The following is a 72,089-nucleotide window of genomic DNA, read 5'->3' as shown; positions in this document are numbered from 1 at the left end:
ACATTGTTGGCCTTACTGTCACTCTGTAGAATTGTTTCACTTTGGTAGGTATCTCCCAAGCACATAACACTCATGTGCACTCCTCCATTTCAATCATCCGATTTAATCCTATGCGTGGTATTTTCATCTAGCATACCATTCTCCTGAAAAGTTAAGCCTACATATCTATATTGTATACAATTAGATACGTCAATTGCATCTAACCTCACAACAATTTCACTCCCATCTCGCTGGCTAAACGTGCAGTGCACTCTAACAACAACAACAAACCCAGTGTATTCCCATAAATGGAGACTGGGGAGGGTAGTGTGTACACAGACCTTACCCCTACCTTATAAAGATAGAGAGGTTGTTTCCAATTGAACAATGCACTCTGCTTCTATTTATCTTAAATCTCTTACTTTCTAAAAAGCTTCTCCATAGCTCGGGCTTTTTACTGACACCTTCACTAGTTTCATCAATTAATACAATATCATCTACAATAAATGTACCATATACTTGGGGCAGAAGGATATATATATATATATATATATATATATATATATATATATATATATATATATATATATATATATATAGTTAACTTAAGGAGAAGAACATGCACTTGTAGATCCTAGCATTTAAGAGAGACTTTTTTTCTCTAATCACCCCAAAAACATCCCATACACAAGAACCCGTTCTCCGGTCAGTTGCCCATGTTAACCATTAGAAAACAGCTAGCACTAAAAACCCTTGTTGATGTCCAAGCTCAAAATAAACTCATTCTTGTTGCTGCTTTATCGCACCTCCTGCTCTATGCAATAAAGCTTCAAACTCATATAAGCAAAAGAAACATTCACCCCATGTATCTAATATGTAACAAATTTCCAAAAACTGATGCACAAATGCTCGAGTATATGATAACAAAGAATTTGGTAGAATTTGCTTCAAGCAGGCTAAATGGGACTAAAAATTTGTTTAAAGGTCTTTGACCTCTTGTAATGGATCACTTTCTCCTCACAGTCAAACCATTAACGCAAACTACCTTTATTCCATTTTATGTGGCACACCTTCGTTTTTCAATGTGTACCCAAAAAAATGGCACCTTTCTATATTTAGGAACTTTTTAGCTATAAACATCTCATTTTGCCCTTAACAATGACATGCTCTTATAGCCAAAGAAATGTCATGGCATGTTTAAGACCACAAGTTCAAAAGTTACGGTTGGTAAGTACGAAAAGTCTCTCTTAAACTCTGCGCTACTGCTATATAAACTGAAATGGACGCAGTACAACATAAGAGGCATAACTTCGTCAATCTATGCTACATACTTGAACGCCCATGTAGATTCACCCCCCCCCCCCCCCAAAAAAAAAAAAAAAACTCTAAACTCCCTAAAGACCATCATCATCATCCCCTCATCGCACACCTCAAAAGAAAAGGATATGAAGATCGAAGAGGCATGGGATCTTAATCATTTGGAATAAATTTCAGGTGCTGGCCTGTACATTTACCCACAGCACAAGTTATTCTTCATGGCCTGTAATACCTCAAGCAAATATTTCATTATCTCCCATTTTCTTGTTGAAGAAAGGGGATATAACAGAATGATCAAAGTTTGTGGTCTCCAGATGTTGGAATCCACTGTAACATAGGTCTCCAGATCAAAGGAGCAGCTTGCACAAGTGCATGGGAAGGTATCAACCATCTACTTAAACTTTCTACAGCTTTTCAGAAAACTTCTCCTACTAGGAAATAAATCTGCATTAGCCCAAAGGTATTTTTAGAAAATTTTATCTTTCCCCACCAATAAAACCCTCTTACCAAAAAGGAAAATGATACCACAATCTAGAGGTTAAACTAAAATACGACTGGCTTTTTAAACGTAATACCAAAACATCAACATATTTACGAATCCAAGAATCACAATTGATTTTCAAGAGATTTAAGTAGGGGCAGTAACAGAAAGCAGCAGCAAGGACTTTATCCCGAATAAAATCTTTATAGTTGCAGCGAAACACTGCACCACCACATTCTATTGATTAGGACCTTTTTCGTGATGCCTGAGAACAAACTAAAATCTGAAATCATAACCGGCAAATAAATGCTCCTAGAAAGGAAATGAAATGGAGCACAGTGTAGAAAAAGGCGTCTAACCAAGACTCAGTTTATGTATACACATCCTTGATCAACAACAACAACAACGACGACGACGACCCACTGAAATCACACTAGTGGGGTCTGGGGAGGGTAGTGTGTACGCAGACCTTACCCCTACCCCGAGGGAGTAGAGAGGTTGTTTCCGAAAGACCATCGGCTCAAGAAGACGAAAAGAGACAATATCAGTATCACCAATAGAAACTATGGGAAAAATAACATCATGAAAATGAGAAAGTAGATGCAAAGCAAACGCGATATACAATACATAGACCCGACACTATGGAAAACAAAAGAGTAGTAAGACACAACATTGCCACTAGTTGACATCGACAAAAACCCTACCAGACTAGCCTCACAAAGGTACGAAGTAAGGGAGACTCTCAACTACGTACCTCCTAACCTACAACACTAATACTCGACCTCCACAACTTCCTATCAAGAGCCATGTCCTCGAAAATCTGAAGCTTCGCCATGTCCTGCCTGATCACCTCTTCCCAATACTTCTTAGGCCGTCCTCTACCTCTTCTCGTGCCCTCCAAAGCCAGCCGCTCACACCTCCTTACCGGAGCATCTAGGCTTCTCCTTTGTACGTGTCCGAACCATTTGAGTCTCGCTTCCCGCATCTTGTCATCAATGGGAGCCACACCCACCTTCTCCTTAATATCTTCATTCATAATCTTATCCATCATAGTGTGTCCGCACATCCACCTCAACATCCTCATTTCTTCTACTTTCATCTTCTGGATATGTGATTTCTTAACAGGCCAACACTCAACTCCATACATCATGGACGGTCTAACTACCGCTTTGTAAAACTTACTTTTGAGTATCGGTGGCACTCTCTTATCACACAAGACTCCAGATGCTAGCCTCCACTTCATCCACCCCACCCCAATACGGTGTGTGACATCCTCGTCAATCTCCCCTTCCCTCTGGATGACCGACCCAAGGTACTTGAATTTGCCACTACTTGGTATGACCTGTGATTCAAGCCTCACTTCCACGTCCACTTCCCTCGGTTCAGTGCTGAACTAACACTCCAGGTATTCCGTCTTCGTCCTTTTCGTCCTGCTCAGCTTGAAACCCTTAGACTCAAGGGCCTGTCTCCAGACCTCCAACCTCTCGTTAACACTGGTTCGCGACTCATCAATCAGAACTATGTCATCGGCGAATAACATACACCATGGCACCTCCACTTGAATATGGTGTGTTAACACGTCCATCACCAGGGCAAATAAGAACGGGCTGAGCGCAGAACCTTGGTGTAACCCCATAACAACTGGAAACTGCTCAGAGTCGCCTCCTATAGTCCTAACCCGAGTCTTAGCCCCATCATACATGTCCTTAATTGCCCAAATGTAGGCAGCCGGCACGCCTTTTGCCTCTAAGCATCTCCAGAAAACTTCTCTAGGAACCTTGTCGTACGCTTTCTCTAAATCAATAAACACCATATGCAGATCCTTCTTCCTCTCCCTGTACCGTTCCACCAACCTCCTAATAAGGTGTATAGCTTCCATAGTAGAACGACCCGGCATGAACCCGAACTGGTTGTTGGATATAGACACTGTCCTCCTCACCCTCGCTTCAACCACCCTCTCCCAAACTTTCAAGGTATGACGCAGTAATTTGATACCCCTATAATTGTTACAACTCTAGATATCACCTTTGTTCTTATACAACGGAACCACCGTACTCCACCTCCACTCTTCCGGCATCCTCTTCGTCCTAAAAATAACATTAAACAGTCCAGTCAGCCACTCCAAGCTTGCTCTACCCACACACTTCCAAAATTCAATCGGAATTTCGTCTGGCCCGGTCGCTCTACCCGTACTCATCTTACGCATAACTCCTACAACCTCCTCAACCTCGATGCGCCTGCAGTCCCCAAAGTCACGGTGACTCTCGGAATGCTCCAGTTCACCTCTCACAATATCCTGATCCCCTTTTTCATTCAGAAGTTCATGAAAGTAAGTCTGTCATCTCCTCTTAATCTGAGCATCTTCCATCAATACTCTATCATTGTTGTCCTTGATGCATCTCACTTGGTCCAAATCACAAGCCTTCCTCTCTCTCGTATACACATCCTTGATCCTAATCTTTAAATCACAGTCATTGCAATGATTAACACAATTAGAAACAAAAAAAAGGAAGGAAAAAAAAAGGTAAACTTAAAGGTCATAACTGAAAAAAGGATGCATCCCCAGTTAATAGCAAATAGATGTTTTCGAAGGCACAAACTGTGGAATACAAAACTTAACCCTAAAGCTCACTTAACCAGAAAGTGGAAATCAGAAAAATATCACTTCGAAGCCACATAAACATATAACTAGGGACATCATATACACCCAAACCTTACCCCACCAACACCAAACATTAAAATTCAGCTATAAACCCAAAAAGAAAACAAAATAAATACAAGAAACAAAACTTTAGACTCACAATTCCTTTGCTCTCATAGTAATCATCCAACGCCCACTGATACTTTGACTGATTCAACCCAAACCAGTATGCCACTTGTTCATCCAAACTCGCATGAGCTACAAAAATCCATTTAAAAAGTAGAATTAGTACATATTCACAGAAAATAATTCTTTAAAAAGAAAAGGAACAAAAATTGGGTAACACAAAGCGGAAAAAGAATATTTTGCGCTGAAATATATATGAATAAGCATTCATTTAATCAAGATCTGAAAAAGGAAAACGAAAATCTGGAAAACACAAAAATGCATTAAAGTTATCATCTTTTTTTCCTTTATATTAAAGGATCATTTTTCGCCTTAAAGTGAAAGAATCAGATACTTTCTCTTTTAACCAAACAGAGCATTGAAAAGGAGGAGAAAAAAAAGGGTACCATTTTGAACTTTAGCCACAGCGTTCCAGAAAACCCCAAAAAACGAGTGAGATTTTGTAGAGGGTTTATCATACTGCATTGGGGGAGACCAAACCGGACATGACTTCTCGACTGGAGCTGGTGGCACCTGAACCGCTGGTGTCTGAACCGGTTGCGGCTGAACTGGTAGTGGTGACAGCTTCGAGTATACCGGTTTTATTGGTGACTCGGCAGAACTGGACTTAGGTGTGGCCGGAGGGGTCATGAAAACTGTGTATGGACCGATCTTACCGATCCTCGGAGGAGGAGTAGATTCAGTGTTAATGGGCATTCTTCTTGCAACTCCCAAAAAGTTTCAAGAAATGGTGGATTTTTGATAGAATTGTGACTTCTGGGTGTTACAAATTATGGGGGACTTGTTGGATTTCAAGTAGTTTTGCGAAGAAATCTGAAGGCTGTGGTGGGTTTGTTTAGTTATTGGTAGTGTGAGAACACTGTAATGTGGACAGTGAGATAGTAAAAGGAAAGTGAGGGGTTTTGGAGTTTCAACGCAAGGGGGGAGGGGGGGTTACCGGATTCGATGTTCGCGTGAGGATCTTTGTCCGCTATCCCCACCCCGTTTAACTTATCCGATTCTTTCGATAGAACACTACAATTTAAGGACTCATTTGATCCTGCATTTTGCCAAAATAAATTTGGGTTTTATTTGACAAATATCTATTTTATCATAGATTTTACCTATATTTTGACAAAAATTTCAAATCTCAAATCCCAAATCCCAATAGCTGATTTTGGGCCAAAATATCACTATTACATTTTTTTAAAATTATCCCACTTTTTATATTTTATAAAAGAGCCCATCATTTATTATTTTATAACAATGTTGCTTCGTCTTCTCGGTCATTTGATAGTGTTTCATATAGTTCATTATAAAAATGATAATTTTGTACCAAATTTATTTATGTTCAGAACTATGGTTTGCGATAATATAATGAATGTTATTGATAATGGTATTGTTGGGTATTTGTGATAGTTTTTAGAACTTGTGGGTATAAGTCATGTTTCATGTTTTTTCAAAATAAATTTGGAAAATATGTTTTGAAAACTGATATACAAACACATTTTCATCTTCAAACCAAATTTCACCCAAATCAGATTTTTCAAAACAAATTTGGGAATCTATGGCCAAACGCTAGCTAAATATTCTCTCCGATCCATAATAAGTGACTAATTTATCTTTTTATTTTGGTCCAAAATAAGTGTTCATTTATATAATCAAGAAAAAAATTAATTTATTTTTTTAAAATTACCCTTATGTACGTATCCTTAAAAATTACCCTTATACTCCTCACATTAACTATGTTGCAACATTTAATTAAGGATAGTTTAGTCACACTAACTATTGTTGTCTAGAATTTGGTATTTTCTTATTGTGTGTGCCCAAGAAAAATTGGTCACTTATTGTGGACCGGAGGGAGTACCTACTTTTGGGGCAATTATATTCGCATTGTACAAAAAGTTATGAAGTATATTCGCTCGTTTCTAGTGGGTCTACAAAATTTTAGGCGATCCGGGGCCGGATGCCCGAATTTATGAAATGGCGTGGATATTAGCACATGAAAAAATAAAAAACGTGCTAAATTCATTTTTTATGTCCCTAAAACGCCTAAAAAAACGAAGAACGGTCATGGCGAGCAATAATTATGGTTCATTAGGTCTTTTTTGAATGGCCCATAAAATTTTAGGCGATTTGGGGTTGGTCACCCGAATTCATGAAGATGGCGTGGACATTAGCACACAAAAAATCGAAAATCGTGTTGAACTCTTGTTTTATGGCCCTAAAACGTCAAAAAACGAAGAACGATTATGGCGAGGCAACGACTACAGTTCATTAGGTATAAATATTCTTTACATTATCACAATCAAAAATCGTGCGGAATTCCTTTTTATGCTCCTAAAATGGTAAAAAATGAGGAATGATCATGGCAAGGCAATGACTATGGTTTATTAGGTCATTTCTGATAGGACCTACAAATTTGTAGGCGATTAGGGCCGATCGCCTGAATTCATGAAGATGGCGTGGATATTAGCACACGAAAAATCGAAAATCATGCTGAATTCCTTTTTTTTATAGCCCTAAAATACCAAAAAATGAGGAACGGTCATGAAGAGGCAATGAATATGATACATTAGGTCATTTATGATGGGCCCACAAATTTTAGTTAGTTTGGGGTCGATCGCCCGAATTCGTAAAAATGGCATGGATATTAGCACACGAAAAATCAGAAATCTTGCACTATTTTATGGCCTTAAAACGCCAAAAATAAGAAATGATCATGGAGCGACATTGACAGTGGTTTATTAGCTTGTTTATGATGATCCCACAAAATTTTATGATATTCGAGGCCGATCACCGAATTCATGAAGATGGCGTGGACAATGCACACGAAAAATCAGAAATTGTGCTGAATTCCCTTTTTATGGCCCTAAAATGCGAAACAATGAGGAACGATCATGGTAAGGTAATGACTATGGTTCAATAAGTTATTTTTTATGGGCCAATAATATTTTAGGTGATTCGGGGCCGATCACCCGAATTCATGAAGATGGCATGGACATTAGCACAAAAAATGAGAAATCGTGTTGAATTCCTGTTTTATAGTCCTAAAATGCCAAAAAACGAGGAACGATCATGGCAAGGTAATGGTCGTGATTCATTAAGTCATTTTTTTTAGCACACAATATTTTAGGTGATTCAGGGTCGGTCGCCCCAATTCATGAAGATGGCGTGGACATTAGCACAGGAAAAAACAGAAATCATGCTAAATTCTTTTTTTATGGCCTAAAATGCCATAAAACGAGGAACGATCATAGAGAAGCAATGACTATAATTCATTAGGTTATTTCTTATGGGCTCACAAAAATATAGGTGATTGGGGACCGGTCGCCCGAATTCATGAAGATGGCGTGGACACTAGCAAAGTAAAAATTGGAAATCGTACTAAATTTCTATTTTATGGCCCTAAAATACTAAAAAATGAGGGACGAACATGGAGAGGCAATGGCTTTAGTTCATTAGCCATTTCTGATGGGCCCATTAAATTTTAGCTATTTAGGGCCGATCACCCAAATTCATGAAGATGACATGGACATTAGCACACGAAAAATCAAAAATCGTGATGAATTCCTGTTTTACGGCCCTAAAATGTAAAAAAAAATGAGAAACGGTCAAGGCGAGGTAATGACTTTGGTTCATTAGGTCATTTTTGATGAGCCCACAAAATTTTAGGTGATTCAGGACCGGTCACCCGAATTCATAAAAATGGCGTAGACATTAGCATACGAAAAATCAAAATTCGTGCTGAATTCTTGTTTTATGGCCCTAAAATGCCAAAAAGAGGAACGATCATGGCGAGGCAATGAATATAGTTCACTAGGTCATTTCTGATGGACCCACAAAATTTTAGGCGATTCAGGGCCCGTTCCCAAATTCATGAAGATGTCATGGACATTAAATAGCACATAAAAATCATGGAATCAGGCGGAATTCCAGTTATATGGCCGTAAATGCCAAAATAATGGAACGGTCATGGCAGCACGATGACTATGGTTCCTTAAGTTATTTTTTATGGCCTGAAAAAATTTAAGGCTATCCGTGTCCAGGGGCCCGGGCCCATGCGAAAGGCATGAGATATAGCACACAAAAATTAGAGAATCGGGCGGAATTCCAGCTTTATGGCCATAATACGCCAACAAAAAGGAATGGTCATAGCGGGGCGGTGACTATGGTTCGTTAGATCATTTTTTATGGCTCAAAAAATTTAAGGCGATCCGGGTCCGTGGGCCCGGTCCCATGCGGAAGGCGTGGGCTATAGCACACGAATATCAGGAAATTGGGCAGAATTCTAGTTTTATGGCCGTAAAATGCCAAAATACTTGGAACGGTCATGGAGTGGCGGTGACTAAGGTTCCTTAGGTAGTTTTTGATGGCCAAAAAAAAATTAAGGCGATCCGGATCTGGGGGCCGCGACCGTGCGGAAGGCGCGGGCTGTACAATGCCAGAGAATCGGGCGAACATCCAGTTTTATGGTCGTAAAATGCCAAAAATGTGGAACGGTCATGGAGGGCGGTGATTATTGTACATTAGGCCATTTTTCATAGCCCGAAAAAATTTAAGATGATCCGGGTCCGAAGGCTCGGGCCCATGCGGAAGGTGTGGGCAATAGCTCACGAAAATTAGGGAAGCAGGCGGAATTCAAGTTTTATGGCCGTAAAATGCTAAAAAATATGGAACGGTGATGGATGCGCGGTGACTATGGTTCGTTAGGTCGTTTTAGATGGGTCAAAAAAATTTAAGGCGATCCGGGTTTGGAGGCCCGGCCAATGCGGAAGGCGTGGGCTATAGCACATGAAATCAAGGAATCAGGCGGAATTCCAGTTTTATGGCCGTAAAATGCCAAAAACTCGGAATGGTCATGACGGGGTGGTGACTATGGTTCCTTAGGTCATTTTTGATGCCCAAAAAAATATAAGGCGATCCGGATCCAGTGGCCCAGGCCCATGCGGAAGGCGTGGACTGTAGCACATAAAAATTAGGGAATCGAGAGGAATTCGAGTTTTATGACCGTAAAATTTCAAAAAACATGGAACGCTCATGGAAGCGTGGTGACTATGGTTCATTAGGTCATTTTTGATGGCCCGAAAAAATTTAAGGTGATCCGGGTCCGAAGGCCCGGGCCCATGCGGAAGGCGTGGGCTATATAGCACACAAAAATCAGGGAATCGGGCGAGATTCTAGTTTTATGACCGTAAAACGCCAAAAATCTTGGAACAGTCATAGCGGGTCGGTGACTAAGGTTCCTTAGTTAATTTTTGATTGCCCGAAAAAAATTTAAGGTGATACGGGTTCGGGGGCCCAGAACCAACGGAAGGCATGAGTTGTAGCACACGAAAATCAGGGTATCGGCGAACTTCAGGTTTTATTGTCGTAAAACACCAAAAACATGGAACGATCATGGAGGGCGGTGACTAAGGTTCCTTAAGTCATTTTTGATGGTCCAAAAAAATGCCCGAAAAACACTGAAAAACAGGTCATTTTGTTTTGCCGTAAAATGCCAAAAAATTTGGAATGGTCATGGCGGGGCAGTGGCTATGATTCCTTAGCTCGTTTTTGATGGCCCAAAAAAAAATTTAAGGCGATCCATGTGTGGGGGCTTGGGCTCATGCGGAAGGCGTGTGCTATAGCACATGAAAATCAAGGAATCAGGCACAATTCCAGTTTTATGGACGTAAAATGCCAAACAACTTGGAGAGGTCATGACGGGGAGGTGACTAAGGTTCCTTAGGTCATTTTTTATGGTCCGAAAAAAACTTAAGGCGATCCAGGCCCGGGGGCCCGGGACCATGCGGAAGGCATAACATATGAAAATTAGGGAATCAAGAAGAATTCTAGTTTTATGACCGCAAAACGCAAAATAATTTGGAAAGGTCATGACAGGGTGGTGACTATTGTTCCTTATGTCATTTTTGATGGCCCGAAAAAATATAAGGCGATTCGAGTCCAAGGGCCCGGGCCCATGTGGAAGGTGTGGGCTGTAGCACACGAAAATCAAGGAATTGTACGGAATTCTAGTTTTATGACTGTAAAATGCCAAAAATATGGAACGATCATGGCGGGACGATGACTATGGTTCTTTAGGTCGTTGTTGATGACCCGGAAAAATTTAAGGCGATCCGGGTCCGAGGCCCCGAGCCCATGCGGAAGGCATGGAGTATATCACACGAAATTAAGGAATTAGGTGGAATTCTAGTTTTATGCCAGTAAAACGATAAAAACCTTGGAACGGTCATGGTGAGGTGGTGACTATGGTTTGTTAGGTCATTTTTTATGGCTCGAAAAAAATTAAGGCGATCAGGGTCCAGGGGCCCATGCCCATGCAGAAGACGTGGCATATAACACACGAAAATCACGGAATCAAGCGCAATTCTAGTTTTATGCCTTTAAAACGCCAAAAAATATGGAATAGTCATGGTGGGCAGTGATTATGGTTCCTTAGGTCATTTTTTATGGCCCAAAAAAAATAAAGGCGATACGGGTCCGAGGATCCAGGCCCATGCGATAGGCGTGGGCTATAGCACACGAAACTGAGGGAATCGGGCGGAATTCCAATTGTATGCCCGTAAAATTCCAAACAATGAGGAACGGTCATGGAGGGACGGTTACTATGGATTTTAAGGTTATTTTTGATGGTTCAAAATATTATCTGGGTTTGTGGGCCCGGCCCCATGCGGAAGGCGTGCGCTATAGCACACGAAAATCAGGGAATCGTGCAGAATTCTAGTTTTATGGCCGTAAAACGCCAAAAAACATGAAACGGTTATGGCGAGGCAGTGACTATGGTTCCTTGGGTCATTTTTTATAGCCCAAAAAAATTTAAGGTGATCCGGGTCCGGGCCCATGCGGAAGGCATGGGCTATAACATATGAAAATGAGGGAATCAGGCGGAATTCTAGCTTTATGGCCGTAAAATACCAAAAAACTTAGAACGGTCATGGAGGGGCGGTGACTAAAGTTTCTTAGGTAGTTTTTGATGGCCCGAAAAAAATTTAAGGCGATCCGGCATCGTGGGCCCGGGATCATGTGGAAGGCGGGGCTGTAGCACACGAAAAGTAGAGAATCGGGCGAACTTCAAGTTTTATAGTCGTAAAATGCCAAAAAACTTAGAACCGTCATGGCGGGTGGTGACTATGGTTCCTTAGGTCATTTTTTATGGCCCAAAAAAATTTAAGGCGATCCGGGTCCGGGGGCCAAGAACCATGTGGAAGGCGTGGGCAATAGCACACGAAAATCATCGAATCGGGCGGAATTCCAGTTTTATGGCCAAAAAATGCCAAAAAACATAGAAAGGTCATAACACCGTGGTGACTATGGTTCCTTACATCATTTTTGATCACCTGAAAAAATTTAGGAGCTATCCGTGTCTAGGAGCCCGGGCCCATGCGAAAGGTATGGACTATAACACACGAAAATTAGGGAATCAGGCGGAATTACTGTTATATGGTTGTAATGTGCCAAAAAGAACGAGGAACGGTCATGGCGGGGTGGTGACTATAGTTCGTTAGATCATTTTTGATGGCTCAAAAAATTTAAGGCGATCCAGGTCCGTGGGCCAGGGCCCATGCGGAAGGCGTGAGCTATAGCACATGAAAATCGAGGAATCAGGCGGAATTCCAGTTTTATGGCCGTAAAATGTCAAAACACTTTGAATGGTCATGAAGGGTGGTGACTATGGTTCCTTAGGTCATTTTTTATGGCCCGAAAAAATATAAGGCGATCTAGGTTCGGGGACCCGGGCCCATGCGCAAGGCGTGGGCTATAGCACACAAAAATTAGGGAATCAAGCAGAATTAAAGTTTTATGACCATAAAATGCCATAAACCATGGAACGATCATGGCATCGCGGTGACTATGGTTCGTTAGGTCGTTTTTGATGGTCCAAAAAATTTACGGTAATCCGAGTCCGAAGGCCTGGGCCCATGCGGAAGTCATGGGCTATATAGCACACGAAAATGAGGGAATTAGGCGAGAATCTAGTTTTATGGCCGTAAAACACCAAAGCATTTGGAACAGTCATAGTGTAGGATGACAATGGTTCATTAGGTCATTTTTGATGGTCCGAAAAAATTTAAGGCAATCCGGGTCCAAGGTACGAGGCCATGCGGAAGGTGTGGGCTATAACACATGAAAATCAAGGAATACAGCGGAATTCTAGTTTTATGGCTGTAAAACGCCAAACAACTTGGAACGATCATGGTTGGGCGATGACTATGGTTAATTAGGTCATTTTTTATGGCCTGGAAAATTTAAGGCATTCCGAGTCCGGGGGGCCGAGCCCATGCGGGATAGCCCACGCAAAATTAGGAAATCAGGCGGAATTCTAGTTTTATGGTCGTAAAACGCCAAAACACTTGGAGCGGTCATGGCAGGGCAGTGACTAAGGTTCTTTAGGTAGTTTTTGATGGCCCGAAAAAAAATTAAGGCAATCCGGGTCCGGGTGCCCGGACCATGCGGAAGGCGTGGGCTATATGTAGCACACGAAAATCAGGGAATCTGGTGAACTTCTAGTTTTATGGTCGTAAAATGCCAACAAACATGGAACTGTCATGGAAGCACGGTGACTATGGTACGTCAAGTCTTTTTTTATGGCTCAATAAAATTAAAGGCCATCCGAGTTTGGGGGGTCGGGCCTATACGGAACGCGTGGGCTATAGCACACGAAAATTAGGGAATTGGGCAGAATTCGAGTTTTATGACCGTAAAACGTCAAAAAATATGGAACGGTCATGGAATGGCTGTGACTATGGTTCCTTAGGCCATTTTTAATAGCCCGAAAAAAAGAAAGGCGATCCGGGTCTGGGGGGTCGGGCCCATGCAGAAGTCGTGGGGTTATAGGACACAAAAATTAGGGAATTGGGCGGAATTCTAATTTTATGGTCGTAAAACGCCAAAAACTTGGAACGGTCATGGAAGGCGATAACTATGGTTCATTAGGTCATTTTTGATGGTTTGGATAAATTTAATGTGATCGAGTTCCAATGGCCCGGGCCCATGCAAAACACAAATTAGGGAATCGAGCAAAATTCATTTTTTTATCCGTAAAATGCCAAAATATTGGAACGGTCATGGCGTGGGTAACTATGATTCCTTCGGCCTCTTTTGATGGCCCAAAAACTTCTCAGGCGATCTAGGTTCAGGGGCCCGAGCCCATGTGGAAGGCGTGGGCTATAACACCCAATAATTAGGGAATCAGGCAGAATTCTAGTTTTATGACCGTGAAACGCCAAAAAACTTGGAACGGTTATGACGGGGCGGTGACTAAGGTCCTTAGGTAGTTTTTGATGACCCAAAAAATAATTAAGGCGATCCGGTTCCGGGGGCCGTAACCATGCGGAAGGCGTGGGCTGTAGCATACAAAAATCAGGGAATCGGGCGAACTTCTAGTTTTATATTCATAAATTTCAAAACAAAACTTGGAAATGGCATGGCGGACGGTGACTATGGTACATTATGCCATTTTACATGACCCAAAAAAATTTAAGTCGATCCGGGTTTGGGGTCCCAAGCCCATGCGGAAGGCGTGGGCTATAACAAACGAAAATTAGGGAATCCAACGAAATTCGAGTTTTATGGCCGTAAAATGGCAAAAAACTTGGAACGGGCATGGCACGGATGTGACTATGGTTCTTTAGGTCATTTTTGATAGCCCGAATAAATTAAAGACGATCGGGGTTGTAACGACCCGACAGGTCATTTTGAGAATTTAAATCTCGTCCGGCGGCATAAGGCCCTAAGCAACTTCGTATTATGTGCCTTGACTTGCGTGCGTGGTTGAATTTGATTATCGGGTGATTCAAAGTGATTTGGGACACTTAGTCCCTAAAATGGAAGCTTAAGTCTTAGGATTTTAACCGTAGTCGGAACTCTGTGAAGACGACTACAGAATAGAATTTCGTCGGTTCCGTTATCTTCATTGGGTAATTTTGGACTTAGGGGCATATCCGGATTGTGTTTTGGAGGTCTGTAGCTCATTTAGGCTTGAAATGGTGGAAGTCGAATTTTTGGAGATTTTGACCGGTAGTGGACTTTTTGATATCGGGATAGGAATGCGATTCCGGAAGTTGGAGTAGGTCCGAAATGTTGAATATGACTTGTGTGCAAAATTTGAGATCATTCGGACGTGGTTTGATAGGTTTCGACATCGGTTGTAGTAATTTGAAGTTTTAAGTTCTTTAAGTTTGAATTGGAGGGTGATTCATGATTTTTGGTGTTGTTCGATGTGGTTTGAAGGCTCGACTAAGTTCGCATGGTGTTATAGGATTGGTTGGTAGGTTTGGTTGAGGTCCCGGGGGCCTCGGGTGAGTTTCGAGTGCTTAACGGATCAAAAGTTAGATTTGTGTTGCTGCTGAAGTCTTCGGGCATCTGTCATTTTCGCACCTGCGGTGGAGAGACCACAGGTGCATGATCGCACGTGCGGAGAGGCAAGCGGATTTGGGATGTGTGGTCAGGGGTCGCAGGTGCGAAGGGAAATGCCGCATCTGCGATGCCCGCAGATGCGCTAAAGGAACCGCAGGCGCGGAGGAGATCATAGAAGTGGACAATAGTCCACAGGCGCGCACTCGCAGGTGCGACTCTTTTTCCGCAGAAGCGGACCCAGTCCTCTTAAGTCGTTTCCGCACCTGCGAAGAAAATTCCGCAGGTGCAGCGTCGCAGGTGCGACCCAAGGTCCGCAGATGCGGAATAACTGGGCAGAAAAGGGGCAGATTCGAGGGTTTGAAATTCACTTCACAAATTTGATTGAGAGCTCGGTGGAAGGCAGAATTTGGAGAGATTTTCAGAGGAAGTTGTTGGGTAATGATTCTTAACTCCCTTATGGTTATATTGCACTAATCTATGCTTGAATTCATCGTTTAAATTCGGATTTGGGGTGAAAATTTGAGAAAACTTCTAAGTCGAACTTTGGGGTTTTGACCAAGATTTTGGTGTCGGATTTTAGTAAATTTGATATGGTTAGATTTGTGAGTGAATGAGCTTTCGTATTTTAAGACTTTTACCCGATTTCGAGAAGTTGGCCCCACGGGCAATTTTTGAGTTAAATTTCGAAATTTTCGTTAAATGTTGATTCCGTTAATTAGATGAGTCTATTATTGTTGTATTTATGATACGTAATTTCTTTTGGCTAGATTTGGGCCATTCAGTGTTGGATATTCGTGGAAAGGGCATTCTTACGGATTGATTGAGCTTGACTCGAGGTAAGTATCTTGCCTAACCTTGTGTAGGGGAACTACCCCTTAGGATTTGAGTCATCTATGTTGATTGTAGTCTGTGTACGCGAGGTGACGAGTGCGTGCTCGGACTTATTTGTGGAAAGTTGGCCTTTTAGGGTTTTTATGTCCTTATATTCACCGTGTATGATGTTGTTTTTGATACGTTTGAATTCATATTTGCTAGTTTCACCTCTACATGCTTTGATTAGAGATAATTGCCTTAGGATTCACTCTTACTGTCTATTTGACCCTTTTTCGACTTAACCAAAGATTTTACCTCTTCCATCGTCGTGATATATTTTTCATAATTGCTTATCTTAATTGAAATCATTATTTTCTCATCCTATAATTGTTTAGTCTTAATTGGAGTTATGATTATCTTCCGCTGCTTATCCTTACTTGAATTGTTGAATATTCCTCGTAATTGCTCAACCTCAAAAGGAGTTTAGATAACCTATATCTTAGTTGACTTGCCATTATTTGGAACTATTTGACTCGTGTTGGCTTCTTATTGTTGACTTGAATATTGTGGAATCGTTGCTACATTTTTGTTTTGTTTTCCCTTGTTAAGATGTTCTCCTTGTGCCTAGCATTCTTTATTGTGGTTATTCCTTGTGAATGAGTTCTACCGTTCTTGTGATTTAAATTCTTGAGTTGATTTGCTTGTCGTACTTTGCATTTCTGTCATTGTTGCTTTTGTACTCGTTGTGGTGATACATGAGGTTTTTGTCATGTTATAGTTGTTATCTCTGTTGTTTGTGCTGCATATTTAAATTGGGACTACAGACGTATTCCGGGAGATCCTCCAGCACTGCATATTTATTTTGGGACTACGGACGTATTCCGGGAGATCCCCCAACACTGCATATTTAAATTGGGACTACGGACGTATTCTGGGAGATCCCCCTGTCTTGCATATTTACTTTGGGACTACGGACATATTCCGGGAGATCCCCCAGCACTGCATATTTATTTTGGGACTACGGACGTATTCCGGGAGATCCCCCACCCCCGGCGTACTGCATAATTAATTCGGGACTACGGGACGGTATTCCGGTAGATTTCTCCTGTGGTTATATCTGTGTTCGGAGCTGCTAATCTTCCATGCTTAGGTGTCATAGGGTGACTTATACTCGAAGGATATTACTTGAAAAGTTTATATTTGGAAAGTATTTATCTTGAAGGAACTATGTATGGGCCTATGTGTGGTGTGTCTTGTTGTGTGGTCGTACCTTGTGGGTGTAGGCATGAGTTATTACAGGTGGTTGAGACTGATATCGGTTATGGATTTAGAATCGAATCTTTTGAAGATAAATGGAAGGTGAGAATTTTGACTCTAAGGCTTATCGTTGTTGATAGAAAGGATAATTTACAGTTGGGATGGTGTTGTTAGGCTTATGTGGATTGGGGTGACGTGGGGTCCCCCGCGGGTGTATGTTGAATATGTGCTTTCAGTGATTGAAGGCTTCGAGGCGATTCTTAGCACGTTCGAGGACTAACGTTTGTTTAATAGGGGAAGGATGTAACGACCTGGCCGGTCGTTTTGAGAATTTAAATCTCGTCCGGCGGCATAAGGCCCTGAACAGCTTCGTATTATGTGCCTTGACTTGCGTGCGTGGTTGAATTCAATTATCGGGTGATTCAAAGTGATCTGGGACACTTAGTCCCTAAAACGGAAGCTTAAATCTTAGGATTTTGACCGTAGTCGGAACTGTGTGAAGACGACTACAGAATAGAATTTCGTCGGTTCCTTTAGATCCGTTGGGTGATTTTGGACTTAGGGGCATGTCCGGATTGTGTTTTGGAGGTCTGTAGCTCATTTAGGCTTGAAATGGTGGAAGTCAAATTTTTGGAGATTTTGACCGGTAGTGGACTTTTTGATATCGGGGTCAGAATGCGATTCCGGAAGTTAGAGTAGGTCTGAAATGTTGAATATGACTTGTGTGCAAAATTTGAGATCATTCGGACGTGGTTTGATAGGTTTAGACATCGGTTGTAGGAATTTGAAGTTTCAAGTTCTTTAAGTTTGAATTGGAGGGTGATTCATGATTTTTGGTGTTGTTCGATGTGGTTTGAAGGCTCAACTAAGTTCGTATGGTGTTATAGGATTGGTTGGTAGGTTTGGTTGAGGTCTCGGGGGCCTCGGGTGAGTTTCGAGTGCTTAACGGGTCAAAAGTTGGATTTGTGTTGCTGCTGAAGTCTTCGGGTATCTGTCATTTTCGCACCTGCGGTGGAGAGACCGCAGGTGCGTGATCGCACGTGCGGAGAGGCAAGCGCAGAAGAGGATTTGGGATGTGTGGTTAGGGGTCGCATGTGCAAAGGGAAATGCCGCATCTGCGATGCCCGCAGATGCGCTAAAGGACCCGCAAGCGCGGAGGAGATCGCAGAAGCGGACAATAGTCTGCAGGCGCGCACTTGCAGGTGCGGCCCTTTTTCCGCAGAAGCGAACCCAGCCTTCTTAAGTCGTTTCCGCACCTACGTAGGAAATTCCGTAGGTGCGGCGTTGCAGGTGCGACCCAAGGTCCGCAGATGCGGAATAACTGGGCCGAAAAGGGGCAGATTCGAGGGTTTGAAGTTCACTTCACAAATTTAATTGAGAGCTCGGTAGAAGGCGGAATTTGGAGACATTTTCGGAGGAAGTTGTTGGGTAATGATTCTTAAATCCCTTATGGTTATATTCCACAAATCTATGCTTGAATTCATCGTTTAAATTCGGATTTGGGGTGAACATTTGAGAAAAGTTCTTAGGCCGAATTTTGGGGTTTTGACAGAGATTTTGGTGTCGGATTTTAGAAAATTTGATATGTTTAGATTCGTGAGTGAATGAACTTTCATATTTTATGACTTTTACCCGATTCCGAGAAGTGTGCCCCATGGGCAATTTTTGAGTTAAATTTTCGAAATTTTTGTAAAATGTTGATTTCATTAATTAGATGAGTCTATTATTGTTGTATTTATGATACGTAATTTCTTTTGGCTAGATTTGGGCAATTCAGAGTTGGATATTCGTGGAAAGGGCATTCTTACGGATTGATTGAGCTTGACTCGAGGTAAGTATCTTGCCTAACCTTTTGTGGGGGAACTACCCCTTAGGATTTGAGTCATCTATATTGATTGTAGTTTGTGTACGCGAGGTGACGAGTGCGTGCTCGGACCTATTTGTGGAAAGTTGGCCTTTTAGGGTTCTTTTGTCCTTATATTCACCGTATATGATGTTGTTTTTGATACCTTTGAATTTCTATTTGCTAGTTTCACCTCTACATGCTTTGATTAGAGATAATTGCTTTAGGATTCACTCTTACTGTTTATTTGACCCTTATTCGACTTAACCAAAGATTTTACCTCTTCTATCGTCGTGCTATATTTTTCATAACTGCTTATCTTAATTGAAATCATTATTTTCTCATCCTATAATTGTTTAGTCTTAATTAGAGTTATGATTATCTTCCGCTGCTTATCCTTACTTGAATTGTTGAATATTCCTCGTAATTGCTCAACCTCAAAAGGAGTTTAGATAACCTATATCTTAGTTGACTTGCCATTATTTGGAACTATTTGACTCGTGTTGGCTTCTTATTGTTGACTTGAATATTGTGGAATTGTTGCTACATTTTTGTTTTGTTTTCCCTTGTTAAGTTGTTCTCCTTGTGCCTAGCATTCTTTACTGTGATTATTTCTTGTGAATGAGTTCTACCGTTCTTGTGATTTAAATTCTTGAGTTGATTTGCTCGTCGTACTTTGCATTTCTGTCATTGTTGCTTTTGTACTCGTTGTGGTGATGTACGAGGTTTTTGTCGTATTATAGTTGTTAACTCTGTTGTTTGCGCTGCATATTTAAATTAGGCCTATGGACGTATTCCGGGAGATCCCCCAGCACTGCATATTTATTTTGGGACTACGGACGTATTCCGGGAGATCCCCCAGCACTGCATATTTATTTTGGGACTACAGACGTATTCCAGGAGATCCCCCAGCAGTGCATATTTAAATTGGGACTATGGATGTATTCCGGGAGATCCCCATATCTTGCATATTTACTTTGGGACTACAGACGTATTCCGGGAGATCCCCCAGCACTGCATATTTATTTTGGGACTACGGACGTATTTCGGGAGATCTCCCCCCTCTCGTACTTCATAATTAATTCGGGACTACGGGACGGTAACCCGGTAGATTTCCCCTGTGGTTATATCTGTATTCGGAGCTGCTAATCTTCCATGCTTAGGTGTCACAAGATGACTTATACTCGAAGGATATTACTTGAAAAGTTTATATTTGAAAAGTATTTATCTTGAAGGAACTATGTTTGAAGATATTTATTTGAAAAGGTTATACTTAAAACGTATTTATCTTGAAAGAACTATGTTTGAAGGTTAATTATTTGAAAAGTTTATATTTGAAAGGTTTTATCTTGAAAGAACTATGCTTGAAAGATATTTATTTGAAGGAAGTATATTTCAAAAATAATTTCTTATTGAAAAGGATTATATTCTAAAGACCTCAATTTAAAAACTTACGGGTGAAAGTTTACACTTGAAGGATTTGACTAATTTATTGGGGTTGTTGGCTGAGACCTGATGTGAGAACTATTGCAGCTGCTGAGTTACTACTTGCCTTTACTGTATTGTGATTTTTGGATTTGGGTTGTGTTTTCGTTCATTCTTCCGTGTCTTATTCTGGTGTTCCGCTGTTACTTCCTGTTTTTCCTTCCTTATTGCAGTTGCTATGTCGTTAGCCATATCGCGGGGTCCTTAGATAGATATCATGTTCTGTCATCCCTATACTTATGCTTGTTCAGTTTATTAGAGCAGTGGGTGTCTTGACTAGTCCTCGTCACTACTTCACCGAGGTTAGTCTTGATACTTACTGGGCACCGTTGTGGTGTGCTCATACTACTCTTCTGCACAATTTTTATTTTTGTGCAGACCCATGTATTTGTTCGTTAGCTAGCTGTGTGGAGTGTCGTTGCGGAGACTCAAGGTAAACCTGCCGCTGCGTTCGCAGGTTTCGGAATCACCTTCAAGTTTTCGTTTTGCACTGTTTATTCTTATTTCTGACAGTTGTATTTAGAAGTTTTCTAGCAAACACTTTGTAGATCTTATGACTTGTACTACCGGTTTTGGGAATTGTAAGAGATTTTCATTTATTTTGTTAGATGTTAATTAAATAATGTTGTTTCAATTAATGCTAAGCTTACCTAGTTATAGAGATTAGGTGCCGTCACGACGTCACACAGAGGGGAAATCGGATCGTGACACGGGTCTGGGGGCCGGGCCCATGTAGAAGGCGTGGGCTATAGCACACGAAAATCAGGGAATTGGGCGGAATTCTAGTTTTATGGTCGTAAAATGTCAAAAACTTGGAACAGTCATGGAGGGTGGTGACTATGGTTCATTAGGTCATTTTTGATGGTCCGAAAAAATTTAAGGTGATCCGGGTCCAGAGGCCCGGGCCCATTCGAAAGTTGTGGGCTATATCACGCGACAATTAGAGAATCGACCGAATTTATAGTTTTATGGCCGTAAAACGCAAAAAACTTGGAACGATCATGGCGGGGCGATGACTATGGTTCCTTCGGTCATTATTTATGGCCCGGATAATTTAAGGCATTTCGGGTCTGGGGCCCGAGCCCATGCAGAAGGCGTGGGCTATATCATATTGTCACTACCCAATTTATCTCTCCAAAAGGTGTCGTGACGGCACCTAGTATTTACTACTAGGTAACCTAATATTACGAAAAACTTAAAGAAATCACAATAATAAAGGGATAAAACAGCATACTGTAAATAAACAAAAGCAGCGCCGCTCGGCATATACAAAATAATCTTCCAATGACCCGGAATGTCACTAAGTCACAAGCTTCCATAATCTATGTAGCTCTATACAAAAGTCTAAAGATAAATAAGAAGACTCTAGACGAGGGAGTAGAAGGGGACTCTAAGGATTCTGCGGACGCAAGCAGAGGTACCTTGAAGTCTCCTAGAATCAGCAGCACGTACTAACCCCGAGGCTGATAGCTCGCACCTGGATCTGCACACGAAAACATGTGCAGGGAAGGGCATGAGTACACCACAATGGTACCCAGTAAGTACCAAGCCTAACCTCGGTCGAGTAGTGACGAGGTCAGGTCAAGGCCCTACCGAAGTAAATATAATAAATTAAACAGTAAAAGATATAAGTAAGTTTTACGATAAACAGTTAAAGAAAATTCTCGAAAATTTAACAGTCAAGAGAACCCTCGGCTCAGAACAAGGTAAACACAATGTGGAATCTCCCGGGATACCGTCCCGTAGTTCTGAATGAATATGAAGTACAAAGGGATCTCCCGGAATACGTCTGTAGTCCCAAAATAAATATGCACTGCTGGGGGATCTCTCGGAATATGTCTGTAGTCCCAAGATAAATATACAAGATAGGGGGATCTCCCGGAATACGTCTGTAGTCCCAATTTAAATATGCAAGACATGGGGCATCTCCCGGAATACGTTCGTAGTCCTAATTTAAATATGCGACGCAAGATGAAATGACAGGTATGTCATCGAGTTATACAGTTTACACTAAACACAGATAAGGAAAATAGGGACTTAACTAAGCATGGCACACAGAATGTCAAATAGGCAATTAAAACACGTAAGCATGCTTCTCTAATCTGAGCTAAACAATTAAACGTATTAGTGCAATTTAATAAGGGAAATAATTTATGATTTAGAAAGGAAAAATGGGATTTTTGCAATAATAGCTAGTGTACGTACCCATCACCTCACGTACACGACGCCCACACATCAATTAATATCAAACATCCCCAACACAAGGTTAGGCAAGCCACTTACCTCGAACCGCTCAAATCAACTCGATACCACGCTCTTGCCACGAGTATCCAACTCCGAATGGCCCGAATCTATTCAAATTAATTGCATAATGTAAATATAACCACAAGTAACTAATTTAACTAATTAATTCGAAGCTAAAACATAAAATTAGGTAAAAATGCCCAAAACGTTTCCCTGGGCCCACATCTCGAAATCAGGTTAAAATTACAAATTATGAATAACCATTCACTGACGAGTTCACTCGAACAAAAATCATCTAAATCCGACGTCAAATTCCCATTCAAATCTCAGATTTTCAATTGGGGAACCTTTTCCCCCATTTCCAAACTTCTACCCTTAAATTCCTTAATTAGATGAGGAAAATAACAATAGATTAATGTATTAGGATCAAAATAGAGTTAGAATTAGTTACCCAATAGTTCTCCTTCAAAATCTCTTGAGAAATCGTCTCCCACAGAGCTCTAAATCGAATTTTGCGTTATGAAATTTCAAACCCTCGAAATCCCCTTTTCTGCCCAGCGATCCTCGCACTTGCGGTCCAAACGGCGCATCTGCGTATTTCATTAAAGCAGCCAGGCTCCGCACCTGCGGGCTCACAAATGCGGTTAAACTTGCGCACTTGCGCTCCATCACCAGCCCCACCAGTTTCCGCATATGCGCACTCCCTCCGCACCTGCGGCTCTCGCACCTGCGGCCTCCCTTCCGCAGGTGCGAAACACCAGAACCAGCAAAGGCACCAGATTTTCCTAAGTCCAATTTCATTCCGTTAAGCATCCTAAACACACCCGAGGCCCCCGAGACCTCAACCAAACCTACCAACCAATCCTATAACACCATAAGAACTTAGTCGGGCCTTCAAACCACATCGAACAACACCAATATCATAAATTAAGCACGGATTCAAGCCTAAGAATTTAGAATTTTCCAAATTCTACAAATGACGCTGAACCACATCAAATCTAGTCCGAATGACCTCAAATTTTACACACAGGTCACAAATGACACTACGAACCTACAACCACTTTCAGAATTCCATTCTGAGCTCGGTATCAAAATTTCCACTATCGACCGAAATCGCCGAAAAACTAACTTTCGCCAATTCAAGCCTAAATCTACTACAGACCTCCAAAACACATTCCGGACGCGCTCCTAACCCCAAAATCACTCAACTGAGCTAACGAAGTCAACAGAATTCCATTCCAGATCCGTCTTCACACAATTCCGACTACGGTCCAAACTCTAAGGCTTAAACTCACAATTAGGGACTAAGTGTCCCAAAACTCCCCGAATTCCATAACCAATCACTCTGGCAAATCCCAAAAGCAGAAACAAATGTGGGAAAGCAGATATTAGGGGATCAGGGCTCTAATTATCAAAACGACCGGTCGGGTCGTTACATCCTCCCCCTCTTAAAACAATCGTTCATCCTCGAATGACTATAAAGACATACCTGATACTATGAAAAGATGAGGGTACTGGCTGCGCATATCCTTCTCGGTCTCCCAAGTCACCTCCTCGACCGACTGACCCCTCTACTGGACCTTTACTAAAGCAATATTCTTTGACCTAAGCTTTCTGATATGCCTGTCCAAAATGGCTACTGGCTCCTCAACATAAGATAGATCCTTGTCCAACTGGACTGAGCTGAAATCCAATACATGAGCCGGATCACCGTGATACTTCCGGAGCATAGACACGTGGAATAGCGGGTGAACGCCTGCTAGGCTGGGAGGCAAGGCAAGCTTATAAGTAACCTCCTCAACTCGCTGCAATATCTCAAAGGGACCAGTGAACCTCGGGCTCAGCTTGCCCTTCTTTTCGAATCTCATGACGCCCTTCATAGGCGATACCCGAAGCAAAACCCGCACACCAACCATAAATGCCAAATCACGAACCTTCCGATCCGCATAACTCTTCTACCTGGACTGTGCTGTGCGAAGTCTCTCCTAAATCACCTTCACCTTATCCAGGGCATCCTGGACCAAATCCGTACCCAACAATCGGGCCTCACTCGACTAAAACCATCCCACTGAGGACCGGCACCGCCTACCATACAAAGCCTCATACAGTGCCATCTGGATGCTGGACTGGTAACTGTTGTTGTAAGCAAACTCTGTAAGTGGCAAGTATTGATCCCATGACCCTCTGAACTCCATCACACAGGCAGAAAGCATATCCTCAAGAATCTGAATCGTGCGCTCAGTCTGCCCGTCCGTCTGAGGGTGAAAGGATGTGCTCAGCTCCACCCTAGTACCCAAGTCCTGTTGTACGGCTCTCCAAAACTATGATGTGAACTGTGTACCTCTATCTAAAATGATGGATACTAGAATACCATGAAGGCGGACAATCTCCCTAATATAAATCTCAGCCAACCTCTCAGAAGAATAAGTGGTCAACACTGGAATAAAATGAGCTGACTTGGTCAGTCGATCCACGATCACCTAAATATCATCGAACTTTCTCAAAGTCCGTGGAAGTCCAACTACAAAGTCCAAGGTGATCCGCTCCCACTTCCACTCTGGGATCTCTAACCTCTGAAGTAATCCACCCGGCCTCTGGTGCTCATATTTGATCTGCTGATAGTTGAGACACTTGGCCACAAACCCAACTATATCCTTCTTCATCTTTCTTCACTAGTAGTGCTGTCTCAAATCCTGGTACATCTTCGCGGCACCGGGATGAATGAAGTACCGCAAGCTGTGGGCCTCCTTGAGAATCAACTCCCGAAGCCCATCTACATTGAGCACACAAATTCGACCCTGCATCCTCATCACACTATCATCACCGATAGTCACATCTCTAGCATCACCTCATCGAACCCTGTCTTGAAGAACTAGAAGATGAGGATCATCATACTGGTGTCCCTGATACGGTCATAAAGAGAAGACCGAGCAACCACACAAGCTAATACCCGGCTAGGCTCTGAAATATCCAATCTCATGAACTGGCTGGCTAAGGCCTGAACAACCAAGGCTAAGGGCCTCTCTACTACCGAAAGATATGCAAAACTCCCCAAACTCTCTGCCCGGCGACTCAAGGCGTCTGCCACTATATTAGCCTTCCCCGGGTGGTACAATATAGTAATATCATAGTCTTTAAGTAGCTCCAACCACCTCCGCTGACACAAATTAAGGTCCTTCTGCCTGAGCAAGTGCTGCAAACTCCGGTGATTAGTGTAGATCTCACAAGGAACACCGTACAAATAATGACGCCAGATCTTCAGGGCGTGAACAATAGTTGCTAACTCGAGATCATGAACCAGATAATTCTTATCATGCACCTTCAACTGTCTAGATGCGTAGGCAATCACCCTACTGTCCTGCATCAATACCGCTCCAAGGCCAATCCTTGAGGCATCACAATAGATAGTGTAGGACCCCAAACCTGTAGGCAATACTAATATTGGGGCTGTAGTCAAAGCTGTCTTGAGCTTCTGAAAGCTCTCCTCACACTCCTCAGTCCACCTGAACGGGGCACCCTTCTGGGTCAGCCTGGTCATAGGTGCTACAATGGATGAAAATCTCTCTACAAAGCGATGGCAATACCCCGCCAAGCCAAGGAAACTACGGATCTCCGTAGCTGATGACGGTCTAGGCTAATTTTGCACTGCCTCCACCTTCTTTGGATCTACCTTGATCCTATCACAAGACACTATGTGGCCCAAGAATGCCACTGAATCAATCCAGAAATCACACTTAGAAAATATTTCATACAACCTCTTCTCCCTCAAAGTCTAAAGCACGGTCCTCAGGTGATGCTCATGATCTTCCCGAGACCGAGAATATACCAGGATGTCATCAATAAACACAATGGCGAAGGAATCAAGATAAGGCCGGAACACACTGTGCATCAAATGCATAAAGGCTGCTGGGGCATTGGTCAGCCCAAATGACATGACAAGAAACTCATAGTGACTATATCTGGTCCTGAAAGCAGCTTTCGGGATATCCGGCTCCCGAATCTTCAACTGATGATAGACAGAACGTAAGTCAATCTTGGAAAACACCCTGGCACCCTGTAACTGATCAAATAAATCATCGATGCGAGGCAAAGGATACCTGTTCTTCACTGTAACCTTGTTCAACTGCTGATAATCAATACACATACGCATAGAACCATCCTTCCTCTTCACAAATAAGACCGGAGCACCCCAAAGTGATACACTGGGCCTGATGAAACCCTTATCAAGCAACTCCTACAACTGCTCCTTCAACTCAGGAGGAGCCATACGGTAAGGAGGAATAGATATGGACTGAGGCCCTGCAATAAATCAATGCCGAAATTAATATCTCTATTGGGTGGCATACCCGGAAGATCAGCTAGAAACACATCAGGGAAGTCCCTCACTACTGGGACTGACTCAATTGTTGGGGTATCAATACTGACATCTCTCACATAGGCCAAATACGCATCACACCTCTTCTCAACCATTCGCTGAGCCTTAAGAAATGAAATGACCCTGCAGGGAGTATACTCTAAGGTACCTCTCCACTCTAATCTCGGCAAGCCTGGCATAGCCAGCGTCACGATCTTAGCATGACAATCAACATAGCATAATGGGGCGGCAACTAGTCCATGCCCAAGATAACATCAAAATCTACCATACTGAGTAATAACAAATTGTCTCTGGTCTCAAAACCACTAAGAGTAATCAAACACGACCGATATATGCGGTCCACAACGAGAGAATCTCCCACAGGAGTAGATACATAAACATGGGAACTCAAAGAATCCCGAGATATCCCCAAATGTGGAGCAAAATAAGAAGACACATATGAATATGTAGAGCCTGGGTCAAATAATACTAATGCATCCCTATGACAGACAGGGACGATACCTGTGATGACTGAATCTGAAGCGACGGCCTCTGAACGGGCTGGAAGGGAATAGTACCTGGCCTGGCCTCCCCCTCTAGGGCGACCTCTACCTCCCCGACCTCCGCCTTGAGCTACCTGAGAAGGTGGAGTGGCAGCTGGGGCTGGAAGAATGGTCAGAGGACCCGGTGGAGCACGTGTAGGCTGATAAGTCTGTAGAGGTGCACCCTTCCTGGCTCTGGGGCAATCTCTAACCATGTGATGAGTGTCACCACACTCAAAACAACCCCTCGGAGGACGCGACAGCTGAGACTGATTCAGACCTAGCCTGCTGGACTGGCCGGTAATAGCACCTCGAGTAGGAGGCATACTGGATACTGGCGGTGCATAATAGGGCTCATGAGGTCTAGGAGGAGCTGGAACACCGCTGGCTGCTGGAAGAGTTGAATGAACAGGGCGACTTACAAAACCCCTACCATAGCGTGCTGCTGGTGCACGAGCTCCTGAAAAATGACTAGTTTCTCGAGTCCTCTTGGCCTCTCTCTCCTCTCTATCCCGGGCGAACATGTCCTCCACTCTCCTGGCAATGCCCACTGCTTGCTGATAAGTGATGTCCATCTCCAACTCCCTGGCCATACTGGTCCGAATACTGATGTGGAGTCCTCCAATGAAGCGACGAACCCTCTCTCTAACTATAGCAACCAGAGCCGGTGCATGGCGAGCTAACTCACTGAAACAGACTGCATACTCCGACACAGTCATAGCACCTTGACACAGCTACTCAAACTCTGTGCGCCAAGCATCCCTGAGGCTCTGAGGAACATACTCACACAAACCTATCTCTGAAAACTGAGTCCAAGTAAGTGAGGCTGCCTCATCCAGATTACTCAGCTCATAGGCACGCCACCACTAATATGCCGCTCCCCTCAGCTGGAAAGCGGTGAAAGAAACCCCACTCGTCTCCACAATGCCCATAGTGCGGTGAAAGTAGGTAGGTGGTACTTCTTGTACCTCTCAAGTCTGAGCTGCTCTGCCTTAGAAGCAGCTACCCTGGTCTCATGCTGAACCGGAGCCATTGGGGGCGTAGGAATATACTCTTGGGCCTAATCAACCTGGACCCTCTGCTCAGGAGTACGGGCTGCGGGAGTCTGTGCCCCTCCCCCAGCTTGAGATATAGCGGGAGCTATCGAAAATAGTCCAGCCTGAGTCAGAGTACTGAACATGCTCATGAACTGAGCTAAAGTCTCCTGGAGGGCTGGAGTAGCAATAGGGATCTGTGGTGCTGGCCCTCCAGCTGGAGCTACTGGGGGCTCCTCTGACGCAGCTCTCGCAGGTGCTTGGGTTACACAGTGTGGTCGTCCTCTATCCCAACCTCGGCCTATGGCGGCTCTAGCAGGGGGCTCGGGTGCCTGATGGCCCTGATCGTCGGTCCTCCCAATACGGGTCCTCACCATCTTTGAGAAAGAATAGAATAGAATTTTAGAATTTTTGATGTCAATAACTCGCACGACAAGGAAATCAAAGAAATATGATTGTTCTTAACAGTTACATAGCCTCCTGAAGATATGTACGGATGTCTCCGCACCGATCCGCGAGACTCGAATAAATCGGCTTGTGACTCGCGACTCCTATGAACCTAGTGCTGTGATACCAACTTGTCACGACCCAATTTAACCCTCCGAAAGGTATCATGACGGCACCTAGTCTTTACGACTAGGTAAGTCTAATATTACGAAAAACTTAAAGAAATCACAATAATAAAAGGATAAAACAACATACTGTAAATAAACAAAAGCAGCGCCGCTCGCCATATACAAAATAATCTCCTAATGACCCGGAATGTCACTAAGTCACAAGCTTCTATAATCTATGTAGTTTTATACAAAAGTCTGAAGATGAATAAGAGTACTCTAGACGAGGGAGTAGAAGGGGACTCTGAGGATTCTGCGGCCGCGGGCAGAAGTACCTTGAAGTCTCCCGGAAATCAGCAACATGTACTAACCTCGAGGCTGATAGCTCGTACCTGGATTTGCACACGAAACATATGTGCAGGAAAGGGCATGAGTACACCATAATGGTACCAGTAAGTACCAAGCCTAAGCTCGGTCGAGTGGTGACGAGGTCAGACAAAGGCCCTACCGGAGTAAATATAATAAATTAAACAGTAAAAGATATAAGTAAGTTTTACGGTAAACAGTTAAAGAAAATTCTCGAAACTTGAATAGTCAAGGGAACCCTTGGCTCAGAACAAGGTAAACACAATGTGGAATCTCCCGGGATACCGCCTCGTAGTTCCGAATGAATATGCAGTATAGGGGGATCTCTCGGAATACGTCTGTAGTCCCAAAGTAAATATACAGTGTTGGGGGATCTCCCGGAATACGTCCGTAGTCCCAAAATAAATATACAAGACATGGGGATCTCCCGGAATACGTTCGTAGTCCCAATTTAAATATGCAAGACAGGGGGATCTCCCGGAATACGTGTGTAGTCCCAATTTAAATATGCGACGCAAGATGAAATGACAGGTATAGCATCGAGTTATACAGTTTACACTGAACACAGATAAGGAAAATAGGGACTTAACTAAGCATGGCGCACAGAATGTCAAATAGGCAGTTAAAACATGTAAGCATGCTTCTCTAATCTAAGCCAAACAATTAAACGTATTAGTGCAATTAATAAGGGAAATAGTTTATGATTTAGAAAGGAAAAATGGGATTTTTGCACTAATAGCCCGTGTACGTACTCGTCACCTCACGTACACGGCGTCCACACATCAATTAATATCAAACATCCTAAGGGAAAAGTCCCCAACATAAGGTTAGGCAAGCCACTTACATCGAACCGCTCAAATCAACTCGATACCACGCTCTTGCCACGAGTATCTAACTACGAATAGACCGAATCTATTTAAATTAATTGCATAATCTAAATATAACTACAAGTAACTAATTTAACTAACTAATTCGAAGCTAAAACGTGAAGATAGGAAAAATGCCCAAAAAGTCTCCCCGGACCCACATCTCGGAATCGGGTAAAAATTACAAATTATGAACACCCATTCACTGACGAGTTCACTCGAACAAAAATCATCTAAAACCGATGTCAAATTCCCATTCAAATCTCAGATTTTCAATTGGGGAACCTTTTCCCCCATTTCCAAACTTCTACCCTCAAATTCCTTAATTAGACGAGGAAAACAACAATAGATTAATGTATTATGATCAAAATAGAGTTAGAATTAGTTACCCAATAGTTCTCCTTCAAAATCCCTCGAGAAATCGTCTCCCACCGAGCTCTAAATTGAATTTTATGTTATGAAATTTCAAACCCTCGAAATCCCCTTTTCTGCCCAGCGATCCTCGTACCTGCAGTCCAAACGGCGCATCTACGCATTTCATTAAAGCAGTCACGCTCCGCACTTGCGCCCACGCTTCGCACCTGCGGGCTTGCAGGTGCGGTCAAACTTGCGCACTTGTGCTCCATCACCAGCCCCACCAGTTTCCGCATTTGCGCACTCCCTCTGCACCTGCGACCTCCCTTCCGCAGGTACGAAACACTAGAACCAGCAAAGGCACCAGATTTTCCTAAGTCCAATTTCATTCCGTTAAGCATCTGAAACACACCCGAGGCCCCCGGGACCTCAACCAAACCTACCAACCAATCCTATAACACCATACGAACTTAGTCGAGCCTTCAAACCACATTGAACAACACCAATATCATGAATTAAGCACGGATTCAAGCCTAAGAATTTAGAATTTTCCAAAATCTACAAATGATGCTGAACCACATCAAATCTAGTCCGAATGACCTTAAATTTTACACACAGGTCACAAATGACACTACGAACCTACAACCACTTTCGGAATTCCATTCTGAGCTCGGTATCAAAATTTCCACTATCGACCGAAATCGCCGAAAACTATCTTTCGCCAATTCAAGCCTAAATCTACTACAGACCTCCAAAACACATTCCGGACGCGCTCCTAACCCCAAAATCACTCAACTGAGCTAACGAAGTTGACAGAATTCCATTCTGGATCCGTCTTCTCACAGTTCCGACTATGGTCCAAACTCTAAGGCTTAAACTCACAACTAGGGACTAAGTGTCCCAAAACTCCCCGAATTCCATAACCAATCACTCCGGCAAATCCCAAAAGCAGAAACAAATGTGGGAAAGCAGATATTAGGGGATCGGGGCTCTAATTCTCAAAACGACCGGCCGGGTCATTACACATACGCAAATCAGGGAATCAGGCGAAATTCTTGTTTTATGGCAATAAAGTGCCAAAATATTGGAACGGTCATGGCAGGGCGGTGACTATGGTTCCTTTAATTGCTTTTGATGGCCCGTAAACTTTTAAGGCGATTCGGGCCCGGGGGCCCTAGCCCATGCGGAAGGCGTGGGCTATAGCATAACAAAAATTAGGGAATTGAGTCGAATTATAGTTTTATGGCCGTAAAATGCCAAAAAACTTGGAACGTTCATGGTGGGCAGTGACTATGGTTCCTTCAATCGCTTTTGATGGCCCAAAAAATGTTAAGGCGATCGGGGTCCGGGGACCCTGGACCATGCGGAAGGTGTGGGTTATAGCACACCGAAATAAGGGAATCGGCAGAATTCTAGTTTTATGATCGTAAAACGCCAAAAACCTTAGAACAGTTATGGCAGGGCGGTGAGTAAGGTTCCTACGGTAATTTTTGATAGCCCTAAAAAAAATTAAGGCGACCCGTGTCCGGGTGCCAGGACCACGCTGAAGGCGTGGGTTGTAGCACACGAAAATTAGGGAATCGGGCGAGCTTTTAGTTTTCTAGTCGTAAAGCGCCAAAGAACTTGGAACGGTCATGGAGGGCGGTGACTATGGTACATTAGGCCCTTTTTCATGGCCCAAAAAAAATTTAAGACGATCCGGGTCTGGGGTTCCGGGCCCAAACGGAAGGCGTGGGCTATATCACACGAAAATCAGGTAATTGGGCGGAATTCTAATTTTATGGTCGTAAAACATAAAACACTTAGAACAATCATGGAGGGCGGTGACTATGGTTCACTAGGTCATTTTAATGGTCCGAAAAATTTAAGGCGATTCGGGTCTGCAAAAGTTGTGGGCTATATCACACGACAATTAAAGAATCAGACAAATATTTAGTTTTATGGCTGTAAAACGTCAAAAACTTGGAACGATCATGGCAAGGCGATGACTATGGTTACTTAGGTCACTATTTATGGCCCGAAAAATTTAAGGCATTCCGGGTCCGGGGGCCCGGGCCCATAAGGAAGGCGTGGGCTATAGCACACGTAAATGAGGGAATGGAGCAGAATTCTTGTTTTATGGCAGTAAAGTGCCAAAATATTGGAACGGCATGGTGGGGTGGTGACTATGGTTCCTTTGGTCGCTTTTGATGGCCCGGTAACTTTTAAGGCGATCCGGGTCTGGGGGCCCAGGCCCATGCGATAGGTGTGGGCTATAGCACAACGAACATCAGGGAGAAAGGCGGAATTCTAGTTTTATGACCGTAAAATGCCAAAAACTTAGAACGATCATGGCGCGGAGATGACTATGTTTAATTGGGTCATTGTTTATGGCCCTAAAAATTTAAGGCATTCCAAGTCCGGGGGCCCGAGCCCATGCGGAAAGCGTGGGCTATAGCACACACTAATGAGGGAATCGGGCAAAATTCTAGTTTTATGACCGTAAAACGCCAAAAAACTTGGAACGGTCATGGAAGGGCAGTGACTAAGGTTCCTTAGGTGGTTTTTGATGGCCCGAAAAAAATTAAGGCGATCCGGGTTTGTTGCCCCGGGCCCATGCGGAAGGCGTGGGCTATAGCACATGGAAATAAGGGAATCGGGCAAAATTCTAGTTTTATGACCGTAAAACGCCAAAATACTTGGAACGGTCATGGCGGGGTGGTGACTAAGGTTCCTTAGGTAGTTTTTGATAGCCCGAAAAAAAATTAAGGCGATCCGAGTCCGGGCCGGGACTATGCGGAAGGCGTGGGCTGTAGCATACAAAAATCAGGGAATCGGGCAAACTTCCAGGTTTATGGTCGTAAAAAAGTTAGGAGGGGTGGTGACTAAGGTTCCTTAGGTAGTTTTTGATATCCCCAAAAAAAGTTAAGGCGATCCGGGTCAGGGGCCAGAGCCCATGCGGAAGGCGTGGGCAATAGCACACGCAAATCAGAGAATCATGTGCAATTCTTGTTTTATGGCCGTAAAGTGCCAAAATATTGGAACGTTCATGGTGGGGAGGTGACTATGGTTCCTTTAGACACTTTTGATGGCCCGAAAACTTTTAAGGCGATCCAAGTCCGGGGGACCGGACCCATGCACAAGGGTGGGCTATAACACAACGCAAATTAGGGAATCGGGTGGAATTCTAGTTTTATAGCCGTAAAACATCAAAACCTTGGAACGGTCATGGCGGGGCGATGACTATGGTTCATTAGGTCATTTCTTATAGCCCGAAATATTTAAGGCGAACCGGGTCCGGGGGCCCAAGCCCATGCAGAAGGCATGGGCTATAGCACACGCAAATGAGGAAGTCGAGCGGAATTCTTGTTTAATGTCCGTAAAATGCCAAACTATTGGAGCGGTCATGGAGGGGTGGTGACTATGATTCTTTCGGTCGCATTTGATGGCCCGAAAACTTTTATGCGATCTGAGTTCGGGGGCCCGGGGCCATGCGGAAGAAGTGGGGCACACGAAAATCAGGAAATCGGGCAGAATTTTAGTTTTATGACAGTAAAATGCCAAACAACTTGGAAAAGGTCATGGAGGGCGGTGACTTCGGTTCATTAGGTCATTTTTTATGGTTCGAAAAAAATTAAGGCGATCCGGGTCCGGGGGCCCGGGCCCATGCAGAATTTGTGGGATATATCACACGACAATAAGAGAATCGGACGAATTTCCAGTTTTATGGTCATAAAACGCCAAAACCTTGGAACGATCATGGCGGGGCGATGACTATGGTTCCTTAGGTCATTATTTATGGCCTGGAAAATTGAAGGCATTCGGGGTCTGGGGGCCAGAGCCCATGCGGAAGGCGCAATTCTTGTTTTATGGCCGTAAAGTGCCAAAATATTGGAACGTTCATGATGGGGCAGTGACTATGGTTCTTTTGGACACTTTTGATGGCCCGCCGGGTGCCCGGGCCCATGCATAAGGCATGGGATATAACACAACGAAAATTAGGGAATCGGGCGGAATTCTTGTTTTACGGTCGTAAAACACCAAAACACTTCGAACGTTTATGGCGGGGCGGTGATTATGGTTCCTTCAGTCGATTTTGATGGCCCGAAAAGTGTTAAGGCGATCCGGGTCTGGGGGCCCGGGCCCATGCGGAAGGAGTGGGTTATAGCACACGAAAATTAGGGAATCGGGCAAAATTCTAGTTTTTTGACCATAAAACACCAAAAAACTTGGAACAGCTTTGGCGGGGCGATGACTAAGGTTCCTTAGGTAGTCTTTGATGGCGCAAAAAAAAATTAAGGCGATCCGGGTCTGGGGTCTGGGACCATGCGGAAGGCGGGCGGTGACTATGGTACATTAGGCCGTTTTGCATGGCCCGAAAAAATTTAAGACAATCCGGGTCTGGGGTCTCAGGCCCATGCGGAAGGCATGGAATTTGAGTTTTATGGTCGTAAAAAGCCAAACAACATGGAGCGGTCATGGCATGGATGTGACTATGGTTCCTTAGGTCATTTTTGATGGCCCCAAAAAAATAAAGGTGATCCAGGTTTGGGGGACCCGGCCTGTCAGAAGGCGTGAGCTATATCACACAAAAATTAGAGAATCGGGCAAATTTCTAATTTTATGGCCTTAAAACCCCAAAAGACATGTAACGGTCATGGAAAAATAGTGACTATGGTTCGTTAGGTCATTTTTGAAGTCTCAAATTTTTTTAAGATGATCCGGGTCCGTGGGCCCAGGCCCATGCGGAAGATGTGGTCAATAGCACATGAAAATGAGACAATCGGGCGGAATTCTAGTTTTATGGCCGTAAAACGCCAAACACTTGGAACGGTCATGGCGGGGCGATGATTATGGTTCCTTAGGTCATTTTTTATGGCCCAAAAAATTCAAGGCGATCCGGGTCTGGGGGCACAAGCCCATGCGGAAGGCGTGGGCTATAGAACATGCAAATCAAGTAATCGAGCAAAATTCTTGTTTTATGTCCGTAAAATGCCAAGATATTGAAATGGTCAAGGTGGGGCAGTGACTATGGTTCCTTCAATTGCTTTTTATGGCCCGAAAAGTTTTAAGGCGATCCGGGTCCGGGGGCCCAGACCCATGCGGAAGGCGTGAGCTATAACACACGAAAATCAGGGAATGGGGAAGAATTCTAGTTTTATGACTGTAAAACGCCAAAATACTTGGAACGGTCATGGAGGAGCGGTGACTAAGGTTACTTAGGTAGGTTTTGATGGCCCAAAAAAATTAAGGTGATCCGGGTCCGGGAGCATGCAAAAGGTGTGGGCTGTAGCACACGAAAATCAGGGAATCGGGCGATTTTCCTGTTTTATGGCCGTAAAACGCCAAAAAATTTGGAATGGTCATGGCGGGTACATTAGGCCATTTTTTATGGCCCGAAAAAATTTAAGACGGTCCGGGTCTGGGGTTCCAAGCCCATGCAGAAGACGTGGGTTATAGCACACGAAAATTAGGGAATCGGGCGGAATTCGAATTTTATGGCCGTAAAATGCCAAAAACCTTTGAACGGTCATGGAAGGGATGTGACTATGGTTCCTTAGGTCATTTTTGATTCCCCAATAAAAATAAATACGATCTGGGTCTGGGGGCCCGGGCCCATGCGGAAGGCGTGGGCTATTGCATACGAAAATGAGGAAATTGGGTAAAATTCTAGTTTTATGGTCGTAAAACGCCAAAAACTTGGAACGGTCATGGAGGGCGGTGACTATGGTTCATTAGGTCATTTTTGATGGTCTAGAAAAACTTAAGGCGATCCGGGGCCATGCAGAAGTTGTTGACTATATCACACGAAAATTAGAGAATTGGACGAATGATCATGGCGGGGCGGTGACTATGGTTTCTTAGGTCATTTTTGATGGTCCGGAAAAATTTAAGGCGATCTGGGTCCGGGGGTCCGGGCCCATACGGAAGGCATGGGTTATAACATATGAAAATGAGGGAATCAGGCGGAATTCCAGTTTTATGGTCGTAAAACGCCAAAAAACTTGAAACGGTCATGGAGGGGCGGTGACTAAAGTTCATTAGGTAGTTGTTGATGGCCCAAAAAAAATTTAAGTCGATCCGGCATCGTGGGCCCGGGACCATGTGGAAGGCGGGGGCTGCAGCACACGAAAAGTAGGGAATCAGGCGAACTTCTAGTTTTATAGTCGTAAAATGCCTAAAAACTTGGAACTGTCATGAAGGGCAGTGACTATGGTTCCTTAGGTCATTTGTTATGGCCTGAAAAAATTTAAGGCGATCTGGGTCCGGGGGCCAAGAACCATGTGGAAGGCGTGGGCAATAGCACACGAAAATCATCGAATCGGGTGGAATTCCAGATTTATGGCCGAAAAATGCCAAAAAACATAGAACGGTCATAGCAGCGTGGCGACTATGGTTCCTTACATCATTTTTGATGGCCTGAAAAAATTTAAGGCTATCCGTGTCTATGGGCCCGAGCCCATGTGAAAGGCATGGGCTATAACACACGAAAATTAAGAAATCAGGCGGAATTACTATTATATGCCAAAATGAATGAGGAACGGTCATGGCGGGGCGGTGACTACAGTTTGTTAGATCATTTTTGATGGCTCAAAAAATTTAAGGCGATCCAGGTCCGTGGGCCAGGGCCAATGCGGAAGGCATGATCTATAGCACACGAAAATCGAGGAATCAGGCGGAATTCCAGTTTTATGGCCGTAAAATGTCAAAACACTTTAAACGGTCATGAAGGGCGGTGACTATGGTTCCTTAGGTCATTTGTTATGGCCCGGAAAAATATAAGGCGATCCAGGTTCGGGGACCCGTGCCCATGCGCAAGGCGTGGGCTATAGCACACGACAATTAGGGAATCAAGCATAATTAAAGTTTTATGACCGTAAAATGCCAAAAAACATGAAACGATCATGGCATCGCGGTGACTATGGTTCGTTAGGTTCGAAGGCCCAGGCCCATGCTGAAGTCGTGGGCTATATAGCACAAGAAAATGAGGGAATTGGGCGAGTTTCTAGTTTTATGGACGTAAAACGGCAAAGCACTTGGAACGGTCATAGCGTAGGGTGAAAATGGTTCCTTAGGTTGTTTTTGATCGTCCGAAAAAATTTAAGGCGATCAGGGTCCAAGGTACGGGGCCATGCAGAAGGTGTGGGCTATAACACACGAAAATCAAGGAATACGACGAAATTCTAGTTTTATGGCTGTAAAACGCCAAACAACTTGGAACGATCATGGTGGGGTGATGACTATGGTTAAGTAGGTCATTGTTTATGGCCTGGAAAATTTAAGGCATTCCGGGTCCGGGGGCCCTAGCCCATGCAGAAGGCGTGGGCTATAGCACGCGCAAAATGAGGGAATCGGGCAGAATTCTAGTTTTATGGTCGTAAAATGCAAAAACACTTGGAACGGTCATGACAGGGCGGTGACTAAGGTTCCTTAGGTAGTTTTTGATGGCCTGAAAAACAATTAAGGCAATCCAGGTCCGGGTGCCGGGACCATGCGGAAGGCATGGGCTTTATGTAGCACACGAAAATCAAGGAATCTGGCAAACTTCTAGTTTTATGGTCGTAAAATGCCAGCAAACATGGAACTGTCATGGCAGTGCAATGACTATGGTACGTCAGGTCGTTTTTGATTGCTCGAAAAAATTAAAGGCCATCCGGGTCTGAGGATCCGGGCACATGCGGAACGCGTGGGCTATAGCACACGAAAATTAGAGAATTGGGCGGAATACGAGTCTTATGATCGTAAAATGCCAAAAAACATGGAACGGTCATGGAATGGCTGTGACTATGGTTCCTTAGGTCAATTGTAATAGCCCGAAAAAATTTAAGGCGATCCGGGTCCATGGGCCCAGGCCCATGTAGAAGGTGTGGTATATAGGACACGAAAATGAGACAATCAGGCGGAATTCTAGTTTTATAGCCGTGAAACTCCAAGAACTTGGATCGGTAATGGAGGGGCGATGACTATGGTTACTTAGGTCATTTTTTATGGCCCGAAAATTTTCGGTGATCCTGGTCCGGGGGCCCAAGTCCATACGGAAGGCGTGGGCTATAGCACGCGCAAATCATGAAATTGAGCGAAATTCTTATTTTATGTTAGTAAAATGCCAAAATATTGGAACGGTCATGGAGGGGCAGTGACTATGGTTCCTTTGGTCACTTTTGATTGTCTGAAAACTTTTAAGGTTATCCGGGTTCGGGGGTCTGGGCCCATGCGGAAGGGGTGGACTTTACCACAACAAAAATTAGGGAATGAGGCGGAATTCTAGTTTTATGGCTGTAAAATGCCAAAAACATGGAACGATCATGGTCGGGCGACGACTATGGTTAATTAGGTCATTTATTATGGCTCGAAAAATTTAAGGCATTCCGGGTCCTGGGGACCGAACCCATGTGGAAGGCGTGGGCTATAGCACACGAAAATCAAGGAATCGGGCAGAATTAGGCGTGATTCTAGTTTTATGGACGTAAAACACCAAAGCACTTGGAACGGTCATAGCGTAGGGTGAAAATGGTTCCTTAGGTTGTTTTTGATCGTCCGAAAAAATTTAAGGCGATCAGGGTCCAAGGTACGGGGCCATGCAGAAGGTGTGGGCTATAACACACGAAAATCAAGGAATACGACGAAATTCTAGTTTTATGGCTGTAAAACGCCAAACAACTTGGAACGATCATGGTGGGGTGATGACTATGGTTAAGTAGGTCATTGTTTATGGCCTGGAAAATTTAAGGCATTCCGGGTCCGGGGGCCCTAGCCCATGCGGAAGGCGTGGGCTATAGCACGCGCAAAATGAGGGAATCGGGCAGAATTCTAGTTTTATGGTCGTAAAATGCAAAAACACTTGGAACGGTCATGACAGGGCAGTGACTAAGGTTCCTTAGGTAGTTTTTGATGGCCTGAAAAACAATTAAGGCAATCCAGGTCCGGGTGCCGGGACCATGCGGAAGGCATGGGCTTTATGTAGCACACGAAAATCAGGGAATCTGGCAAACTTCTAGTTTTATGGTCATAAAATGCCAGCAAACATGGAACTGTCATGGCAGTTCTGTGACTATGGTACGTCAGGTCGTTTTTGATTGCTCGAAAAAATTAAAGGCCATCCGGGTCTGAGGATCCGGGCACATGCGGAACGCGTGGGCTATAGCACACGAAAATTAGGGAATTGGGCGGAATACGAGTCTTATGATCGTAAAACGCCAAAAAACATGGAACGGTCATGGAATGGCTGTGACTATGGTTCCTTAGGTCAATTGTAATAGCCCGAAAAAATTTAAGGCGATCCGGGTCCATGGGCCCAGGCCCATGTAGAAGGTGTGGTATATAGGACACGAAAATGAGACAATCGGGCGGAATTCTAGTTTTATAGCCGTGAAACTCCAAGAACTTGGATCGGTAATGGAGGGGCGATGACTATGGTTACTTAGGTCATTTTTTATGGCCCGGAAATTTTCGGTGATCCTGGTCCGGGGGCCCAAGTCCATACGGAAGGCGTGGGCTATAGCACGCGCAAATCATGAAATTGAGCGGAATTCTTATTTTATGTTAGTAAAATGCCAAAATATTGGAACGGTCATGGAGGGGCAGTGACTATGGTTCCTTTGGTCACTTTTGATTGCCCGAAAACTTTTAAGGTTATCCGGGTTCGGGGGTCTGGGCCCATGCGGAAGGGGTGGACTTTACCACAACAAAAATTAGGGAATGAGGCGGAATTCTAGTTTTATGGCTGTAAAATGCCAAAAACATGGAACGATCATGGTCGGGCGACGACTATGGTTAATTAGGTCATTTATTATGGCTCGGAAAATTTAAGGCATTCCGGGTCCTGGGGACCGAACCCATGTGGAAGGCGTGGGCTATAGCACACGAAAATCAAGGAATCGGGCAGAATTAGGCGTGATTCTAGTTTTATGGACGTAAAACACCAAAGCACTTGGAACAGTCATAGCGTAGGGTGAAAATGGTTCCTTAGGTTGTTTTTGATCGTCCGAAAAAATTTAAGGCGATCAGGGTCCAAGGTACGGGGCCATGCAGAAGGTGTGGGCTATAACACACGAAAATCAAGGAATACGGCAAAATTTTAGTTTTATGGCTGTAAAACGCCAAACAACTTGGAACGATCATGGTGGGGTGATGACTATGGTTAAGTAGGTCATTGTTTATGGCCTAGAAAATTTAATGCATTCCAGGTCCGGGGGCCCTAGCCCATGCGGAAGGCGTGGGCTATAGCACGCGCAAAATGAGGGAATCGGGCAGAATTCTAGTTTTATGGTCGTAAAATGCAAAAACACTTGGAACGGTCATGACAGGGCGGTGACTAAGGTTCCTTAGGTAGTTTTTGATGGCCTAAAAAACAATTAAGGCAATCCAGGTCCGGGTGCCGGGACCATGCGGAAGGCATGGGCTTTATGTAGCACACGAAAATTAGGGAATCTGGCAAACTTCTAGTTTTATGGTCGTAAAATGCCAGCAAACATGGAACTGTCATGGCAGTTCTGTGACTATGGTACGTCAGGTCGTTTTTGATTGCTCGAAAAAATTAAAGGCCATCCGGGTCTGAGGATCCGGGCACATGCGGAACGCGTGGGCTATAGCACACGAAAATTAGGGAATTGGGCGGAATACGAGTCTTATGATCGTAAAACGCCAAAAAACATGGAACGGTCATGGAATGGCTGTGACTATGGTTCCTTAGGTCAATTGTAATAGCCCGAAAAAATTTAAGGCGATCCGGGTCCATGGGCCCAGGCCCATGTAGAAGGTGTGGTATATAGGACACGAAAATGAGACAATCAGGCGGAATTCTAGTTTTATAGCCGTGAAACTCCAAGAACTTGGATCGGTAATGGAGGGGCGATGACTATGGTTACTTAGGTCATTTTTTATGGCCCGAAAATTTTCGGTGATCCTGGTCCGGGGGCCCAAGTCCATACGGAAAGCGTGGGCTATAGCACGCGCAAATCATGAAATTGAGCGGAATTCTTATTTTATGTTAGTAAAATGCCAAAATATTGGAACGGTCATGGAGGGGCAGTGACTATGGTTCCTTTGGTCACTTTTGATTGCCCGAAAACTTTTAAGGTTATCCGGGTTCGGGGGTCTGGGCTCATGCGGAAGGGGTGGACTTTACCACAACAAATATTAGGGAATGAGGCGGAATTCTAGTTTTATTGCTGTAAAATGCCAAAAATATGGAACGATCATGGTCGGGTGACGACTATGGTTAATTAGGTCATTTATTATGGCTCGGAAAATTTAAGGCATTCCGGGTCCTGGGGACCGAACCCATGTGGAAGGCGTGGGCTATAGCACACGAAAATCAAGGAATCGGGCAGAATTAGGCGTGATTCTAGTTTTATGGACGTAAAACGCCAAAGCACTTGGAACGGTCATAGCGTAGGGTGAAAATGGTTCCTTAGGTTGTTTTTGATCGTCCGAAAAAATTTAAGGCGATCAGGGTCCAAGGTACGGGGCCATGCAGAAGGTGTGGGCTATAACACACGAAAATCAAGGAATACGGCAAAATTTTAGTTTTATGGCTGTAAAATGCCAAACAACTTGGAACGATCATGGTGGGGTGATGACTATGGTTAAGTAGGTCATTGTTTATGGCCTGGAAAATTTAAGGCATTCCGGGTCCGGGGGCCCTAGCCCATGCGGAAGGCGTGGGCTATAGCACGCGCAAAATGAGGGAATCGGGCAGAATTCTAGTTTTATGGTCGTAAAATGCAAAAACACTTGGAACGGTCATGACAGGGCGGTGACTAAGGTTCCTTAGGTAGTTTTTGATGGCCTGAAAAACAATTAAGGCAATCCAGGTCTGGGTGCCGGGACCATGCGGAAGGCATGGGCTTTATGTAGCACACGAAAATCAGGGAATCTGGCAAACTTCTAGTTTTATGGTCGTAAAATGCCAGCAAACATGGAACTGTCATGGCAGTGCAGTGACTATGGTACGTCAGGTCGTTTTTGATTGCTCGAAAAAATTAAAGGCCATCCAGGTCTGAGGATCCGGGCACATGCGGAACGCGTGGGCTATAGCACGCGAAAATTAGGGAATTGGGTGGAATACGAGTCTTATGATCGTAAAACGCCAAAAAACATGGAACGGTCATGGAATGGCTGTGACTATGGTTCCTTAGGTCAATTGTAATAGCTCGAAAAAATTTAAGGCGATCCGGATCCATGGGCCCAGGCCCATGTAGAAGGTGTGGTATATAGAACACGAAAATGAGACGATCGGGCGGAATTCTAGTTTTATAGCCGTGAAACTCCAAGAACTTGGATCGGTAATGGAGGGGCGATGACTATGGTTACTTAGGTCATTTTTTATGGCCCGGAAATTTTCGGTGATCCTGGTCCGGGGGCCCAAGTCCATACGGAAAGCGTGGGCTATAGCACGCGCAAATCATGAAATTGAGCGAAATTCTTATTTTATGTTAGTAAAATGCCAAAATATTGGAACGGTCATGGAGGGGCAGTGACTATGGTTCCTTTGGTCACTTTTGATTGCCCGAAAATTTTAAGGTTATCCGGGTTCGGGGGTCTGGGCCCATGCGGAAGGGGTGGACTTTACCACAACAAAAATTAGGGAATGAGGCGGAATTCTAGTTTTATGGCTGTAAAATGCCAAAAACATGGAACGATCATGGTCGGGCGACGACTATGGTTAATTAGGTCATTTATTATGGCTCGGAAAATTTAAGGCATTCCGGGTCCTGGGGACCGAACCCATGTGGAAGGCGTGGGCTATAGCACACGAAAATCAAGGAATCGGGCAGAATTCTAGTTTTCTGACCGTAAAACGCCCAAAACTTGGAACGGTCATGGAAGGGCGATGACTATGGTTTCTTAGGTCATTTTTTATGGCCCGGAAAATTAAAGGCGATTCGTGTCCGGTGGCCCAAGTCCATGTGAAAGGCGTAGGCTATAGAACACGTAAATCAAGAAATCAAGCGAAATTCTTGTTTTATGTCTGTAAAATGCCAAAATATTGGAACGGTCATGGTGGGGAAGTGAATATGGTTCCTTCAGTTGCTTGTGATGGCCCGAAAACTTTTAAGGCGATCCGGGTCCGGGGCCCCAGACCCATGCGGAAGGCGTGGGCTATAATAGACGAAAATGAGAGAATGGGGCAGAATTCTAGTTTTATGACTGTAGAATGCCAAAACACTTGGAATGGTCATGGAGGGGCGGTGATTAAGGTTACCTAGGTATGTTTTGATGGTCCAAAAAAAGGTAACCGGGTCCTAGGGCCGGGAGCATGTGAAAGGCTTGGGCTGTAGCATACGAAAATTAGGGAATCAGGCAAACTTCCTGTTTTATGGTCATAAAATGCCAAAAAACCTGGAACGGTTATGGAGGGTGGTGACTATGGTACATTAGGCCATTTTTCATGAACCGAAAAAATTTAAGACGGTCCGGGTCTGGTGTTCCGGGCCCATGCAGAAGGCGTGGGTTATAGCACACGAAAATTAGGGAATCGGGCGGAATTTGAGTTTTATGGCCGTAAAATGCCAAAGACCTTTGAACGGTCGTGGAAGGGATGTGACTATGGTTCCTTAGGTCATTTTGGATTCCCCAAAAATATTAAAGGCAATCCAAGTCTAGGGGACTGGCCCCATGCGGAAGGCGTGGGCTATTGCGCACGAAAATGAGGGAATTGGGCGAAATTCTAGTTATATGGTAGTAAAATGCGAAAAACATGGAACGGTCATGGAGGGAGATGACTATGGTTCATTAGGACATTTTTGCTGATCCAGAAAAACTTAAGGCGATCCGGGCCCATGCAGAAGTTGTGGACTATATCACACGAAAATTAGAGAATCGGGCGAATTTCTAGTTTTATGGCCTTAAAACCCCAAAACACTTGGAATGATCATGGCGGGGCAGTGACTATGGTTCGTTAGGTCATTTTTAATGGCTCAAAAAAATTTAAGGTGATCCGGTCCATGGGCCCAGGGCCATGCAGATGGTGTGGTATATAGCACACGAAAATGAGGCAATCGGGCGCAATTCTAGTTTTATGGCCGTAAAATGCCAAAACCTTGGATCGGTCATGGAGGGGCGATGACTATAGTTCCTTAGATCATTTTCTATGGCCCGAAAAATTTAAGGCGAACCGGTTCCGGGGGCCCTGGCGCATGCGAAAGGCGTGGAATATAGCATACGAAAATTAGGGAATCATGCAGAATTCTAGTTTTATGACAGTAAAATGCCAAAAAACTTGGAACGGTCATAGCGGGGCGGTGACTAAGGTTCCTTAGATAGTTTTTGATAGCCCGAAAAAAATTAAGGCATCCGGGTCCTAGGGCCGGGACCACGCGAAAGTTGTGGGCTGTAGCACATGAAAATCAAGGAATCGGGTGAACTTTCAGTTTTATATTCGTAAAATGCCAAAACACTGGGAAAGGTCATGGAAGATGATGACTATGGTACATTAGGCCATTTTTCACGGCCCAAAAAATTTAAGTCGATCCGAGTCTAGGGTCTCGGGCCCATGCGAAAGGCGGGGTTATAGCACACGAAATTTAGAAGGGATGTGACTGTGGTTCCTTAGGTCATTTTTGATGTCCAGTAAAAATTAAAGGCGATCCGGGTTTGGGGGCCGGGCACATGCAGAAGGCGTGGGCTATAGCACATAAAAAATAGGGAATTAAGTGGAATTCTAGTTTTATGGTCGTAAAATATCAAAAACTTGGAACGGTCATGGAGGGCGGTGACTATGGTTCATTAGGTTATTTTTTATGGTCCGGAAAAATTTAAGAAGATCCGGGTTCGGGGGCCCGGGGCCATGCGAAAGTTGTGGGCTATATCACGCGACAATTAGGGAATTGGGCGAATTTCCAGTTTTATAGCCATAAAATGCCATAAACTGAGGAACGATCATGGCGGGGCGATAACTATGGTTCCTTAGGTCATTATTTATGGCCCGTAATATTTAAGGCATTCCGGGTCTGGGGGTCAGAGCCCATGCGGAAGGCGTGGGCTATAGCACACGCAAATTAGTAAATCAGTCGGAATTCTTGTTTTATGGCCGTAAAGTGCCAATATATTGGAACGGTCGTGGCATGGCGGACACTATCATTCCTTTGGACGTTTTTGATGGCCCGAAAGCTTTTAAGGCGATTCGGGTCCGGGGGCCCGGGCCCATGCGGAAGGCGTGCGCTATAGCACAACGAAAATTAGGGAATCAGGCGGAATTCTAGTTTTATGGCCGTAAAACGCCAAAAACCTTGGAACAGTCATGGAGGGGCGGTTACTATGGTTCCTTCGGTTGCTTTTGATGGCCTGAAAGATTTTAAGAGGATCCGGGTTCGGGGCCCATGCGGAAGGCGTGGACACACGAAAATTAGGGAATCGAGCAAAATTCTAGTTTTATGACCGTAAAACGCCAAAAAATATGGAACAGTCATGGTGGGGCAGTGACTAAGGTTCCTTAGGTAGTTTTAGATGGCCCAAAGAAAATTAAGGCGATCCGGATTCGGGGACCGGGACCCATGTAGAAGGCGTGTAATTCGAGTTTTATGGTCGTAAAGTGCCAAATATTTTGGAACGGTCATGGAATGGATGTGACTATGGTTCCTTTGGTCATTTTGGATGGCCCGAATAAAACAAAGGCCATTCAGGTCTGGGGGACCGGGCCCTTGCGGAAGGCGTGGCTATATCACTCAAAAATTAGCGAATCGGGTGAATTTCCAGTTTTATGGACTTAAAACCCCAAAAAACTTGGAACGGTTATGGAGGGGCGGTGACTATGATTCGTTAGGTCATTTATGATGGCTCGAAAAATTTAAGGCAATCCGGGTCTGGCTATAGCCCAAGAAAATGACCGTAAAACGCCAAAACACTTGGAACGGTCATGGAAAGACGGTGACTAAGGTTCCTTAGGTAGGTTTTAATGGCCCAAAAAATTGAGGCGATCTGGATCTGGGAGCATGCGAAAGGAGTGGGCTGTAGCATACAAAAATCATGGAATCGGGCGAACTTCCTATTATATGGTCGTAAAATGCCAAAAAACCTGAAACGATCATGGTGGGCAAGACCATGCGAAAGGCGTGGGCTATATCACAAAAGGCGTGGGCTATATCACAAAGAAAATCAGGGAATCAGGCGGAATTCTAGTTTTATAGCCGTAAAATGCCAAAAAACTTGGAACGGTCATGGCGGGGCGGTGACTATTGTTCCTTCGATCGCGTTTGATGGCACGAAAGATTTAAGAAGATCCTGGTCCAGGGGCCCGGGCCCATGCGGAAGGCATGAGCTTTAGCATACGAAAATCAGAGAATCGAGTAGAATTCTAGTTTTATGACCATACAACGCCAAAAAACTTGGAACGGTCATGGCGGGACGGTAACTAAGGTTCCTTAGGTAGTTTTTGATGGCCCGAAAAATAATTAAGATGATCTAGATCCTGGGGCCGGGACCATGCGGAAGGCGTAGGCTGTATGTAGCATACGAAAATCAAAGAATTAGGCGAACTTCCAGTTTTATGGTCGTAAAACGCCAAAAAACTTGGAACGGTCATGGCGGGTGGTGACTATGGTACATTACGCAGTTTTGCATGGCCTAAAAAAGTTTAAGACAATCCGGGTTTCGGGTCCCGGGCCCATGAGGAAGGCGTGGAATTCGAGTTTTATGGTCATAAAATGCCAAATAATTTGGAACGGTCATGGAATGGATGTGACTATGGTTCCTTAAGTCATTTTTATGGCCCGAAAAAAATAAAGGCTATCCAGGTCTGGGGGATCGGGCCCTTGCGGAAGGCGTGGGCTATATCACACAAAAATTAGAGAATCAGGCGGATTTCCAGTTTTATGGCCTTAAAACCCCAAAAGACTTGGAACGGTCATGGAGGGGTGGTGACTATGGTTCCTTAGGTCTTTTTTCATGGCCCGAAAAATTTAAGGCGATCCCCCAGGTAAATAACGCCAAAACATTTGGAACGGTCATGGTATGGATGTGACTATGGTTACTTAGGTCATTTTTGATGGCCTGAAAAAAATAAGGCGATCCAGGTCTGGGGACCGGGCCTCTTTTTTGGCAAATTATGCATCTTCTTTTAATATATCGACGGCATGTCTAATAAATTCACAAATGAGTTTACTTGATATAAATGATATTTTTTTACACGAAATAACAATTGTTTTAAAGCAAATAATTATGAAAACAAGCAATATACAGTAAATAAGGAAAATATTTACGGGCTTAACACCATTGCGCTTGACATGTCATTACATCTGTAAAACGTCTAGTTGCGATGCCGTCGTTCTATGCGGCCTAGTGTGATAGGCATGTCGCTAGGCCTTACGGGCCCTCTGATTGTGATATTATCGTCGAGCGCGGCTTGTTGTTGTTGGTGAATGCATTTGCCCGTGAAAAATAGTTAAAATCAAAAGAGGAATTGCATAAAAAGGATAAATGGTTGTAAAATTTATGTCGTTTTAAGGCTTTACACCTTCGCACCTAAAGCGGAAGGAGGAAAGGTGTTAAGAGAATTTAGAGTGCAAGGAATGTCAGATGCGATCATACCATCACAAACGCACCGGATCCCATCAGAACTCTGAAGCTAAGCGTGCTTGAGCAAGAGTGGTGCAAGGATGGGTGCCCCCCTGGGAAGTCCTTGTGCTGTAGCATACAAAAATCATGGAATCAGGCGAACTTCCTATTTTATGGTCGTAAAATGCCAAAAAACCTGAAACTATCATGGTGGGTGGGACCGTGCGAAAGGTGTGGGCTTTATCATAAAGAAAATCAGGGAATCGGGCTGAATTCTAGTTTTATAGCCGTAAAATGCCAAAAAACTTGGAACGGTCATGGCGGGGTGGTGACTATTGTTCCTTCGATCGCGTTTGATGGCATGAAATATTTAAGACGATCCGGGTCCGGGGGCCCTGGCCCATGCGAAAGGCATGGGCTTTAGCATACGAAAATCAGAGAATCGAGTAAAATTCTAGTTTTATGACTGTACAACGCCAAAAAGCTTGGAATGGTCAGGGCGGTATGGTAACTAAGGTTCTTTAGGTAGGTTTTGTTGGCCTGAAAAAAAATTAAGGCGATCCGGGTCCTGGGGCCGGGACCATGCGGAAGGCGCGGGCTGTATGTAGCACACGAAAATCAGAGAATCAGGCGAACTTCCTATTTTATGGTCGTAAAACGCCAAAAAACTTGGAACAGTCATGGCGGGTGGTAACTATGGTACATTAGGCAGTTTTGCATGGCCTAAAAAAGTATAAGACAATCCGGGTTTCGGGTCCCGGGCCCATGCGGAAGGCGTGGAATTCGAGTTTTATGATCGTAAAATGCCAAACAATTTGGAACGGTCATGGCATGGATGTGACTATGGTTCCTTAGGTCATTTTTGATGGCCCAAAAAAAATAAAGGCCATCCAGGTCTGGAGGATCGGGCCCTTTCGGAAGGCGTGGGCTATATCACACAAAAATTAGAGAATCGGGTGAATTTCCAATTTTATGGCCTTAAAACCCCAAAAAACTTGGAACGGTCATGGAGGGGTGGTGACTATAGTTCCTTAGGTCTTTTTTTGTGGCCCGAAAAATTTAAGGTGATCCCCAGGTAAAAAATGCCAAAATATTTTGAACGGTCATGGCATGGATGTGACTATGGTTACTTAGGTCATTTTTGATGGTCCGAAAATAATTAAGGCGATCCAAGTCTGGGGGACCGGGCTTCTTTTAATATATCGATGGTAGGTCTAATAAATTCACAAATGAGTATTATGACTGTAAAACGCCAAAAACTTGGAACGATCATGGTGGGGCGATGACTATGGTTAATTAGGTCATTTATTATGGTCCAGAAAATTTACGGCATTCTGGGTCCGGGGGCCCGAGCCCATGTGGAAGGCGTGGGTTATAGCACACGCAAAACAGGGAATCGGGCAGAATTCTTATTTTATGGCCGTAAAATGCCAAAATATTTGAACGGTCATGGCAGTGCGGTGACTAATTCCTTGGGTCGCTATTGTTGGCCCGGAAACTTTTAAGGTGATCCAGGTCTGGGAGGGCCCGGGCCCATGCAGAAGGCGTGGGCTATAGCATGCGTAAATCAGGAAATCAGGCAGAATTCTAGTTTTATGACCGTAAAACACCAAAATATTTGGAATGGTCATGGGAGGGCAGTGACTAAGATTAATTAGGTAGTTTTTGATGGCCCAAAAACTATTAAGGCGATCCGGGTCCGGGGGCCTGGACCATGCGGAAAGCGTGGGCTGTAGCACACGAAAATCAGGGAATCGAGCAAACTTCTAGTTTTATGATCATAAAACGCCAAAAAACTTGGAATGGTCATGGAAGGCGGAGACTATGGTACATTAGGCCATTTTTTATGGCCCAAAAAAATTTAAGACGATCTGGGTCTGAGGTCTCGAGCCCATGCGGAAGGCATGGAATTCAATTTTTATGGTCGTAAAATGCCAAAAGACTTGGAACGGTTATGGCAGGGATGTGACTATGGTTCATGTAACGACCCGATCGGCCGTTTTGAGTATTATAACCCCATTTCCCCATTTACTGCTCAAATTGGGCTTTACAGTTGTTGTGTGACTTTCCGGGGTAATTGGTTCGGGTCCGGTGAGGTTTTGGAATGAATTAGAACACTTAGTTCCAAGGTTTAATGCTTAAGTTAAAATAGTGACCGGATGTCAACTTATGTGTAAATGACCTCGGAATTTAATTCTGATGATTCCAATAGCTCCGTATGATGATTATGTGTAAATGCCGAAAATTAAATTTTTGGGAAGTTTGACCGGGGGGTTGACTTTTTGATATCGAATGTCGGAATCCAATTCTGGAAATTGGAATAACTTTGTTATGTCATTTATGACTTGTGCAAAAAATTTGAGGTAAATCAGACGTGATTTGATAGGTTCCGGAGTCGTTTGTAGAAATTAGAAATTTCAAAGTTCATTAGGCTTGAATTGGGGCGTAATTCATGGTTTTAGCATTGTTTGAGGTGATTTGAGGGTTCCACTAAGTCCGTATGATTTTTTAGGTCTTGTTGGTATATTTGGTTGAGATCCCGAGGGGCTCGGGTGAGTTTTGGATGGTTAACGGATCATTTTTGACCTTGGTGAGATTGCTGATATCTATTGCTGCATTTTTCGGATTTTCTCTTTCGCGTTCGCGAGTAGGCACTCGCATTCACGAAGAGGAATTTCAGGCAGGCTGGATTTACTCTTCGCGTTCGCGAGGGGATCTCGCATTCGCGAAGAGAAGCTGGGTTGTGCATCGCGTTCGCGTATGGGGTATCGCATTCGCGAAGGGAAACATAGTGGGCATGGGTTTTTGCCTTCGCGTTCGTGAAGGGGAGCTCGCGTTCGCGAAGAAGGGCTCGGTAAAGCATCGTGTTCGCGAACAGTGTCTCGCGTTCGTGAAGAGCAAATGTTGGGAAGCACATTTTGTGCTTCGCGAACGCGAGGGACCTGTCGCGTTCGCGAAGAAGAGAGGCCTGGACAGAAAGTTTAAGTTCAGAAAATGGGACTTCGTCCCATTTTCCATTTTTAATGATTTGGAGCTCGGATTGAGGCGACTATTGGGAGATTTTCAGAGGAAACAACTGGGTAAGTGTTCTTAACTCAATATTGGTTAAATTACCCGAATCCATGGTTATTTGTATCATTCAATTGGTGAATTAAGTTGGAAAAGTTTGAAAATCCTCTTAGTTTAAATTGAGGATTTGAAGGCCGAGTTGTGGTCGGATTTGAGTAATTTTGGTATGGTTGGACTCGTGGTTGAATAGGGATTCAGATTTTGTGATTTTTATCGAATTTCGAGACATGGGCCCCACGAGTGATTTTTGGGGCAGCAATTTCGGACTTTGGAAAAATATTAGTATTTTGATATGGAATTAATTCCTATAAATTTTGTGGGCTGAATCAAATTAATTGTGACTAGATTCGAGCCGTTTGGAAGTTGATACACGCAGAGTGGAATTGCTGGAGCATTGCTTAGCTTGCTCGACATTTGATTTGGCTTGTTCGAGATAAGTAACTCTTCTAATCTTGGAGTTGAGGGTATGAACCCTGAATATATGTATTTTGTGAATTGTTGGGAGGTGACGCACATGCTAGGTGACGGGCGTGTGGGCGTGCACTATAAAAATTATGACATAATTGGTTCTGTGAAATTTTGTAGTTAAATAATCTTGGCATTTTCCATGCAGTTTTATGTGTTAAAGAAATTGAGCGGAAAAACATATTAAAAATCATGTTGAGGCTATGTGCCAGTATTATTGGGACCCATAAAGGTCATATTGCTGTGAATTTTTGTGTTAAATTAAAAATTGATACTCAGTCATATTCATTTCATTGCATATCATATCTCAGTCTCTTTTGTTATTTATTCATACATCATATCATCATTTTGGGCTATTTTTCATGACATTATGAGCCCGAGAGAGATTTATGACTGAGTGAGGCCGAGGACCTGATTTGTGATGATATTTATGGGATCGGGCTACACGCCGCAACATGTTGATATTGGCCGAGGGCCTGATTGTGAGGATGAGTGTGGATCGGGGCTGCCTGCCTGCAGCATACTTTATTATTATAGCACGTGAGTTATCCATGCAGATTATAGCGCTTGGGCTGAAGGAGCCCCTCTGGAGTCTGTACACACCCCCAGTGAGCGCACGTACCTACTGAGTGCGAGTGCCGAGTGACTAGGAAGCATAAGTGATTGTGAGGTATGCCTGAGTGGCAAGAGTGATTGTGAGGTATGTCCGAGTGCCAAGAGTGATTGTGAGGTATGCCCGAGTGGCACGAGTGACTGTGAGGTTTGCCCGAGAGGCTGTATATGAGTAATGTTCTGCCCGAGGGACTGTTTATGATTTTTATCATTGATTTGCATTGCATTGGCATGCACACATGACATACAGGCATAGAGATGTATTTTTCCTCATGTTGTACAACATCACATCATTCATGATTTCTCACACATTTTTACAGATGGGCATAGTGATGCATTTGTTTTACACGGGTTATCCGGAAGGAAAATGAAACATCTTATTTATTATTGAAAAGATTTTGGGAGAAATTATTGTTTTCAAACTATTCATATTTTTGGCAACTTCGGCAAACGATTTGGGTTTTCACTGATGTATTTGAAATGAAGAACTATTATTTTTGAAATCATGATTTGTCTGAGCATTTTATCTCTGAGTTACTTCTGGTATTATTTGCTTTATGTTGTTGTGGACTATTGGTTGTGGACCCGACCTTGGTAGAAGCTCGTCACTACTTTCAACCTACGGCTAGGTTTGTTACTTACCCAGTACATGGGGTTGGTTTTACTGATACTATACTTCTGCACATTGCGTGCAGATGTTGGCTGTTGTTGTTGCTGTGCTCGATGGTTGCAGGACTTGAAGATGTACCTGCATTCTTGTTGTAGCTGCCTCTTGTTCAGGGTAGCCTTAGATTTGTAAAAGCTATGTTTATGTATTATTCAAATAGACTATGTATTTATTTCATTTCCGCTTGTATACTCTATTCTTAGAAGCTCATGATTTGTACTACCAGTTCTTGGGGGATGTATAAGATTAAGATGTTTATTCACTTAAATTGCTTTAAAAATTATTATTGGAATTGGATAATTGAAAGTTGGCTTACCTAACGGGTTGGGTTAGGTGCCATCACGACTAGTTGAATTTTGGATCGTGACAAGGTGGTATCAGAGCTCTAGGTTCATAAGTTCTACGATTCATGAGCAAGTGTCTAGTAGAGTCTTGCAGATCGGTATGATGACGTCCATACTTATCTTCGAGAGGCTACAGGGCATTTAGGATATATACTTCCCATCTTTCTTTCCTTATCGTGTGAGATTGATTCAGCTTGAGACATAACTCTTTGAATTCCTTCCACGTATTCGTATGCGCACATGAGCGCTCGGTATCATCTGTGCATCGCCGGCTTGGGATTCCTTAACGAAATTAGAGATGAGTATTCTATGTTTTGGTGATGGGCCAGTCTGGAGGACTTGAGGCCAGGTTTAGATCGCAGCTTAGGCCCGGTAGCTTCAGTTGTAAACTGTACATTTGGACTCATATGTCCGGTAATATCCCTATGAGGGGAAGTTGTGGCTCGATGAACGACGAAATGGCTTTGTGATGAGTATGATGTAAATACGGGATGTGTTAAAATGATTTGAATATGACGAGAAGTGTTCTTTGAAATGTAAAGGAAAGGCCATTGGGTGCTTGATTTTTGATTTGATGTGACGTACAATCTCGAGTATGAATGTTTTTAAGGATCTTTCACATTGTTAAATTTTGGGACAGACTAAATTTTCGTGTCTTGTTAATAAGTTTGGACTTGGAAAGATTTAGTGATTGCGTAGAAATTGTGATTGCAAAAATACATAACAAGATGCCAATTTGAGGCTAGGGAGGTGGGTTATCTCCTGGAGAGTAATCTACGTAGGTGTGTTCCTTGTAATGTGAGTGGAGTGTTTCTTTTCTGCCAGTGGGGCGTATGTGTGGAGAGTTGAGTTTGAATCTGGCTAAGAAAGTTGACTTGTATGTCAAGAGAAGGATTGCGAGCTTAGCGGATGATTTGGGGTATTTTTATGGTTGACGTTGTATGAGCTTAGGAAGAATTTTTCGTTGAACTAACGGAAGTATTAGGGCAGTAGTAGAGTATGGATATTGTGAGTTATGGAGTGATAAAATTATGGCTTTGAGCCAAGTGGGGGAGCCTGTTGCAGACGGCTTAATTTCATGGTTATATATTAAATTTTAGTTTGGTCTGAGGCATACTTGTGGGTTAGCTATGACTTGCAGAAGTTGAGATCGAGGACGACTCGAATAAGGAAATTCCTGGTTAAGGAGTATATTGCACGTATGAGTAAATGAAATTCGCGGAATGAGTGAGTTATTATTGGTGAATGATGTAGTGCGCACGGAGTATGAATTTGATATGTGGTGTTAAAGTAGAGTTACTTCTTTGAGTGTTGTGGTGCTAATGGGGCACATGTCTTTTGGCCCATTTGGGCGGCACAATTAGATTTGAGCAAAGTGCGAGAAGAATTCCAGTGGGTTTGAGAATTATATATAGCAATTGAGAATGTTTTCGGATTTGTGTATGGATAAAATTCGAGATTTGCATTTGATGGTGCCTGGACTTGCGAAAATTCTATATGACAATGGATTCTACTTTTTGTATAAGGAAGGTAAGAAGAACAATTTCAAATTCACATAAGGTATTCTCAGAGTGAGTGTTATAGTTGTGGTATTTTTGAAGGTGCTTAAGAAGAATACAGTTGCTTATGGGCCGTAGGGCGTTGTTGTTCTATGCTAAGGTTTGTAGGGTGAGTTGTGGTTAAAGATCATGATATTTTAGCAAGAAGAAGTATCAATCTAAAGATAAATTCGGAAGGGACTCGGAGAAAATAGGACAACTAGGTAGTAGGTTGGATCAGTATGGTAATGGATATGATCGGTTCTTTGGGTGCTTATGACGTGGGGGTTTTCTACAGGTGCTTTGTGGCAATACACCTAGACTTGGCGACCTGCGTGGCTTGGTCGAGTTAGAGGAATATAGTTTTAAGGGCTTGATTATGTGCAAATGGATTCCAAAGTATTCTTGATGGTTTCTACCGGTGTGGAGAACGTGTTGTGTATTGTGATTTCCTCCTGAAAGGAAGCAAGAGAAAGGTTTCTAACTAAAATGGTATGTAAATTATTGGTGACTCAAAGTTGATAATAAGATTCTTATATTTTTCACATGATGGCAAGATAGATGTTATGTGTTGTACGAAAGCTAGATTTTCATGTACAATGTGGCAGTACAGTTTTGAAGAGAAGGTAACGAATGTTGGACAACATGGACGATTTCAAATAACTAGATGAATATTATTAGTACTTGGTTTTGTATGAGAAAGGGGCGAACTTTAGAAGGTGCATTGTATTTTGACTTACGAATGTATAAATTAGTATTGCGGTACTCACACGGTTGATAGAATGCTGATATTCAAATTTTGCCAAGTGGCACGGAAGAATTTTTAAAGTATTTCTCGTGGGATGATCGTGTATGAGAGAGGTGTTAGACATTCGGGCGGTGGAGATGGAATCAAATGTGGTGATTCGCGTGTTCTATGGATTTGGAGATTGGAAGTTCTCAGGAGCGAATTGTTTCATGGTTATGGACTGTGAAGTTGTGGCCGGAGCTAGCCAAAAGTTAGAATGTGTTATGATTCAGTCATTATGGATTTTCGGAAGAATTTTTATCCATTTATGGGTAACCCGAGTTGATTTGGCGGTCCATTGGTAGGCCCAATTAAGATGTGTATTCTACACTGAGCCGGAATGGTTGGCTCCATACAGCTATTATTGAGGGATGCATCATTCGGTTGATGTTGAACTTATTCGTATTCTCAAATGATCTGTAAGTTACTCCTTTATACTACGAGAAGTTGTAATTCATTGGCTATGTGCACAGATGGTGCGGTTCTATTTAAGCTTTATAGCGGAATTTGAGAATATTTGAGTATTGCATGAGCGATTGCATAATGGTTATGTTCTTTCAGGTTTTGTGTGGCATTTTTGTCCTTTACCTCTTTGTGGTTATTGATTTTGAGCGAGGTGGCTCGAGGTATATATTATGGACCATCGTTTGGATGGGGTCACGCATTGCAGCGGAGTTATGTTAAGGTATGAACCTTGTGTTAGAATCGAGTGATGGTTCTACGGTGTATGATGAATTTTCAGCGTTTCGTTGTGGCGGTACTTGTTAATCTGGTGGGGCAATTCTCTCATTTGAGTCATTTTCCACGACTGGGTATATTTGAATTGTTGCTTATTGGTGCACGGATTGCATGAGCTGTGGCTCTGAGTTATATTGGTGCGGTATGTCTATGGAACATTTATGTTTCGTAATATAAGGCCACTAGACCTATAATGAGTAGTATCAGGTTTGATTTCGGTATATTCGGGAGTATAATATTGAGAGTCGGCTCAAAAGGTGATTATGGTTCTGGTTGGGGCGAGAGAGCTCCGTGACTTGTTGATCTGGTAAGTGGTCATGAAATTTCGCATGTTTCTTTTATTATCAACAGTGTACGAAGGTTTTGGGATGAGGTTTGGTTCGATATGGGTTTAATACTAGTATTTGGTTGGTTTTGAAGTAGTCAATGTGGTCAAGAATGATGCTATGAGCATGAGAGTTATGTAATATGCTGGGCGATTATATCCGTGGTTATATTTATAGCTCGATGCAGCTTGTTCGGACTTATACAATGCGTAGATGTGATATTCAGGTCTTGAAAAGAATTTTGGATGTTAGAAAGTTTGTTCCATGGGTTTTGGGCTAAGGTTAAATTAACGATTTTCAGTTATATTGTGTGGTCAGGCCTATATAGAATAGGGTGACGTGAGATCACCCCGGGTACGTGTGTGGTAAGATGGAATAATGATTTGATGGCTTGGAAACAACTTTTGGCACGTTCGAGGACGAACGCATGTTTAAGTGGGGGAGAATGTAACGACCCGACCGGTCGTTTTGAGTATTACAACCCCATTTCCCCATTTACTACTCAAATTGGGCTTTACAGTTGTTGTGTGACTTGCCGGGGCAATTGGTTCGGGTCCGGTGAGGTTGTGGAATGAATTGGAACACTTAGTTCCAAGGTTTAAAGCTTAAGTTAAAATAGTGACCGAATGTCAACTTATGTGTAAACGACCTCGAAATTTAATTCTAATGATTCCAATAGCTCCGTATGGTGATTTTGGAATTAGAAGCATGTCTGAAAAATTATTTGGAGGTCCGTAGTGGAATTAGGCTTGAAATGCTGAAAGTTGAATTTTTGGAAAGTTTGACCGGGGGAGTTGACTTTTTGATATCGAGGTCGGAATCTGATTCTGGAAATTGGAATAGCTTCGTTATGTCATTTATGACTTGTGTGCAAAATTTGAGGTAAATCGGACGTGATTTGATAGGTTCCGGAGTCGTTTGTAGAAATTAGAAATTTCAAAGTTCATTAGGCTTGAATTGGGGTGTAATTCATGGTTTTAGAATTGTTTGAGTTGTTTTAAGGGTTCGACTAAGTCCGTATTATGTTTTAGGACTTGTTGGTATATTTGGTTGAGGTCCCGAGGGGCTCGGGTGAGTTTTGGATGGTTAACGGATCATTTTTGGCCTTGGTGAGATTGCTGATATCTGTTGCTGCATTTTTCGAATTTTCTCTTTCGCGTTCGCGAGTGGGACCTCGTGTTCGCGAAGAGGAATTTGAGGCAGACAGGATTTACTCTTTGCGTTCCCGAGGTGGTCTCGTGTTCGCGAAAAGAAGCTGGGTTGTGCATCGCATTCGCGTATGGGGTATCGCGTTCGCGAAGGGAAACATAGTGGGCATGTGTTTTTGCCTTCGCATTCGCGAAAGGGAGCTTGCGTTCGCAAAGAAGGGCTTCGTAAAGCATCGCGTTCGCGAACAGTGTCTCGCGTTCGCAAAGAGCAAATGTTGGGAAGCACATTTTGTGCTTCGCGAACGCGAGGGACTTGTCGCGTTCGCGAAGAAGAGAGGTCTGGACAGAAAGTTTAAGTTCAGAAAATGGGACCATTTTCCATTTTTAACGATTTGGAGCTCGGATAGAGGCGATATTTGGGAGATTTTCAGAGGAAACAACGGTGTAAGTGTTCTTAACTCAATATTGGTTAAATTACCCGAATCCATGGTTGTTTTTATCATTTAATTGGTGAATTAAGTTGGAAAAATTTGAAAACACTCTTAGTTTAAATTGAGGATTTGAAGGCCGAGTTGTGGTCGGATTTGAGTAATTTTGGTATGGTTGGACTCGTGGTTGAATGAGGATTCGGATTTTGTGATTTTTACCGGATTCCGAGATGTGGGCCCCACGATTATTTTTGGGGGCACAATTTCGGATTTTTTTGAAACTATTAGTATTTTGATATAGAATTAATTCCTATTAATTTTGTGGGCTGAATCAAATTAATTGTGACTAGATTCGAGCCGTTTGGAAGTTGATACACGCAGAGTGGAATTGCTGGAGCATTGCTTAGCTTGCTCGACATTGGATTTGGCTTGTTCGAGGTAAGTAACTCTTCTAATATTGGAGTTGAGGGTATGAACCCTGAATATATGTATTTTATGAATTGTTTGGAGGTGACGCACATGCTAGGTGACGGACGTGTGGGCGTGCACTATAAAAATTGTGATATAATTGGTTCTGTGGAATTTTATAGTGAAATAATCTTTGCATTTTCTATGCGGTTTTATGTGTTAAAGAAATTGAGCTGAAAAGCATATTAAAAATCATGTTGAGGCTATGTGCCAGTATTATTGGGACCCACAGAAGTCATATTGCTGTGAATTTTTGTGTTAAATTGAAAATTCGTACTCAGTCATATTCATTTAATTGCATATCATATCTCAGTCTCTGTTGTTATTGATTGATACATCATATCATCATTTTGGGCTATTTGTCATGACATTGTGAGCCCGAGAGACTGGAGAGATTTATGACTGAGTGCAGCTGAGGGCCTAATTTGTGAGGATATTTATGGGATCGGGCGGCACGCCACAACATGTTGATATCGGCCGAGGGCCTGATTGTGAGGATGAGTGTGGATCGGGGCTGCCCGCCTGCAGCATACTTTATTATTATAGCACGTGGGTTGTCCGTGCAACACGTGAGTTGTCCGTGCAGATTATAGCGCTTGGGCTGAAGGAGCCCCTCCGGAGTCTGTACACACCCCCAGTGAGCGCAGGTACCTACTGAGTGCGAGTGCCGAGTGCTGAGTGCTGAGTGACTGGGAGGCATGAGTGATTGTGAGGTATGCCCGAGTGGCAAGAGTGATTGTGAGGTATGCCGAGTGGCAAGAGTTATTGTGAGGTATGCCCGAGTGGCACGAGTGACTGTGAGGTTTGCCCGAGGGGCTGTATATGAGTGATGTTCTGCCCGAGGGGATGTTTATAATTTTTATCATTGAGTTGCATTGCATTGGCATGCACACATGACATACATGCATATAGATGTATTTTTCCTCATGCTGTACTGCATCAGATCATTCATGATTTTTACACATTTTTGACAGATGGGCATAGTGATGCATTTGTCTTTACACGGGTAATCCAGAAGGAAAATGAAACATATTTTATTATTGAAAAGATTCTGGGAGAAATTATTATTTTCAAACTATTCATATTTTTGCTAACTTCGGCAAACGATTTGGGTTTTCACTGATGTATTTGAAATGAAGAACTATTATTTTTGAAATCATGATTTGCCTGAGCATTTTATCTCTGAGTTACTTCTGGTATTATTTGCTTTATGTTGTTATGGACTATTAGTTATGGACCCGACCTTGGTAGAAGCTCGTCACTACTTTCAACCTACGGCTAGGTTTGTTACTTATTCAGTACATGGGGTCGGTTGTATTGATACTACAGTTTTGCACATTGCGTGCAGATGTTGGCTGCTGTTGTTGCTATGCTCGATGGTTGCGGGACTTGAAGATGTATCTGCGTTCCTGTTGTAGCTGACTCTTGTTCAGGGTAGCCTTAGATTTATAAAAGCTCTGTTTATGTATTATTCAAACAGACTATGTATTTATTTCATTTTCGCTTGTATACTCTATTCTTAGAAGCTCATGAATTGTACTACGAGTTCTTGGGAGATGTATAAGATTAAGATGTTTATTCACTTAAATTGCTTTAAAAATTATTATTGGAATTAGATAATTGAATATTGGCTTACCTAGCGGGTTGGGTTAGGTGTCATCACGACTAGTTGGTTTTTGGGTCGTGACAGTTCATTAGGTCATTTTTGATGGCCCAAAAAAATTAAAGGCGATCCAGGTCAGGGGGACCGGGCCCATGCGGAAGGCGTGGGCTATATCAAACAAAAATTAGAGAATCGGGCAAATTTCCACTTTTATGGCCTTAAAACCCCAAAAAACTTAGAACGGTCATAGATGGGCGGTGACTATGGTTCGTTAGGTCATTTTTGATGGCTCAAAAGTATTTAAGACGATCCGGGTCCATGGGTCCAGGCCCATGCGGAAGGTGTGGTCTATAGCACATGAAAATGAGGCAATCAGACGGAATTTTAGTTTTATGGCCGTAAAATGCCAAAACCTTGGAACGGACATGGTCGGGCAAAGACTATGGTTCCTTAGGTCATTTTCTATGGCCCGGAAAATTTAAGGCGAACCGGGTCCAGGAGCCCGGGCGCATGCGGAAGGCGTGGGCTATAACACACGAAAATTAGGGAATCACGCAGAATTCTAGTTTTATGACAGTAAAACACCAAAAAACTTGGAACGGGCATGGAGGGGCGGTGACTAAGGTACCTTAAGTAGGTTTTCATGGCCCAAGAAAAATTAAGACGATCCGGGTCTGGGGGCTAGGAGCATGCAAAAGGCGTGGGCGGTTGCATACGAAAATTAAGGAATCGGGCGAACTTCCAGTTTTATGGTCGTAAAATACCAAAACACTTGGAACGGTTATGGCGGGCAGTGACTATGGTACATTAGGCCATTTTACATGGCCCGAAAAAATTTAACTATAGCACAAGAAAATTAGGGAATCAGGCGGAATTCAAGTTTTATGGCCGTAAAACGCCAAAAAACTTGGAAGGGTCATAGAAGGGATGTGACTATGGTTACTTAGGTCTTTTTTGGTGGCCCAAAAAAATTAAAGTCGATTCGGGTCTGGGGGACCGGGCCCATGCGGAAGGCGTGGGCTACAGCACACAAAAATTAGGGAATCAGGCAGAATTCGAGTTTTATGGCCGTAAAACGCCAAAACACTTTGAACGGTCATGGAAGGGATGTGAATATGGTTCCTGAAGTCATTTGAATCCTGAAAAGGTTAAAGGCGATCCAGGTCTGGGGGACCGGGCCCATGCAGAAGGCGTGGGCTATAACACACGAAAATCAGGGAATTGGACGAAATTCTAGTTTTATGGTTGTAAAATACCAAAAACTTGGAAAGGTCATGGAGGGTGGTGACTATGGTTCATTAGGTCATTTTTGATGGTCCAAAAATATTTAAGGCAATCCGGGCCCATGCGGAAGTTGAGGGCTATATCACATCAAAATTAGAGAATCGGGCGAATTTCTAGTTTTATAACCTTAAAACCCCAAAACACTTGGAACGGTCATGGAGAGGCATTGACTATGGTTTGTTAGTTCATTTTTAATGGCTCAAAAACATTTTAGGCGATCCGGGTCCATAGGCCCAGGCCCATGCGGAAGGTGTTGTCTATAGCACATGAGAATCAGGGAATCGGGCGGAATTCTAGTTTTATGGCTGTAAAACGCCAAAAACTTGGAACGATCATGGTGGGGAGATGAAAATGGTTAATTAGGTCATTTATTATGGTCCGAAAAATTTACGGCATTGCGGGTCCGGGGGCCCGACCCATGCGGAAGGCGTGGACTATAGCACACGCAAAACAGGGAATCAGGCAGAATTCTTATTTTATGGCCGTAAAATGCCAAAATATTGGAACGGTCATGGTAGTGCGGTGACTAATTCCTTGGGTCGCTATTGTTGGCCTGGAAAATTTTAAGGCGATCCAGGTATGGGAGGGCTCGGGCCCATGCAGAAGGCGTGGGCTATAGCATGCGAAAATCAGGGAATCGGGCAAGATTCTAGTTTTATGACCGTAAAACGCCAAAAAACTTGGAGCAGTCATGGCAGGGCAGTGACTAAGATTACTTAGGTAGTTTTTGATGGCCTGAAAAATATTAAGGCGATCCGGGTCCGAGGGCCTGGACCATGCGGAAGGCGTGGGCTGTAACACATGAAAATAAGGGAATCGAGCGAACTTCTAGTTTTATGATCATAAAACGCCAAAACACTTGGAAAGGTCATGGAGGGCGGGGACTATGGTACATTAGGCCATTTTTCATGGCCCAAAGTTTTTTAAGACGATCCGGGTCTGGGGTCCCAGGCCCATGCGGAAGGCGTGAAATTCAAGTTTTATGGTCGTAAAATACCAAAAAATTTTGAACGGTTATGGCAGGGATGTGACTATGGTTCATTAGGTCATTTTTGATGGCCCAAAAAAATTAAAGGCGATCCAGGTCAGGGGGACCGGGCCCATGCGGAAGGCGTGGGCTATATCAAATAAAAATTAGAGAATCAGGCAAATTTCCACTTTTATGGCCCTAAAACCCCCAAACACTTAGAACGGTCATATAGGGGCGGTGACTATGGTTCTTTAGGTCGTTTGTGATGTCTCAAAAATATTTAAGACGATCCGCGTCCGTGGGCCCAGGCCCATGCGGAAGGTGTGGTCTATAGCACCTGAAAATGAGGCAATCTGGCGAAATTTTAGTTTTATGGCCGTAAAATGCCAAAACCTTGGAACGATCATAGTGGGGCAAAGACTATGGTTCCTTAGGTCATTCTCTATGGCCCAAAAAATTTAAGGCGAACAGGGTCCGGGGGCCCGGGCGCATGCGGAAGGCGTGGACTATAGCACACGAAAATCATGGAATGAGGCAAAATTCTGGTTTTATGACAGTAAAGCGCCAAAAATATTGGAACGGATATGGAGGGGCAGTGACTAAGGTACCTTAGGTAGGTTTTCATGGCCCAAAGAAAAATTAAGGCGATCCGGGTCCGGGGGCTGGGAGCATGCTAAAGGCATGGGCGGTAGCATACGAAAATTAAGGAATCGGGCGAACTTACAGTTTTATGGTCGTAAAATGCCAAAAAACTTGGAACGGTCATGGCGGGCAGTGACTATGGTACATTAGGCCATTTTATATGGCCTAAAAAAATTAAAGACGATCTGGTCCTGGGGTCCCGGGACCATGCGGAAGGCGTGGGCTATAGCACAAGAAAATTAGGAAATCGGGCGGAATTCGAGTTTTATGGCCGTAAAATGCCAAAAAACTTGGAAGGGTCATAGAAGGGATGTGACTATGGTTACTTAGGTATTCTTTGGTGGCCCAAAAAAATTAAAGTCGATCCGGGTCTGGGGGACCGGGCCCATGCGAAAGGCGTGGGCTATAGCACATGAAAATCAGGGAATTGGGCGAAATTCTAGTTTTATGATCGTGAAATGCCAAAAACTTGGAACGGTCATGGAGGGCGGTGACTATGGTTCATTAGATCATTTTTGATGGTCCGGAAAAATTTAAGGCGATCCGGTCCTATGCGGAAGTTATGGGCTATATCACACGAAAATTAGAGAATCTAGCGAATTTTAAGTTTTATGGCCTTAAAACCCCAAAACACTTGGAATGGTCATGGAGGGGCGGTGACTATGGTTCGTTAAGTCATTTTTGATGGCTCCAAAAATTTTAAGGCGATTCGGGTTCTTAGGCCCAGGCGGAAGGTGTGGTCTATAGCACATGAAAATCAGGGAATCGGGCGGAATTCTAGTTTTATGGTCGTAAAACGCCAAAAACTTGGAACGATGACTATGGTTAATTAGGACATTATTTATGTCCCGAATAAATTACGACATTCTAGGTCCGGGGGCCCGAGACATACGAAAGGTGTGGGTTATAGCACATGCAAAACAGGGAATCAGGCGGAATTCTTGTTTTATGGCCGTAAAATGCCAAAATATTGAAACGGTCATGGAAGTGCAGTGACTAGTTCGTTCGGTCTCTATTGATGGCCCGGAAACTTTTAAGGCGATCCGGGTCCGGTGGCCTGGGCCCATGCGGAAGGCGTGGGCTATAACATGTAGAAATTAGGGAATCAGGTAGAATTCTAGTTTTATGATAGTAAAATGCCAAAACACTTGTAACAGTCATGGTGGGGCAGTGACTAAGGTTCCTTAGATAGTTTTTTATGGCCCGAAAAAAATTAAGGCGATCCGGGTCTAGGGGGCGGGACCATGCGGAAGACGTGGACTATAGCACACGAAAATTAGGAAATCAGGCGAACTTCCAGTTTTATGGTCATAAAACGCCAAAAAACTTGGAACGGTCATGGCGGGCAGTGATTATGGGACATTAGGCCGTTTTTAATGGCCCAAAAAAATTTGAGATGATTTGGGTCTGGGTGTCCCGGGCCTATGCGGAAGGCGTGGAATTCGAGTTTTATGATCGTAAAATGCCAAAAGACTTGGAACGGTTTTGGCAGGGATGTGAATATGGTTCCTTAGGTTATTTTTGATGGCCCGAAAAAATTAAAGGCGATCCAGGTCTTGGGGACCGGGCCCATGCGGATGGCCTGGGCTATATCACACAAAAATTAGAGAATGAGGCAAATTTCAAATTTTTTGGCCTTAAAACCCCAAAACACTTAGAATGGTCATGGAGGGGCGACGACTATGGTTCGTTAGGTTGTTTGTGATGGATCAAAAATATTTAAGACGATCCGGGTGTGTGGCCCAGGCCCATGCGGAAGGTGTGGTCTATATCACACGAAAATGAGGCAATCAGGCGAAATTTTAGTTTTATGGCCGTAAAATGCCAAAACCTTGGAACGGTCATGGTGAGGCAAAGACTATGGTTCCTTAGGTAATTTTATATGGTCCGAAAAATTTAAGGCGAACTGTATCTGGGGGCCCGGGCCCATGCAGAAGGCGTGGGCTATAACACACGAAAATCACGAAATCAGGCAGAATTCTAGTTTTATGACAGTAAAACGCCAAAAAACTTGGAACGGTCATGGCGGGGTGATGACTAAGTTACCTTAGGTAGGTTTTGATGTCCCAAAAAAAATTAAGGCGATCCGGGTCTGGGGGCCGGGAGCATGCAAAAGGCGTGGGCGGTTGCACACGAAAATCAAGGAATCAGGGGAACTTCCGGCTTTATGGTCGTAAAACGCCAAAAAACTTATAACGGTCATGGCGGGCGGTGACTATGGTAGATTTGGCCATTTTCCATGGCTCGAAAAAATTTAAGACGGTCCAGGTCTGGGGTCCCGGGCCCATGCGGAAGGCGTGGGCTATAGCACACGAAAATTAGGGAATCAGGCAAAATTCGAGTTTTATAGCCGTAAAACGCCAAAACACATGGAACGGTCATTGCAGGGATGTGACTATGGTTCGTTAGGTCATTTTTGGTGGCCCAAAAAAATTAAAGTCGATCCGGGTCTAGGGGAGCGGGCCCATGCGGAAGGCGTGAGCTATAGCAACGAAAAATGCCAAAACCTTGGAACGGTCATGGTGGGGCAAAGACTATGGTTCCTTAAGTCATTTTTTATGGCCCGAAAAATTTAAGGCGAACCGCCTCCAGGGTCCCGGGCCCATGCAGAAGGCGTGGGCTATAGCACACGAAAATCATGGAATCAGGCAGAATTCTAGTTTTATGACAGTAAAACGCAAAAAGACTTGGAACGGTCATGGCGGGGCGGTGACTAAGGTACCTTAGGTAGGTTTTGATGTCCCAAACAAAATTAAGGCGATCCGGGTCCGGGGGCCGGGAGCATGCGAAAGGCGTGGGCTGTAGCACATGAAAATCAAGGAATCAGGCAAACTTCCAACTTTATGATCGTAAAATGCCAAAAAACTTATAACGGTCATGGCGGGCAGTGAATATGGTAGATTAGGCCATTTTCCATGGCTCGAAATAAATTTAAGACGGTCCGGGTCTGGGGTCTCGGGACCATACGGAAGGCGTGGGCTATAGCACACGAAAATTAGGGAATCGGGCGAAATTCGAGTTTTATGACCGTAAAATGCCAAAAAAATGGAACGATCATGGCAGAGATGTGACTATAGTTCGTTAGGTCATTTTTGGTGGCCCAAAAAAATTAAAGTCGATCCGGGTCTGGGGGCCCGAGCCCATGCGGAAGGCGTGGGCTATAGCACACGAAATTCAGGGAATTGGGCGAAATTCTAGTTTTATGGTCGTGAAATGCCAAAAACTTAGAATGGTCATGGAGGGCGGTGACTATGGTTCATTAGATCATTTTTGATGGTCCGAAAAAATTTAAGGCGATCCGGGCCTATGCGGAAGTTGTGGGCTCTACCACACGAAGATTAGAGAATCATGCGAATGTTAAGTTTTATGTCCTTAAAACACCAAAACACTTGGAACGATCATGGTGAGGCGGTGACTATGGTTCATTAGGTCATTATTGATGGCTCAAAAATTTTTAAGGTGATCCGGGTCCATGGGCCCAGGCCCATGCGGAAGGTGTGGTCTATAGCACACGAAAATCAAGAAATCAGGCGGAATTCTAGTTTTATGGCCGTAAAATGCCAAAAACTTGGAATGATCATGGTGGGGTGTTGAATATGGTTAATTAGTACATTTTTATGTCCCGAAAAATCTAAGGCATTCCGGGTCCGGGGGACCCGAGCCCATGCAGAAGGCGTGGGCTATAGCACACGCAAAACAAGGAATCAGGCGAATATCCAGTTTTATGGCCTTAAAATCCCAAAAAACTTGGAAAGGTCATGGAAGGGCGGTGACTATGGTTAGTTAGGTCATTTTTGATGGCTCGAAAAAATTTAAGGCGATCAGGGTCCGTGGGCCGAGGCCCATGCGGAAGGTGTGGTCTATAGCACACGAAAATGAGGGAATCGGACGGAATTCTAGTTTTATGGCCTTAAAACCCCATTATATTTGGAACGCTCATGGCGTGGCGGTGACAATAGTTCGTTAGGTCATTTTTTATGGATCGAAAAAAATTAAGGCAATCCGGGTCCGTAGGCCCAGGCCCATGCGGAAAGTGTGGTCTATAGCACACGAAAATGAGGGATTCGGGCGAAATTCTAGTTTTACGGCAGTGAAACTTCAAAAATATGGAACGGTCATGGAGGAGCGATGATTATGATTTCTTAGGTCTTTGTTTATAGCCCAAACAATTTCTGGCGATCCGGGTTTGGGGGTCCAAGCCCATGCGGAAGGCTTGGGCTATAACACATGCAAATATGGGAATCGAGCGGAATTCTTATTTTATGTACGTAAAATGACAAGATATTGGAGTGGTTATGGTGGGGCGGTGACAATGGTTCCTTTGGTAACTTTTGATGGCCCGAAAACTTTTAAGGCGATCCGGGTCCAGGTGCCCGGGCCCATGCGGAAGGCGTGGGCTTTAACACACGAAAATTAGGAAATCGGGCAGAATTCTAGTTTTATGACCATAAAATGCAAAACAACTTAGAACGGTCATGGCAGGCTGTGACTAAGGTTCATTAGGTAGTTTTTGATGGCCCAAAAAAAATTAAGGCGATCCAGTTCTGGGGCCTGGGACCATGCAGAAGGTGTGGGATGTATGTAGCACACGAAAATCAGGTAATCCGGAAAACTTCCAGTTTTATGTTCGTAAAACACCAAAAAACTTGGAACAATCATGGTGAGCGGTGACTATGGTACATTAGGCCATTTTTAATGGCCTGAAACAATTTAAGACGATTCGGGTATGTGGTCCCGGGCCCATGCGAAAGGCGTGGGCTGTAGCACACAAAAATTAGGGAATCAGGCGAAATTCGAGTTTTTTGGCCGTAAAATGCCAATAAACTTGGAACAGTCATGGCAGGGATGTGACTGTGGTTCTTTAGGTCATTTTTGATGGCCCAAAAAAATTAAAGGCGATCCGGGTCTTGGGGAATGGGCCCATGCGGAAGGCGTGGGCTATAGCACACGAAAATCAGGAAATTGAGCGGAATTCTAGTTTTATAGTTGTAAAATGCCAAAAACTTGGAACAGTCATGGAGGGCGGTGACTATGGTTCATTAGGTCATTTTTTATGTTCCGGAAAATTTTTAGGTTATCCGGGTCTGGGGGCCCGGGCCCATGCGGAAGTTGTGGGCTATGTCACACGAAAATTAGAGAATCGGGAGAATTTCCAGTTTTATGGCCTTAAAACCCCAAAAAACATGCAACGGTCATGGCAGGGCGGTGACTATAGTTCCTTAGATCGTTTGCTATAGCCCGAAAAATATTTAAGGCGATCCAGGTCTGGGGGTTTGGGCCCATATGGAAGGCGTGGGCTATAGCACACGCAAATGTGAGAATCAGACGCAATTCCAGTTTTATGGCCGTAAAATGGCGAAAATCATGAAACGGTGATGGGTGGGGAGGTTACTAAAGGTTCCTTAGGGCATTTTTGATGGTGCGAAAAAAACTTAAGGCGATCTAGGACCGGGGACCCGGAATCATGCGGAAGGCGTGGGCTATATCACATGAAAATCAGGGAATCGAGAAAAATTCTAGTTTTATGATCGTATAATGCCAAACAACTTAGAACAGTCATGGAGGGGCGGTGACTATGGTTCCTTATGTCATTTTTGATGGCCCGAAAAAATATAAGGCGATCTGGGTCCAATGGCCCGGGCCCATGACGAAGGCGTGGGCTGTAACACACGAACATTAAGGAATCATGCGGAATTCTAGTTTTATGGCTGTAAAATTCCAAAACCCTTGGAACGGTCATGGCAGTTCGGTGACTATGGTTCTTTAGGTCATTTTGGATGACCCAAAAAAATTTAAGGCGATCCGGGTTCGGGGGCTCAAGCCCATGCAAAAGGCGTGGGATATAGCACACGAAAATTAGGGAATCAGGTAGAATTCTAGTTTTATGACCGTAAAAGGCCAAACAACTTGGAACGGTCATGGCGGGGCGGTGACTATGGATTGTTAGTTTGTTTGAGATGGCTCAAAAAAATTTAAGGTGATCCGAATCCAGGGGTCCATGCCCATGCGGAAGACGTGGCCTATAGCACACGAAAATCATGGAATCGGGCGGAATTCTAAATTTATGGCTTTAAAATGCCAAAAACATGGAACTGTCATGGCGTGTCGGTGACTATAGTTCCTTAGGTCATTTTTCATGGAGCAAAAAAATTAAAGGTGATCCGGGTCGGGGGCCACGAGCCCATGCGATAGGCGTAGGCTATAACACATGAAACTCAGGGAATCGGGCGGAATTCGAGTTTTATGGCCGTAAAATGCCAAACAATAAGGAACAGTCATGGCGGGGCAGTTTCTATGGACCGTTAGATCATTTTGATGGCTTGTAAAAACCTTAAGCGGAAGGCGTGGGCTATAGCACACAAAAATTAGGGAATCGGGCAGAATTCTAATTTTACGGCCGTAAAATGCCAAAAAACATGGAACGGTAAAGGCAGGCAATTACTATGATTCCTTAGGTCATTATTTATGGCCTAAAAAATTTATGGCGATCCGAGTCCCAGGGCTCGGGCCCATGCGATAGGTGTGGGTTATAGCACACGAAAATCCGAGAATCGAGCAGAATTCCAGTTGTATGGCCATAAAAGCCAAAAATGAGAAACGATCATGGTGGGGCGGTGACAATGGATCGTTACGTCATTTTTGATTGCTCAAGTAATTTAAGGGGATTCGGGTCCGGGGAACCGGGCCCATACGGATGGTGTGGGCTATACAACACGAAAATAAGAGAATCGGGTGGAATTCCAGTTTTCTGGCCGTAAAATGCCAAAAACATGGAACGATCATAGCAGGGCGGTTGCTAAGGTTCAGTAGGTCATTTTTTATGGCCCAAGAAAACCTTAAGGTGATCCGGATCTGGGGGACTGGGACCATGCGGAAGGCCTGAGCAATAGCATACGAAAATCATGGAATCTGGTGGAATTCGAGTTATATGACAGTAAAATGCCAAAACACATGGAGCAGTCAAGGCAGCACGGTGACTATGGTTCCTTAGGTTATTTTAAATGGCCTGAATAAATTTAAGGCTAACCGTGTCCAGAGGCCCGGGCCCATGCGAAAGGCGGGGGCTATAACATATGAAAATTAGGGAATCGGGCGAAATTCCAGTTGTACGACCATAATACGCCAAACGAAAAGTGGAATGGTCATGGCGTGGTGGTGACTATGGTTCGTTAGATCATTTTTGATAGCTTGAAAAAATTTAAGGCGATCCGGGCCCAGGGGCCCATGCCCATGTGCAAGACGTGGCCTATAGCACACGAAAACCATGGAATCGGGCGGAATTTTAATTTTATGGATTTAAATGGAACTGTCATGACGTGTCGGTGACTATAGTTCCTTAGGTCATTTTTCATGGCCCAAAAAAATTAAAGGTGATCCGGGTCGGGGGCTAGCCCATGCGAAAGGCGTGGGCTATAACACATGAAACTCAGGGAATCGGGCGAAATTCGAGTTTTATGGCCGTAAAACGCCAAACAATGAGGAACAGTCATGGAGGGACGGTTTCTATGGATCGTTAGGTCATTTTGATGGCTCGTAAAAACCTTAAGCGGAAGGCGTGGGCTATAGCGCACAAAAATTAGAGAATCAGGCAGAATTCTAGTTTTATGGCCGTAAAATGCCAAAAAACATGGAATGATAAAGGCGGGCATTACTATGGTTCTTTAGGTCATTTTTTATGGCCTAAAAATATTTACGGCGATCCGAGTCTCGGGGCCTGGGCCCATACGATAGGCGTGGGTTATAGCACACAAAAATCCGTGAATCGGGCGGAATTCCAGTTGTATGGCCGTAAAAGCCAAAAATGAGAAACGATCATGGAGGGGCGGTGACAATGGATTGTTACGTCATTTTTGATTGCTCAAGAAATGTAAGGCGATCCGGGTCCAGGGGCCCGGCCCCATATGGATGGCGTGGGCTATACAACACGAAAATAAGAGAATCAAGTGGAATTCCAGTTTTATGGCCATAAAATGCCAAAAACATGGAACGGTCATGGTAGCGCGGTGACTAAGGTTCAATAGGTCATTTTTGATGGCCCAAGTAAATCTTAAGGCGATTCGGATCTTGGGGACCGGGACCATGCAGAAGGCCTGGGCAATAGCACACGAAAAGCATGGAATCTGACGAAATTCCAGTTATATGACAGAAAAATGCCAAAACACATGGAACAGTCAAGGCAGCACGGTGACTATGGTTCCTTAGGTTATTTTTTATGGCCTAAAAAAATTTAAGGCTAACCGTGTCCAGGGGCCCGGGCCCATGCGAAAGGCGGGGGCTATAACACATGAAAATTAGGGAATCGGGCAAAATTCCAGTTGTACGACCGTAATACGCCAAAAGAAAAGTGGAATGGTCATGGCGGGGCGGTGACTATGATTCGTTAGATAATTTTTGATAGCTCGAAAAAATTTAAGGCAATCCGGGTTCAGGGGCCCATGCGGAAGACGTGGCCTATAACACACGAAAATTATGGAATCGGGTGGAATTCCAATTTTATGGCTTTAAAACGCCAAAAACATGGAACTGTCATGGCGTGTCGGTGACTATAATTCCTTAGGTCGTTTTTCATAGCCCAAAAAAATTAAAGGTGATCCGGGTCGGGGGCCACGAGCCCATGCGTTAGGCGTGGGCTATAACATATGAAACTTAGGGAATGAGGCATAATTCAAGTTTTATGGCCGTAAAAAGCCAAACAATGAGGAATAGTCATGGCGGGGTGGTTTCTAAGGATCGTTAGGTCATTTTGGCTTGTAAAAACCTTTAGCAGAAGGCATGGGCTATAGCGCACGAAAATTAGGGTATCAGGCAGAATTCTAGTTTTATGGCCGTAAAATGCCAAAAAACATGGAACGATAAGGGCGGGCGATTACT

At 43.8% G+C, this 72,089-nt stretch overlaps 1 protein-coding gene and 1 pseudogene across 1 annotated transcript in view; one reads left to right on the top strand and one right to left on the bottom strand.

The window, feature by feature from the left end:
- LOC107774102 (uncharacterized) overlaps positions 1–5,594 on the bottom strand; it is an 11,817-nt gene extending 6,223 nt beyond the window's left edge. The window contains exons 1-2 of the mRNA XM_016593568.2: positions 4,991–5,594; positions 4,579–4,676 (exon numbers count right to left, since the gene is read on the bottom strand). Coding sequence (XP_016449054.2) covers positions 4,579–4,676; positions 4,991–5,300 — 408 coding nt within the window. The 5' untranslated portion in view covers positions 5,301–5,594. The remainder of the gene's footprint in view (positions 1–4,578; positions 4,677–4,990) is intronic.
- A 42,554-nt stretch (positions 5,595–48,148) lies between these two features.
- On the top strand, positions 48,149–48,267 carry LOC142173205 (5S ribosomal RNA; annotated as a pseudogene).
- The last annotated feature ends 23,822 nt before the right edge of the window (positions 48,268–72,089 follow it).

This window comes from Nicotiana tabacum, chromosome 18, assembly GCF_000715075.1.
Source record: "Nicotiana tabacum cultivar K326 chromosome 18, ASM71507v2, whole genome shotgun sequence".
NCBI classification, from domain to species: domain Eukaryota; kingdom Viridiplantae; phylum Streptophyta; class Magnoliopsida; order Solanales; family Solanaceae; genus Nicotiana; species Nicotiana tabacum.
The sequence above is the reverse complement of the archived record's forward strand: the minus strand, read 5'-3'. Positions and strand labels throughout refer to the sequence as shown.